Source organism: Schistocerca serialis, chromosome 4 (assembly GCF_023864345.2).
Source record: "Schistocerca serialis cubense isolate TAMUIC-IGC-003099 chromosome 4, iqSchSeri2.2, whole genome shotgun sequence".
NCBI lineage: Eukaryota > Metazoa > Arthropoda > Insecta > Orthoptera > Acrididae > Schistocerca > Schistocerca serialis.
This window is the reverse complement of record NC_064641.1, coordinates 406,646,741-406,718,829: the sequence shown is the minus strand read 5'-3', so window position 1 is coordinate 406,718,829 and position 72,089 is coordinate 406,646,741. Positions and strand designations below refer to the sequence as shown.

General features: G+C 40.6%; 1 protein-coding gene and 1 pseudogene across 1 annotated transcript; one reads left to right on the top strand and one right to left on the bottom strand.

Annotated features, from left to right (window-relative positions):
* Positions 1 to 29,078: 29,078 nt before the first annotated feature.
* LOC126474488 (uncharacterized) lies at positions 29,079 to 45,386 on the top strand. Its single transcript, XM_050101960.1, has 3 exons — positions 29,079 to 29,177; positions 29,244 to 29,583; positions 44,989 to 45,386. The coding sequence occupies exons 1-3, from the start codon at positions 29,079 to 29,081 to the stop codon at positions 45,384 to 45,386; spliced, it is 837 nt and encodes a 278-aa protein (XP_049957917.1).
* Positions 45,387 to 61,507: 16,121 nt separating this feature from the next.
* On the bottom strand, positions 61,508 to 61,607 carry LOC126476749 (U6 spliceosomal RNA; annotated as a pseudogene).
* Between the last annotated feature and the right edge of the window lie 10,482 nt (positions 61,608 to 72,089).

Below are 72,089 nucleotides of genomic sequence, written 5' to 3'. Positions count from 1 at the left end.
TATCGATAGCACGTTCACGAGTCGATAAACAACTCACAGCCGGCCGCGGTGGTCTCGCGGTTCTAGGCACGCAGTCCGGAACCGTGCGACTGCTACGGTCGCAGGTTCGAATCCTGCCTCGGGCATAGATGTGTGTGATGTCCTTAGGTTAGTTAGTTTTAAGTAGTTCTAAGTTATAGGGGACTGATGACCACAGCTGTTAAGTCCCATAGTGCTCAGAGCCATTTGAACCATTTTTTGAAACAGCTCACAATTCAATGAGCATACTACCATCAAAAATTTCTCCCGTCATCTGTCTTTGTGATACTTTTGTGATAACGCCGAACAATGATTTCTTGTGTCAGAGAGTTCAGCAGTCATACTCTTCCCTCCTTGTGAACCAACAATTAGATAAAAGTTAATGGACGGGTGGTGGCGAACCACAAAGCATTCTAAAGCCACTCACTGATCATCTGCAACGGGCCAGTACCCCATCGTACCACTCACCGTACATAGTATTTAGAGTATGCTGTGTTCCTTGATATACGGATGGCGTTCTGTACTGAGCCTCAGTGTCGTTTAGTGAACAAAAATACGAGATTACTTGCATATATCACTTTTGTGACTAGATTGAAGATTTGCTTACAGATAGAATTCAACACATCGTTTTTAACGGGGTGTAATCAACAGACGAAAAATGATTATCGATCAACAACAAAAATACCTTCAGTGAACACCAAAGAAGGAAGATTGAAACTAATTAAAGAAAAACGAAAAAAAAAATATCTAAAAATTCTCGATGAATTTCAGGAAATAATTGAGAGAAAATCAAAACTATGTAAAGTAGAGGACTTAACACAAAGTACTAATCACACAGACCGACCAAAGAAGCTGGCAAATAAAATATAAATATGATGAACAAGACATGAAAATAGAAGTAAAAACAGATGAAGATAAGAGAGTACATAGGTATATAATTGTGGAAGACGCTGACAGAGTAGGAAAAAAGACATCAAAAAATGGGAAGAAGATACACCGAAAGCCAGTCTCGAAAGTGAATCTGTATTAATGATGGCCAAGCGGAATCATGACTTAAAATTATCACCTAACAGCATTAGACACAGATCAAGGCCGAATTAAAGGTAAGAACGAAATACTTGACTAAATTGGAAATTTTTATAGTAATCTGTATAATGAAATCAATGATGATACCTTAATCCTAGATGAATCGGATGCTTCTGGTTCCCAAATTCCAGAAATCGCACGCTACAGAAAAGATGATACATGGAATTGCTCCAGGTAGTGAAGAACTCTCAGTCGATGTTTTAAAGCTATTGCATGAGAAATCCAAGATGTATTTACCTAAAATACTGTCAAGTTGTTTGTGCATTGCAACATTACTAAAGACTGAAAGAAAGCCAAAATAATTTTAATGAATAAAGAAGGTAGTACTAAACATATAAAGAAATATCGCACTACCGGATTTCTGTCCACACTAGAATTTTGACTACCAGCTACAGCTAAAGGTATTTTCTGCCAAATACCGTGTTGTTTCTGCCAAATTCGGTGACCTTTTGCCAAATTTGGTGACTTATTTCACAAATAGGTTAATTTTTTGCCAAATTGTATTTTCTTGCCTAATTCGGAGACTTTCCCTTCCAAATTAGATGACTATTTGCGAAACTTGTTGAGTTACGTTAAAAAACTGGCCGACTTATTTCCAGTTTGATGACTTTTTCTCAAATAAGCTGACTTTTTTACCAGTATGTAATACCTGTTCGCAAACTTCGGTGTTATTTTGTTGCCAGACTCTGTCATATTTTTCAAAATCTGGTGTTACTTTTTCATCAAATTTAAAGGTATTTTGTATCAAATCCCATGTCGTATTTGTCAAATCTGATGAACCATTTTTACCAAATTCAGTTTTATATTTTTGACGAATTTGATATTACATTTTTGCCAAATTTGGTGCTACAGTTCTCAGAGGTTCGACGTTACATTATTGCCAAATTCGTTCCTAGATTTTCTTGTTGTTGATACTACATTTCTGTCAAATGCGGTGTTTTTTGTCAAATTCGATGTTATTTGCCAAATTAATTGTTAGTTTTGTTAATTTCTGCACTGTCTTTGTAATCACATCAGATTTCATTATGTGGGAAATTAACTGTCAGTTAAGGCTGTACACAAAGCTTAGAAATGGAAATGGCTATTTGACGTTCCGTGTTACGAATGTTGATAGATTGCCACCCTGAGTTTTATAACATTTTTATTCGGCAAAGTTACAAATTTCCCCATATGTTGTAGAAATAATTAATTTCGCATTATGTCGCTAAGAATCGCTAATTTCGCGTCATTTTTCCGTTTTCTTTTCCGCGAAATTTTTCTGTCCCTACTTCTTACCCTGCTGCTCTAACCACTTTTCAGTATTATGTACGCATTTCACTCTAGTATCTGTACATCGGTACTTCCGTTACTCGTTGACACTTTTGAATAGAAAGCACGCCTACTGGTAGTCATATTGTCTCTGAAAACAATAGACCCCGTTATACCAACGCCCAGAGGCAGAGAGCTCGCTCATGAAGTGGCAGAATGCGAGCCACTGTGTCGCGGGCCATTTCTGTGAGACGAGAGAATAGGAAAAGCTGGCGTGTGGTACGCGTAGGAGAAGAATGCGAGGGGCGTGGTGGCCGCAAGGTCGCATTCCTGCCGGTACACTCACACTGCTCACCGTTGCCTTGCCCGACTCAGAGGCTACGGCACAGATCACGCGTTTGGGAGGAGAGGCATTAAAACCCTCGTTCCGATATTCGTATATAGCTCTTTTGTGGTCAGATTCAGTCGATTGCAATGAATACGGAAAACAATTCGTGCAAAGTACAGTCGGTATCCTCCTTTTCCGATATCCATAATGTTCTTTTCTTCACAGACTCCTTCGCAGCATCTTGTTACCAGCATCATGTCTCGGAGGACTTGTTACCGGCCACGAAATCAATGCATGTTCCCTGGCTCAAAGTGCTCCCGATGAGTTTTCCGACTATTACCTGCAAAGGATCCGAAATTTCGTCAGTGTAATTAGGGTTTATCTTGTATTCTCGTGCAGCTGTCTCTAACATGCGCTGTATTTCTAACAGAAACAAGCAAGTTAATCTCACATATGAGACTAGAAGGAAATTTTACGACTGAAGGACGTGATGTCAGCGAGTCGTGTGTGCGGCCGACTTCACTATGGAGGCCGGGAAAGAGGAACAGCAAGATGTACTGCGTATTTTCACTGTAGAAGGAGTGGCAGGAAATGATATTACTACCTGAATGTTGCTGCGTGTGGAGAATACAGTATGTCACATGCGAATAATGTCTGAGTGTTATAAACGATTCGAGTAAGTCAGGTGTCACTAACAGACAACAGTCGGCCAATCTTGTGATTAATCCTTTAGTCACTGCTGCGATGGTTGCTGCCATCAGAAATGACCGACGGTGGACGGTGAAAGACATTCGGCTCATGTTGGGCATCAGTCACGGTACCGTTCACGCTATCATGTCAGAGCATCTGAATTTTGGGAAAACCTGGGAGCATTGGGTTCCCCACAGCCTGACGGAGGACCGGAAGGTGGACAGAATGTCGACATCACAGCAGCACCTGCAACTGTATCACGGTGAAGCATATTGTTTCTTGTCCCGTACTGTCGCGGGAGATGAAACACGATCGGATTATTTTGAGCCAGAGGGTGAGGTTCAGAGTCAACAAAGAGAGCATTGGATTCACCCCCTCTGAAAAGTCCAAAGCCGTGCACGGCCGCTCTGGTGAAGCCCTGATGAACGTTTTCTTTGACTGCAAGGGCCCACTGTTTATTGACATTCTGTAATGCGGCACTACAATTAACGCACAGTGGTACGTGGACACTTTGCAAAATAGATGTTGATAAAATCAGCCAACTAGTTGCAAACCAGAAGTTTCTTTTTGTCCTTCAGCTGGTTTCGATATCTTTGAAATATTTTCTTCAGAAGGAGTTCGTCCTAAAAATACATATAGAAAAAACTTTGTGTTCGGCCATACGGCAGGTCTGGTCATGGGGGAAGCCTCGTCAGGGAAGTCCACCGCACGAGCGTCTAGGGAAGTGACTTCCACTGATGATTATGAAATGGTAATGAGAACAACTTAACACCCAGTCCCGGAGCGGAGAAAATCTCTGACCCAGCCGGGAATCGAACCCGGGCCCCTTGGCATAGCAGACAGCCGCGCTGACCACTCAGCTATCGGGGCGGACTGAAAATGTATGTAAACGCCTACAAATTATTTTTACACACATAACAAAAACTAATATTTTTCTGTTATTAATGTATTGTTATATACGTAAAAATGGTTTTCACCGTTTACATACATTTTTAGGGCCAAAACCTTCTGAAGAAGATTTTTAAAAAATATCTAAATGTAGGTCAAAGGCTACATACACCTTTCGTTTGCATCTGGCTGGTTGACCCGTTTTCGACTTCTTCAGTTTTATACAGTTGCTGAATCGCAGCCACGTTTATGTGCCTGCTCATGTATCAAAGGCTGTCACCAAGTATATGGACATTAGTTTTAAAATTTAAAAAAAGACAGGTATGGCCACTGATTTCAATAAGCAATGTAAAAAGTTTGACATGATACCAAACTACATGAAAGCTTTCATTATCGTTAGCCAATGTGAGAAAATGCCTTCAGTTAAGAATAAATTCGTGCAGCAAATTTTAGCTGACGGAACAGTAGAGCCGTATAAGAAGAAAGATAGGTTGAATGTAGAAGCTTAAGATTTGTATCTTGTTTTAACTAAAAGTTTTAAAGAACATTTTAATTTTCAAATTCGTATTATCTGGAACGGTATAACGATTGATTGTATAATCGTAAATGTGAAACTGGAATCAGACAGGAAAAGAAACCGTCGAAATTTAAGAACAGGATATCGATAGGTAAAATTATAGTTAATAACAGAACACAGCATCAGTTTTTTTGGAAGATTATCAAATAAAACTGAAATTAACTTTTCAGAGGAAGAAGGCCTAATTTTATAAAAATATTTAAAGTACAATGTAGCCCCTAGGCTTAGTGACTCTACAGTAATAGACGACTTTGCGGTTAACCTCAAAAATTTGTCTTGATAGTGGTAACGTAGATAAGGCTCAGAAAGTACGATAGCTTATGAGTGTAACGACATCATACAAAAAGAAATGGCAGTTATCAGTAGCATTTGCACTAAAGAAAAGACAGTGGTTAATAGTATTAATGCTAAATTGAAAAATAATGAAGCTTAAATAACTAAAGTTGATAAAGGCAGTAGAGTTTTCGTTGCGTATAAAAATGTGTACATGGATAACACTTCTTTTCTGAGGAATGTGGCATCACCGATGTTAGTACAGATCCCACCGTTCATTCGCAAGAAAAACTTCTAAACTGTTTAAATAACACTCAAAATCTTTTCTGGAAATTTCAGGAAAAAGGGTTAGTGAGCATGAATCCAAAGCCTCCCCTTCTGAGAAACCAGTCTAAGCTTAACAAGAACCAGCATCCGATCCGACAGATCGTAAACAGTATAGAGAGTGTTCACCACAAGTTAGCTATGCGCTTACAAGGTAAACTCAACTAATCTTTTACTTTTGACAATAATTTTTCCGTTAGAAATAGGCAAGATCTGATTGCTAAACTGGAAACGCTCAAATGCAAAGCTCATACTAGGTTGTTGTTCGTTGATATTACAAGCCTGTACATGAACTTTCCTATTGGCGTGACACTTGAAATCATTGAAAAGAACCTATTATTGCAAAAAACGCTAACTGAGATGCTAATTACAGAGCTGAAGAGGTTATTAAAGGTAGTGATCAAATTAAATTATTCTACTTGTAACAGTAAACTGTGTGTTCAATTCTTTGGCAATGCGATGAGTAGTCCCTCAGCTGGCATCCTAGCTGACATTTTAATTAACTCCCTTGAAAATGGCTTCTTTAAAACGAAGTCAAAATAAGCGAGTAAAACAAAGCTTTGTGAGCGGTATGTAGACTAATTAATTTTTGCATTTGATGGAACTTAAAGACAATTAGATTTATTATTTATCATCTTAAACGTTTTCTTCGAGAAAGTTAAATTTTCAAAACAAATTCAAAATGAAAACTGTGACATAAATTTCTTTGATCTGAAATTAAGCGTACAGAATTTCAGTCACTTTCGATATTCATCAAAAGACAATCTACTCTGATAATACACACATCACAAAAAGTTTTGCTTCACCTCGGTTCCGAGAGTTCCGGAACCTCTACAGAAAATTGGAATAGAGATCAACATAAACATTATATCCGCCCTTTCTATTGCTCATGAAAACCACACATTTCATGTTGTTCCACCATACAGCAAGACCTTCAGAGGTGGTGGTCCAGATTGCTGTACACGCCGGTACCTCTAATACCTAGTAGCACGTCCTCTTGCATTGATGTATGCCTGTATTCGTCGGGTGTGAAGTTGTGCATCATGCAGCATATTGCGCACAGTTTGAGTTGTATCACGACGTCCTGTTTCTGCACGAAAAGCGTTATTCAAGATGGTGGCATTGCTGTCAGGGTTCCTCCGAGCCATAATCCGTTGGTTGCGGTCTTCCACTGCAGTAGTAACCCCTGGGCGGCCTGAGCAAGGCATGTTATCGACAGTTCCCGTCTCTCTGTATCTCCTCCATGTCCTAACAACATCGCTTTGGTTCACTCCAAGACGCCTGCACACTTCCCTTGTTGAGATCCCTTCCTGGCGCAGGGTAACAATGCGGACGCGATCGAACGGCGGTATTGACCGTCTAAGCATGGTTGAACCAGAGACAACACGAGCCGTATACCTTCTTCCTGGTGGAATGACTTGAACTGATCGGCTGTCGGACCTACTCCGTCTAATAGGCGATGCTCATGCATGGTTGTTTACATCTTTGGGCGGGTTTAGTGACATCTCTGAACAGTCAAAGGACTGTGTCTGTGATAAGATATCCACAGTTCACATCTGTCTTCAGCAGATCTGGTAACCGGAGTGATACAAAACTTATTTTGATGTGTGTACTACTCCATCACATGCTTTCCACCCACAGGCTCATAAACTTGCAATTTTTCATCCAGCAATAAATCGTGAATTAGCAACGTCATTGTCCCCATACGAGTTTCAGATAGGAATTAATTTTATTATGACTATTGCTTGCAATGATGAATAGAAGCAAGACGTAGTCGACCAGATACATAGTAACGAAAGGGAAAATAAAACATTTTCAACATCAGGTGACAACAGACTGAAGAATAATGAGAGCGAAATGGCAAGTTCTTTTCAAGACCATTTTTAGATAATATGTCCTAGAGGATTGGCCGTCTTCTGCTGGAAAATACGGTTGTAAAGTTATCTCCTCTACTAACAATTGAACAAGATCCTTTGACAGACTCAGGCGTCTATAAAATCGTCTGTAGAGACTACCCTAGCTATTAAATAGGGCAGTCTGGTAGAGCTATTAAAACCACGTATGAGGAGCATCTTTGCGTAAGAAAGGAGGAAATGTTCAGAAGTCTTTTTTGCTGAACATTTACTTGTTTCAGACCACTTTCAGAAGGAATTAGAAGAAACAGTGATTTTACCTAAGGAAATAAAAGGCTGGAAATTTGGTTTACTGGATGAACTTAAAATTTATAAACATCTTGCTAAGAGAGACGGTAACGGTCGAACGATCAGCTGCAACTCGCGAGTAAGCACTTCCCTGATGGCTTTAAACTTCCGCTCACGGTCGCATAAAACGGGCTTAACGATCTCCGCTAATAATGGCGAATGTTTTACTCAAATTACTTCCTCTCTACTGCTGAGTTACATTTCATACCATTGGGTTTCATTTTTCGTGGCCTTTTCAGCACATGTTCCTATAGTTGGTAGTCCAAAAAAATTGTATTTTGTAAAAAAATGTTACTCTGCTAAGCCTCCGTAGAGTTAAGCAGAACTTCCTTATTTTTTAGGTTATGATGTAACTTTACATATTTTACTCTTTCCTCCCCGTTTTTGTTACATAAGTAATTTTTCGTACTTGAATTGTTATCTTCTGAAGCTATATTTACATGCAGTATCCCTTTCTACATAAATGGCTTGCAGCTAATTTTATATTTAATCTCTAAAATTATTGCCGTTACTACTGGCATTCTATAAAACATTGTCTTTCTGCTTTAATGCAGATTAACCTTACTTAACGCCGGCAAGAAGCAGTGCGTACAGGCGTGCATATTGCGCCCACTGCTTTCCTTATCGCTTAAGCTTCCGTAATGTTAAGCGGAAGTTTCTGTCTCTAGTGACGTCGTTTTAGCTAGTATGTGCTCTTCTTTCCACATGTATTTATAACAGTGATCCTCTGTAAATTAAACTCTACCTACTGCGTTCTGAATCTACGTATATTATCATCAAAAGTATTTATATGTAATATATAAATGTAAATTTATTGCATTATTACTAGCCTTGTTGAAGAGATTTTCATTCTTGCTTTAACGTAAAATTCTGTTACTTAACACAGACTAGCTGTAGTTCTTACGCCTAGGTATCTAGCGCCCTCTGCATTCCAACATTTTGTTACCGCTTCAGCCTGTTCGTTTGATCAGCTGGCCTTTGTCTTTTGGCGTGGTGAATACTTACGCAAATTTTTTGTGTACAAGAGCCTTTACCAGTGGGCGAATACATTTGTGTATTTATTCTCACGCTGAATGTAATGTGGCTGCTGTCTTCAGCCATCGCATGTGATGTTTCTGGTTTTTATAAATGACAATAGCCGCTCGGTTTCAGCTAATGTAATTTAGCACCATGTAATGCAGCAAGTGAGTACGCTTCTTTCACAAATATTTTTCTGTTATTAATATTCTTTTATGTATTTAAAAATAGTTTGTAGTCGTTTATATACATTTTTCGGGTCAATTCCTTCTGAAGGATATATTTTTAAAAATATCGAGACCCAGGCCAACGGCTAAATAAACCTTTGGTTTGCAACTGGTTGGCTGATTTTTTCAACCTCTTCAAATTTATATAGTTGCTAAATCTCGGCCATGTTTAAGACTTTGCAAAAATTGAAGCACGCCAAGTCTAAAACCCCAGGAATGTTGACTGACGAGAAGGTTGTTTCAAATGCTTCGATTCTCTACTTGGTTCCATAGGCAACCGCAAACGTTCTTTCATGAAGGCATTGACTGTCTTGCCTCATAATGGGATAAATGAGTGGACAGTTATGGCGATTTATACTGAAATACTTGTACTTTCCTCCATCTATTTCATTTTCATTTGAGTCCTCCTTATACTTCTATAAGATATTAGTTGCAATATCAGTTACTGCTACCATTGCATTTCATCTATATCTAAAAGATACAGCTTACAATTTCAGTCTACTGCACAGAGCTACAATTTACTACGTTAAATTCACAACCAAAGCTTACAGTTTCAGTTTCACTTATTTTTATGCTAAATAAATTCTAAATCCGCTTCTGTTGCGCATTCAGTTTGGTATTGATGTCTTGTCGAAAATGATCCGAAGCTATAGCGCTCACTTCATCATCGAGTATGAAGAGAGAAAGCAAATTTACATAACTTCATAGTGGAAACTGTAAATTGGAACGAATCATATACTGAACAGCCGAATTACCAGTGTCATTTAATACTTATTCTCGGTAATCATTAATGCTTAATAACTCATTAGCTGATAGATTAAGCGTTGTGTTTCCGTCTGGAGAGCGTATATTTTTGCTCTAAGTCCGATGGATTTGTAAGATTACACTGGAATTGCCGTATGATTTAAAAGGCTTCAGGCGACTGTGTGTTCACGCCGTGGCAGCAATTACCTTAACTAATAAGCCTGCCTGGCCCATGCTTCCGCTAAATTGATTTTGCCCTTTGACTGTGTTTGTAGTTGTTAGCCTGCATTAGAGGTTATCACATTTGTCAGAATCTAAATGAACTTTAGTGCAGAAACAATATTAATGAAATGATGACCCTTTCATTATTTTAGTCAATTGTTTATGGGTGATTAATGTATCAATACGGGATGATCTTTTATAAAAGTTACGGCACAAGTGTATGATTAATAACAGGACAAATAATACATGTTATGCGTGATGACAAATAAAACATGAACATTTGGTAACAAATAAACGCAACAAATAATTAACATTTCACTGGTTGGCTATTGGTTGGCAAAGTCTAAGGTTTCTCCGATTGAACTGTTTACTTTGGCTCAGAACACTGTAACACAATCTGAAATTATCTAACACTGAATAGACTTTGATTTATTCTAGACAGAAGTTACACTAAGGTGATGCAGCTGAGAACAAGTGGCGGGACGTGACTCTGTTTACCCTAGCCGGAGCAGCAGTGCTGTGCCCCTTTCTCGATACGTTGTGCTTAGGCGACGGTCGTGGTTCAAAGGGTCCGCGGACAGCGCTGTGCGGTGCCTGGAATTCGTTATCACGGCTGTCGATCTCTTAGAGGGATCGCAATTACTCTCTGCTGGAGTCCTTAAATCTTGGCAGATTCTAGCGTGTCACATTCCTGTTCGCCGGTCATACCATGGACCAATTTGACTCACTTATACTGCAGTGCGCACAAGCAGATCATACGTCAACGCGGCAGACCTGTCACGAATAATATTGCCATCGGCACAGTGAGTTGTCCGAGAGACTGAGGTCTAAATTCTCGTAACTGCTAAGTCCTCACCAAAGGCTCCCCAGTCAAGACCGAAGCTAGTGCGAAATCACGCTTAGGACAGATGTCGTAAGTGCAACCCACACATACTCGTAACAACAGCCGAAAGACCAAGTTTCTACTCCCTCACTTTCAATCAAATCTCGGTAAAGTCCACAAAAGTACTCGCTCAACCGCCCCCACGAGGGTTTCATACCAGTCCCCTCTAACTTCAAATTCTGTTGTAATATCCCACAATAATTACTGACCTTTCATTAATCCCAATTTCTTCCATTCCATATTAGTATGTTATCAATTTTATTATCATTATGCACTGTGATACCTTTTTTGAACGGATCATGAGGAGATAATCTAGATACCTTAATAAAAAATATAGGATGCTATTAAAAAAAGGCATACAGTCGTTCATAATTTCTTAACAAACAAAATTATGGGAATGGCAGTCATACGGATTAATGGCCTCCTTGTAGCTAAACAACCTTTGCTTGACGCATTACTTTTTTTTTCGATTTTGAACATAAAGTTATTTGTATGAGTCAAAATTAATGTGGCACCCTGTACAGTCCTATCATCCACTGACTTCAATTTACACTGTTCCATTTCCGGACTTTATACTTGTGGTATCATCCAGAGATCGCGGTGCCACACCAAAGTCAGTAGCGCAGGTTGATGCTACTGGTGTTATCGAAGTCTCGCTGTAATTCGCAAAGACGAATCGGAGAAACTGAAGAAGACACGCCCTTTCTCTCAGCACAGCAGCGCCCTCGTAAGGTAGGTCAGTATAGAGCCGAACATGGAAGCGCTCTGGCGCAGTTCGTGGCCTCAGCTGAAGCAGTCGACTTCACCGAGTAGCACTAACCAATTGTTCACGTCTCAGACGGAAAAGTACATTCGTAAATGTTGAGCACTGTACTTCATGAGAAGAGTTGTAACTGTAAGCACCATGTGATGCTGTAATAGTGAGTGACAGTTGTAAATTAAATATTTTTATTCAATCATGTGATATAGTTATATTTCGTCTGTTGTGGTTTAGATGAGCCATCTCCCAAGGCAATAAAAAATACACGGTTATGACCAGACGAATGTAGTTTCATCCAGTCATGACAATAGCGGTGGACATTAAACTTGAATTACTCGGAGTTGACATGGAACACTGACTCGGCAGACGCTCATGTCCTTCTTACTCTGTAGTCAGAGAAACTACTATTTACGGTCACGCGTGTGCGGAGAAAACCGGGCCTGATACACGGCTGGGGAATCGGGACTTGACTGGTGGCTGTCGCTCGTCGTTCTTAGCAGTAAACAAAGCTCCTGCTGGCAATGGCAGCTGGATGCCCGCGCGTCTCGGGCCGCGGGCTGAATGGACTGTAAATATCTGCTTTGGGCTTTGTTGCGCCATCCCGCGCTCCGAGCACGTACGCCCGCCGTGTGCGATACACGCGGAGCCGGAATGCCTAAACCGGGCAGCCAGCTGCGGCTCTCTCTCTCAGCTGTGGCCACCCACGCAGGCTTGTCACCCACGCTGCAATTATGAGGACGCGTACGGCACAGAACATTATTTTGAATATATGTCTCCGTAGGCTCTATGTTGGCACCAGAAAGCGTTGTTTCGAATCGCATGGACAGTGAAAGAAATTTTTTATTACAGTTTAATGTGGTCTCCAGCCCATGGTGACACTTGGTGTTTTTCAAATACATGTCCTCCCCGGAGCGAAAGGAAAGGTATTCAAACCCATGAGCGTGTATACTGTGCCTCCCATTTGTCTTGAGCACATCGTGTAATATTCTCTTGAAAAGCAAAATTTAAAAATGTGCCAAGAAAATGTTTAGATACCAGAAAGACATTAAGCAGCATATAGCCTTCCTTGTATGTTCGTTCTTTAAAAAATAACCACCATTACCTCTTTTTTAAACAGCAGCATGTAATGGCTCTGAGAACATAGAACTACTTAAACCTAACTAACCTAAGGAAAGCACTCACATCCATGCCCGAGGCAGGATTCGAACCTGCGACCGTAGCGGCCACGCGGTTCCAGACTGTAGCGCCTAGAACCGCTCGGCCATTCCGGCCGGCCAGCATGTAATGATGATACTCTTCTCCGGTGTGCAGCAGAATAATGTAGTCATCTTTAGACCCACGCACACTGATTTTCATCTTCATGTGATGAGCTGTCATCGACCAGACCAGTACACGGTGGTCTTGCGGACTTTGAGAGAGATTACGCCATTTGTAGTGGAGAAAATTTGATACAGGAATTTGACCACCTTAAAGGTATTTTTAAGCGGAATGGTTACACTGATCAATAAATATGTCATGCAACCAAAAACCAGTTCAAAGTTGCAAATTTTACATTTTTTATTCACTCGATGATTAGTTTTCGGCCGAGACCCATATTCAGATCATCGCAACATAGTAAAAAATTGCATTTCCGGAGATGTGAAAACCGTGTCAAAAATGTGCTACGAACAGTTAAAACGCATACAAATGTATGTGCTTTTACTGTTTGCTGCACATTGGTGCAAGTGTTATTCATGGAACTGCTGACGTTTTAGGATGAGATACCACTACCAGGTAATACTCTACGTGACGGAACCACCCTTTAACTACACCAATACACAACTATGCGCAGTGATGGTCTGACTCTAACGCTTTGGCTCTAATGGTGAATCTGAAGTGGATGTAATGCGACAGCGTTTCAACTAATCAAGTACCACCGACATAAATTAAATTAAAAAGGGTTATAAGGTGTGATATCTACTGAAATTGAAAGGTGTCCAGTGTAATTAGATAGATGTAGTGTCGAAAACACAAGGATGAAATATGATGAGCAAACGTAAATAACTCCTAATTGGAATGAATATCAAAACGTGCTATGATGCAGCTGACACGAGTCTCTCTTGCAGCCTGATCATAACTGTCAACTATCTCGGCCTTCCCGCCACTCACTGTCTGACTCCAGCTTAATGTTCTCTCGAAAACCATACACTCCAAACATAGCTCCTTCAAAAAGCACACTCCATCAATGGCGGCGCGTGAGCGGTGTATTTTACAAATAGCAAGTGTTTTAATACCAATTATTGTCTAAGAGATAGGTAGATCCTTTTCTACCAATCTTCTCTCTATTGTGACATCGAACAGACGCCCAACAGCACATATCCCGATGTCAAAGTTGGCTCGCCAATCGAGACACAGATTCACCATTCTCCAAGCAACAGTGGCATGAGAGCCGACATGTCCCTCAAGAAATACGGGAGTTTCTTGGAATGCCTGTGTGGCAGAAGTCAAGATTCGCCGATCCATTATGGCGACCAAAGCGAAATGTGTTCTTCCACAAGCAGATACACCATTCTCAGATAGGCCCACGAAAAAAAAGCACTTTCAGGAGTATCCACAAAAGTTGAGATGCTCTCTATCGTCTACAATTATCAATTATTAGTGCCCAACGCTGAGTAACACAAGTACCAGCCTCTGCACAGATATGCCCCAAATCCTATTAAATGCACATCCCTGTTTGGACACAGGCAAACCCCCTGCTGCTAAGACCTTTTCCCCCCTGCTCCACCGAGTAGGTGACCAAGACTCCTTGCCCTTCAGCCCCATATACCGAACTCAGACCCTCGCATTCTCTTTCCAACAATAAAGTGGCTGATCTTCCATTCATGCTGGTCTCTGCGCCCAACAAAAGCCACAATTGTCCATGAGGAAGACACGCTTCATATTCGAGCATAATTCTTTCACCTCAAAAAATACTGCATGCAGAATTGCCTTACAACCACCGCCTTGTATAATCACTGTCAATTTCCATGCTGTTCATTGTATTGGTCACAGTGATTCCCTAATGTGACACTAAGTGTCACAGCGAGGCAATGATACTTCTGGAAGGTGGGTCTGTGTCAGAATGTCTCCCTCCATAGAGTTCCTTTTTATGAGAGGTATTGCACTTAATTTCAACCATAATGAAATTAAAGTGATGATGATGATGCAGTTTTTCATCCAGGACTGTCTTTATTGCACACAATACAATGTTTAAAAGTTCTGCAGCACTGTACTACATGTACCTATATTGTAGAAGATGACAATTACTGAACTGTATTTAAAAAAAGTAAACTAGTTACGAGCTGCGGCGTTCTCGCACTTTAATCAACACGTAAATGTCACTACAGATATTCGGATTTAGGTTGCGACATGTTCGATTAGCCGGCCATCACTGGCGATGATGTGGTGCAGACGAATACGGAAATTCTGCATGACCCGTCGAAGTATCGGAACATCGATGCTGTCGATGACCCCCTGAATGAGTGTTTTAAGCTCAGCAATGGTTTTTGGGTTATTGCTGTACACTTTGTCATTAATATAGCCCCCAAAAAGGAGTCGGTTATGTTCGGATCCGGGGAATACAGCCGTCCATCGAGGCCAATGCCAATGGCCTCTGGATACCCCCGATCCAGAATGCGGTCCCCAAAGTGCTCCTTCAGGACATCAAACATTCCCCTGCTTCGATGGGGTCGAGCCCCGACTTGCATGAATCACATCTTGTTGAAATCAGTGCCACTTTGGATAATGGGGATGAAATCATCTTCCAAAACCTTCGGGTAACGTTCGGTAGTCACCGTGCCATCAAGGAATATCGCACCGATTGTTCCTTCAATGGATATCACACACCACACAGTCACCCGTTGAGGGTGAAGACTCTTCTCTATCGTGAAATGCGGGTTCCCAGTCCCGCAAATGCGCCAATTTTGCTTATTGGCAAACCCATCCAAATGAAAGTGAGCTTCGTCGGTAAACCAAACCATACATACCATACTAATTCCCATCATGCCCTGCGGCCAATCTCGCAGTTCGAACGTTCTAACGCCAACTGTTCAGAAGTTATGACCATTTTATTTCATATAATTCAATAATCATTACCCTGTAAATGAGGAACGTTTAGCAGTTACTTTTCTGCTAACCTAACTTCTCTATTGATGAGTATCAGGAGTAGCATTTACATTGTTTCGCCTTTGGTGAGCATAATGCTCACACAAGCCTTCAAGTGAAGATGAATGACAAATATGCATTTCCCTTCAGTTTCCATGTGTTTATTGTCAGCTCCAAAAACTAGACGAGCCCTAGTCTGTGACCTAGAACAGGAGCGTCAAAACCAGTTTTGTGTTATATTTTAAGAACGTTACTTTTACGTGAATAGTAAATTGTAATACTTTCTGAACATATCTTGGGATGAGGAAGTGGATTACTAACTAAATAATATAGGTTTCATTTTTAAAAAAAGTATTGATGTTCACATCTTCATAACGAACATACTTGCAAGAATAGCAATCGTGCTAGTTAATGTTCTGTAGTAATAACCAACATTTGCATGGGTCATTTTTTATTTTGTTTCTAGATAAAAAATTAGGTGTGGTGCTCAAGATAAATGGGACACACTCTAAATATGAAAAGACAACTTCCCTAACCACGCAGCAAAGGGGTGCTTCTAACCGCACCATTATAATCTTTACAATATGAAGGATGTAAAGTTCTATTTATACTCTGAAACAATTAAGTTATGTCATTAGTTGCTGTTTGTTTGCAGATACAAGATGGTAGTTACTGTACACTTCCATATCCCCTAGCCATAGTCCCATAACTCGCCACCAGATACGCCAAAACAAAATGGTGCAGCCCATTTATGTTGCTCCTCTAGCTCTTCTAGCGAGTTACTACGGTACTGGGGCACAACACTATAGTGGGAGCTCCTATGATGGAGATGGGCTACGACCATTTGTTTTGGCTACGTAGCAGCATGCCACAATACTGGGGTGCGCCACCGTAGAGGCAGCTCGTATAGTGGAGGTGGGCTGCGCCAATTTGTTTTGTCTCCTCCAGCGGTGTGTTATGGTACTGGGGCAAGCCACTATGGCGGCACTTAGTATAGTGGAGGTGGGGTGCGTCATTTTAATTTGGCTCCTCTATTAGGGTACGATAATGATCGGGTTGTATAGCGTAACGCGCGCAGTGTTAGCTTGCTAGACAGGTAACTGAGCTAGACAGGTATCATACATCCGCTACGGATTAACGACTGTAGCTCGAGTTTAGTTTTTCACAATCTGGGCAGCTCAAGAAATTGTGCAATATCGGTGTACCCCTTTTCCTAGCAGTCAGTCACGGATTTCAACATGGTCTACAGAAAACCCTAAAGGTCTAACTAGCCGTGAGGATTTAAACGGCCGTTCTCCCGAATGGGAGTCCAGTGTCCAAACCACTCCACTTTCTCGCTCTCTGTGAGCAATGATGACATATATTTGTAATTTCGACGATACACTGCAAGCTTCATAATAAAGCAGTGTTCATTAACATATCACCATTACTCTTGTCATCCTAATTTCAAGCAGCATTCCATCGTTAAATATTGGACCTAAAGTTGTTGACACTTGTCAGTAAGGCGGTGTTGAGAATAATCTTATGAAATCCTTCACTAGCAGTAACAAAAAAATTCTTATAGTAATATCGCAATCTGACGCTTAGATAAACATCTTGATGAGTGCACTGAGAACGCATATTACATCACTATAAATTCAGTGGCAGAGGTAAAACAGTCTGTAAGAGGAAAACAATTATGTTAGTTGAAATAACAAAAAAATCTTTTCTAGAGCGTTGACATGTTACAGTTCCTGACGTTTCGTATTCTGGAAAAAGTGAAATTGGATGGAAATTTGAAGCTATTTCTTTATCTTCCTTCTTAAGCAGTGGCTTAACTTTAGCATATGTCAAGATCTCCGACTTCATTCGAGTCTTGGGCAGTCTCACAGCTGTAACTGATGACAAATGTTCAACACAAGAGTCTTATCACACTACTGCATGATTTATGTAAGTCTTCGATGTAGTCCAACAATTAAAGTTACACTTTCACCGTATTTATTATTGCACTGCATGTCGATTTAGTAACGCAGGAAGATCGACACGGTTAGAGGAAGACGGATCATGTTCCTTTCGCTAACGGTGTGTATTCAATTGCTTTCGTAACGGAGTGTATCTCGTCCTTAATTTATTGTAACATCCATCCGTAATGAATTTTAACATCCATCAGAATGTATCAAAGGGTTCCACCGTTAAGTATATGTGTCTTTAGTATCATCTCAGGCTACGACTTTTATATTAACCCTTCAAATCGTCGAAATTCGAAGGAGATACTAACTGCCTGAAGCTGGCCCGATGTGTCGTACAGAAAGTATCACCTTCAACTTGTAGTCTGCTCATCATGGTGCTCTATTTAACACATGAACTCTTTCTTACCCGCATTAGCACATATCGAGGGAACCAATCAGACAAACGATTGTAATTAGAAAAGTTACCGTCATCAAAGGAAGACCTTAATGACTATGCCTAAATTCGCAAGAGTGGCCTACACTTAACAAAGCTCCGATGTGTTACCGTCGGCTTTTTATGGTCGCAGTGACGCCGTTGATGCAAATTGTATCAGGTGACGTACCGCCTGTTCATCACCTCCTTCGTTTTAACAATGACAACTGGTAAAATGTACCCCACCGAACGTGTACTGCTGATTTGTCTCGCTTCAAACAAATTTTTCACTGTCGAACCTATCGAAATAATGTCGCCTTAAGTCTTTAATGTTACTTCAAGTCTGTGTCTTCCACAAAGAAGGTGAATATTATTCGAAGAGTTAAGTTATAGTTCCGCTGACGAAAATCGCATAAGAGTCTAATATTTAGATCAGAGCTGATTATTCAAAAATTACGCTAAACAAGCACGAAGTACTGATACAATTGAAGACGGGCTAACCGCCATGTGTAAAAGCTTAGAGATAAGTGTTGCCAACTATCAAAATTGACATTGATCTCACCTTTAGATATCACATTAGGATATTTAGGGTTGAGACCAATGTCAGTTTTCATAGTTCCCTTGCCCAGCAACAGATGGCAACACGTGTCTCCAAGGTTTTACATTTGATGGTTAGCACGTTTTTCCGCTCATATCTTCAATTTAGAAATAAATCACCAACTCATTGAGGATACATTGCCTGGAATGAATAAACAAAGGCATGACTACCTTTCTGTCAGCGGTTATCTGTCGTTTGGCATTCATTGAAGTACGTTGTATTGGCAGGTTTGTGCAGTTATACGTTACACATGGGCGCCCATACACGAGGGTGAAGAGGGGCCGCTGCCACCCCCATCTCCCTAGCTCTCAGGGGAAGGAAAACAGTAGTCAAGTGTTTCTCTTTCAAGAAAATGATTTAAAAGTTGGCATAACGCAAGTTTTTAACAGAATCGGAACAGAAACTTTTATACGACTACATACAAGTCACCATTCGTCTTCCAGAAAATTACAAGTGCTCCAATCCCCCAGGTCTGGCTCCACTCCCCCCGCCCCCCTCCTCTCCCAACAAACTGTCAAACTATCGTATGATCATCTTTGATGTTATGCGCTGTTAGAGGCTTAAATGATTACGTCGTCGACACGTACGTCTCAAAAATGAAGGTGGTGTTCCCTAAATCGATATTACACGCAATGTAGCACTCTTTTCTTTATAGGCACAATGATCGAAAGAGAAGGTCGCAGTACACCAACACCAATTATTTTAATGTACAATAAATCTATTACTATACAGAATTCATTGCTTGAGGAATTTTTAGATGGACCTGTGTTGAGACAAGCAGTGAGCGAAACGCTCAGTGGGTTCAGAGCCCAAATATTATGAATATGTTGTTTGAGTACTACGTTGAAAAACCGTCTTAAAGTTCATGAAACTATGAGCGAAACCTCTGCCACACTCGCTGAATAACTTGACAACAATAGCCTCGTGTATTCGTCGGAACAGCGAAAGTAAAACGGACCAGTAGGTCGTTCCGATCAGCGTCCTCGTCGCCGATCCATCTTACTCCCCTCGTCCCACTTACACGTTCGCTGGCACCGACACCCGTGGTCGCCAGGTGTTAAACGCGGACGAACGACACGAAAGACTGCGCGTTTGTCATGGGACGCCGCGGCATTAGCATCTCTCAAGCCGTACGCATCAGCTCGGCGAGAAAAGCTTACAGTGTAAAATCACACACAAGTTCTAGAGGCATGCCACTGTAAAGATTAGGTAACTAACACCAGCAAATGATAAATAGAAGTGGCTTATTCTCATTAGCATATGTTTTATATTTTTTTTCCATTATCAATTGCAACGTCTCAAATGCCTCACTGATGCCCTTACCTTTCCGAAAGCCGTCTAACAGATCCTTAATTTCCTTTTTCCATTGTTCTGCACATTATTCTTGTCACCAATATTGATCCGATAGTTTTCGCCGTTATCTGCCCTTGCTATTTTCGTGAGCGTAGGGGCGTTATTCTTCATTAAGTCTTATGGTATGGTCTCCAGACCTATATATATTGTACACACCAAATCGATCGAATTGCTGCTTGGTAGAAACTTCCTACAACGATTTCAGAAATTCCAATTGAATGTTATCTATATATCCCTTGTGTCTTACTTGATCGCACCTCTTGCAAAGCTCAATTACACTCTGATTCTAATATGGATCCCCTATGCCTTCTAAACCGACACCCATTTTTTTCCTTAATCATCTCATCGGATAAGTCCTCTTCCTCGTAGAAGCGTTCAATGAATTCGCCCACTTAACCACTCTCTCCTCTACGCTTAACAGTGGAATTCCTATTCTACTGTATTGACGCTCTTGCCTTTAATTTCGCCGAGGGTTGTTTCATTTCTGCACCATGAATCAGTGCTTCCGATAACCTTTCCTTTTTCGTTTACTTCTTGTTTCTCCTGTGAGCATTTTGCATTGGCTTCCCTGCACTTTCTGTTAATTTTTTTCTAAGTGAATTTTATTACTGTTTTCGTGATTTTCTATTAATATTTTTCTAATTACTTCTTTCATCGATATCTGAAGCATTTATTCTGTTACCCAAAGTAACAGTTACAGTCCTTGTACCTAAATTTGTCTGCCCTACTTCTGTGACAGCCACTTTTAGAAATATCCAGTTGACCTGGCTACTATGGTATCCATCGTCGTAGCATCTATTAGTCGGGATCTCTGTCTCACTATGATGTAAACCAGCTAGAATCTCCCCTTACCTCCGGATGTTTTTCAAGTATATCTCCTCCTCTTGTGACTTTCGAACAGCTTATACGCTATTACCAGCTGAAATTTATTGCAGAACACACTCTTTCTCCTCTCACATTTCTACTTCTTCTTCATTGGTTTATCTATCTTACGGTACAACTGGAGCCTCTTCATCGTGTCCTGTTCTGACATTCCTCCTTCATCAGTTTGTCAGTTCGTTCTCTTATAATATCGTCCATCTTCCAGTTCTCTTCGCACCTCTTCCTCTCGTCCCTTCCACTTTTACCTCATGATTCTTTGTTGCAGGCAATTGCTACATAGTACGAGCATATGCCACAGCCAGATTTTTCTCTTTCTTATCAGTTCCAAATACCCTCTTTATTCCTCTATTTCCTTCATTACCTCTGCATTCTCAAGTCTGTCAGTTCACTTCATCGTAAGCATTCTTCTCGATAAGTACGTTTCAAAACTTTCTAAATATAGCGCTTCTTTTTAACTGTCTATTATTCACTGCTCTGTAACAATACACTCCAGGCATACCATTCAGAAATTTTCCTTGACTCCACTGGAATTCTTCTAGACGTTAGTAATTCCTTCACCTTTTCAAGAGATTTCTTTCCCATAGATATCTTTTTCGTTTTTTCTTCCATACAGCTTCTGATCCTTGTCGTTAAACTTCCCTGGCACAGAAAACATTTAACTTGTTATGTCTTTCGTCCATGTTAACTGAAGCTTCATCCTCGCTTATTCTTATCAGTTTCGCCTTTCCTGTATTTATCTTGATGCCAAACTCCTCGCCCTGTTTGCAATACTCTTCAATATCTACTGCAGCTCCTCTTTTGATTCCGCCAACACTGCTTGAACAGACAATTGTTTTGTAGTCTTTACCTACTCTCCTCTAATTACGATGTACCTTGCGTCTGTGGTCTTACATGGCAGTTTCCTCTGTAACTGTTCAACAGCCTATGCGACAGTGAGCATTCTTCCTTTACAGTTCTTACAGTGGTCATCTCTTCCGTCTCCTTATTTTCTGCTCTTTCAGTTTTTGCTTCTTTATTATCCTCCTATCAGTTCAGCCTATAAAAACATCTTTTACAATTCTCAACAGCGTGTTCCAGTTGACTCTGTCGAAATACTTGTACCAGTCCATAAAGCAAATATACACCTCCTTTTCCATTTCTATTGTTCTTTCTTCAATCATCCTCAGACACTCTATAACATCTTTAATTCTTTTACACCTTCTGAACCCTTTCTGGATTCCTACTCCTAAGCCCACATTCTCCCATAACCCATTTGCTCCTTCCCCTGATACCGTTTCCCAGTTATCCAAGATGGTACATATTTAACATATTATTCCATTTAATAAAAACATTAAGTTCAAAAATTTAGGTGGAACACTACTTAGTATACATCGTAGCAGCCACCGTGACAAGTTATAACCTAAAGAGCAGGTTATTTTTGCGCAGGAATTTCGTGGTTCGTGAGAAAAATTCTATCAGCTTCTCAGCGTCTACGCACTACTTTGATCCAAATGAAGCTGTGAGAGCCTTATCCAAACATGGACGAATTTTCAATAATCCCCGCGAGAAGTTATTCGAGTGTCAGAAGCGTGTTTGTTGGTTCTGACACGTAGAAAACGATATGCGATTCCAACTGTCACTCAAAAATGTTTGTGAGAAGGTTATTACTACCATCTTAAGGCATTAAAAGGACCCTTATCACAAATATGTTGTTGCCAGTATGCTGGAAACATTCAAGAGGTTCGGCTGTTTAATGAGCCTCCAGATTCAATTTTTAAACACTGAGCTTGATTTTTTCCACGAAAATATTAGTGATGGCAATGAGTAACTCGATAAGAAATTCATCAAGAGTTCAAAGAAGTAGTATCAGGACAGTTAGAAGGCCAATATAACGAGAGACCACTGCTGGTCGCTCAACATATACAGGAGGCAAATTACAGTAGGTAAATCATCAGAGATGATACCTGCATTATCTGTAACGGCTGCCTTAAGACAAGCAGCTATAGTAATTTTTTATAAATCTAGTACTCCTCCAGTCCTTTCTGGTGCGCGTGATTGCTGGATACCTACATCAAGAAAGTCACACAAAATAAGAAGTTCAGAAACGAAATTTCTAAAACGAACAAAAGGCTATTCAAGGATAACACAAAGAATGAAACAATGCGAATAGAACTATAAAGCCAAATGAAAGCAGAATAACCAAATACTGCAACATATGGTACGAAAACGTACAAACAATAGACATAAAATCCTCCCAAACTAACCTCAGTTTCCTAAAGATAAAGAGATGTTGGTAGATCTAAGAAGGGATGGCTGGACAATTTGTAAAGTGCGGACAGGAAAAATGAGGAGTTGCTAGAACATTGTAGCTTGACTGCTGGTAGACTGCGAAGCTCACGAACGATTCCTTCCGCTGATCACATACGATATTTTACAATCACTCTCCGCAATGCTCAACGGCACCTTTTTTTTTTTTTTTTTTTACTTCCAATAACAACTAACCCATCTTCGAAGTCACGCAGGAGGCCCGACCCATTCTGCTGTTGCTGCTTCTATAATGACAACACAACATTCCCTGCCATCTTTCATACTGGCGGGCTCACCTTTCGTGACATCTAGTGGCAATTCCACTTTACATAAGGGTGTCCAAATACTTTTGATCAGATAGTGTATCTACGTAATTGACTTAAGGAGCAATGAAAAACGGTATCGCTGGTCATCATGAGTGTATGGACCCAGTGAGTGACCCTTGAAAGAAATATCTGTACACTTTATTAGACGGAAATGAGGAGGCATTACTATTTTATGGATCTTTTGGTACTGTTTCTTCACTCTCTAATTACATGAAAATAGCTACTTATTTTGATCGAAGAGGATGGAAATATTTTAATTTCTTAGTTCTTTTACTCGTGCTCTACTGCACACTATACATACCATCTCCCTCACTTCAAGGAGGAGGCTTATAGCGTGTTCCGTCTTCACAAATGCCACATTTTTCTGCGTCTTCCAACATCTCTCATTCCTATAAGTCTATGGTCTGTTACTTGTCAGTCTATTCTTTCTGATTCCATTCTTTCAATATGCTTCTTCCACTCTGATATCTCGTTTTCTGCTCCTTCATTCATGCAAAAAAATATTTAAACTTTTCTTACGTCAGATTTATATTCTTTGGTTTTCCTTAGTTGTTTCCAGGTCTCACTTCCGTATCTGCGTTGTCACTTTGTCTTTGTGTCTTTCCTGGTTTTACTAACAGATGTTCTAAGCATAGGCCACATATCATTTGAAATTTACTTATCTTATTTAAAATTCATTATCATATTCGTAATTAAGTGACGTCCCAGTGAGATACCTGTTCAAATTCTTTTCCTTTTAGTAACATTTATGAGCGTGCCGTATATTTTCCTTTAAAATCAATAACTTTTGTTTTATTTTCTGATATTTTCAAGATATAGAGGTAACTTACTGCATCCACTCGATGTAGAGCTAATACTATGTCAGCTTAGGTGTTTCATGAAATTAATTGGCCATCAAGAATGCGTACAGTATTTAAATATGTAGTTCTAGCAATTAGCTTCATTTCTAGGTTAGCTTAACGTTTCCATTGTCTAACAGTACTGTCATTACTTATATTAAATGTAGTGGGTGAGAGACTGCATCCTTGTCATGGCTCTTCGATATTCGTTAATTGCTACTTGTCCTGTTTGCTCATTGCCTTCATTAACTAAAATTTCGTTATTTAAATACCATATTTTATCACTTGTATTAAATATTTAGGATAACATCATCTTTACTTTATGATCCATTGCGTATACCTACACACGATATTGAAGACTTACTCGTAATCTACAATTGCACTGTGAGTCTGCATATACTGTTCTCTTCTCTTTTCAGTTATTTCCACACTATTGTAATACTGTCATTGCATGATCATCCTTTTCTAAAACCATGTTTTTCCTCAGTAAGAATGCGTCAGTTGTTCTCTTTAGTGTGTCGTCAATTATTCGGCATGTAATTAATAGCCAGTGTCCAACAGAGATATTCCTCCGTAGTTTTCAAAAGCATTTCAAGTTTCATTTTTATAGAGCGATATTAGTTCAGGCACAACATTTGTTTAAAAAATGAGACAGACTCTCTTCTGACAAAAAACCTACAAATTTAACAAGTTCTGAGTTGATATTATCTGCCCTACTGCTTTTCTACCTTTCATTTGCTTTAAAACTTCTTGTATCTCCTTCATTCTAATATAGTCTCCTTGGTATGTTTCATCATATTATTTTTTGTCTTGGACTATTTTCATTAATTGTATCTTATCATTGTTTTCTACCCATAATCCATGATAGTTTTGTATCCAACATTCTTCGCCGTGCAGGATGTTTTACCTGTTTGTTATTTGTTTTAGAGGTTTGTAAACCACCTCTCATCTACCGTATAGGTCGTTTTCAACGTTTGATATGATTCTGCCACAGAATTCTTATGAGTTTCTTCCACTATTTTCTTAGCGTTGCTACATTTTCTTTATATTGCGCCTTCGTTTCTTCTGTATTGTTCTGTAGATTTTTAAAGTAAGCCGTTTGTTTCCCTATAATTTCATCGTCATGTCATCATTCCATATTTTGACACTGTTGTTCATCCAGATATCTTTTTTCTTCCTGCTGCCTCCGTCACCGTTTGGATCACACATGTTTTTATGTTTTCCCCTTCAGTATTTATACTATTTTATGAACATTGTAAATAATGTTTGAGTCGCTGTTGAAAGAGCGTTGTGTCAGAAAGTAGATTTTGAAACATTAGTTTTCTAGTTTACTGCTCATAATAGTGTGTTTCTTCCCTCTTGTAATTAGTTTTACCTTGACAATCGGCAGGAAATGGTCTGACTCTACGTTGCTAGCTCTATGCACACTTACATCTTGTATTCGTATTCCGAGCATTGTGTCCACTATGTCAGAGCGAATAATCGACCTATTGCTCATTACGCTCCACAAGAATTTATGAATGTGCTTGTTTCTAAACAAGGTATTGGCCATTTCCCTTTCGTTGTATGTTACAAAGTGACGCATCTCATATCCATTGTTATTTATGACCTGCTCTTCAAATTTTCGTATTTTTCCAAGAATAGGCAACCCCATACACATGCATTAAGGTCTCCATCTATTATCAGATAATCTTCCATGTTTTGATCTACTTGTTTTTGAAGTTATTAATAGAACAGTTAAGTCTCTTCTCTCCTTCCTTTTCAGGGGCATATACTCCCATTACTATGAGATGGTTTCTGTCTCTTTTTATCCTTAAGGATCTGATTCCTTCTTTCGTGAAGGTATAGCGGTGAATCTTGTTCTTTAATTTGTTGTCATTTAAGATTGCTACTCCATATTACGCTCTAGTTGTCGGACTCACTCTGCTGTAAAACGCTACATAGTCATCCAAATCTTTTGTCCCTTTCAGTTTGGCTTTCGTTTCAGTTATTACTTCCATATTGATGTTCCTGCCTTAATCTAATAGTTTAGCTGATATCCTTGTTGTCCCATAAAGAAACAATGCGTCATAACACTCAATCGACGTACATAAATACGTAAGTTTCCGCGGCCCCTGACACTCTCCCTAAAATTTAGTGGTTTGTTCCGGGCGTAGTCAGATAACACAATACCTGAATCAAAGTTTATAGAATGAATCATGTGAAATGGTAGCTCTATTTTATAGATGTTAGCACTTGATACAGTATTTTATACCAAATTTGTTTCTGATGTTCTGAAATGAGCCGTGCTAGAAACGCTTTAATGATTTTTACAACAACAGATTTATTTTTTATTTGATATATTCCTTTTTATTTGTTATATTTATTTTTCATATTCTTTATTTATTTCTTGTATTCTTTATAATATTAGATGAGCACTTCATAGTGCAGTAACCGGTTTCGACGAGCCACTGTTCATCTTCACACTGTCCGTAGAGGAAACAAAGAACCTTTTCTAACATTTTATTTTTGTGGTGTCCACAGCCTCAGCGTGTTTTGAGAATGAAATTTGGTCCATCTTTTGGTATAGTCAAAGCTATTACTATACTAAGAGATTAGGTCTTCTTGTTTGTGTGGGCTAAAAGACGTAACCATGTACAATAATACATTGTTCCTGTGCCACATACGCACAGAAATAAGATGTATTTCTGTACACATTTCCAAGTTGTATTTTACAGTGTAAAATGAAGCAGGAATCTTAAAACTTGTGCTTGAAAATGATCATAGGTCGAAACCGCCCAATAGCATAGATAATAAAAAGAATGAAGCCTGGGACCACGATTTCATTCTGAAAACAAAAAATCATTATTTAATCTATAAAAGTCGTACCAAGATTCTTTGTTCCGGGTTTGCCTCTATCTACATTCTGAAGATTAACTCTTGGTGGTCGAAAGCTATTACTGCAATATCGAGATACTCATGTCTGTCGCACAAAATACAATAAATAAGGGAACACATAATATCCAACGAGGCGGACTTGCTGCTCGTGCTGTAAAGTGCGTGCCTGGAAATGGAAAAATCTTGGCATCGCATTCTGGTCGGACCACGGAATATTTTAGTCTGTGTTTGACATAGCTTTAATCCTTAGTCATGTGGAGGTTTGCCAAGAACGACGAATAGTTCGGATTCCGTGTTAAAGTGTAGGCCACATTTTCCGTGTAAGACTTCCGATCTTAGGGACACTCATGTGACCTGAGTGACGTCCAATTAACGACTGATATCTAGCCATTGTAGCACATGGAATTATTACCATTATATTATTATGATTATTGACATTGTCGTTAATTCACCCTTAAGGAGAGAGCTAAAACACGGCCAATTCCATGGCATTTTTTCCCTTCTTCTTTTTTCTTCTCGAAACCCTCTCTTTTATTCATTGTCCTTCCCTTCCTCTTTTCACTCCACTTCATTCCTGTGTTCTTCTCTTGAGGCGTTTGCGTAAATTTTTGTTTTCTGATATTTTTCTCTGCATTTTTCCGTATCTGTCATGTCCTCTGTGGAGATGTTTAGTTTCTTGAGGTCTTCCATGGTTTCCTTAAACTAGTTGGTTTTCACTGTATTAGTTGTCGCTATGTCAAAAATTTTCTTGGTCTGCCTATTTCCGTTCATCCTAGGTATGTTTCCGAAAAACTTTGGTCTTCTTTTCCTGATTTTTTGCGTAATCGTCTCAGTCTGTTCGTACACTTTATTGTCGGTGTCTTTATCCTAGATCCCCACCTTCTGAACCAGCCCGTAGACCTTCCTGATTATTTTCCAGTCTTGATTTTCATTCTTCCCTTGATTACTGTTTTTTCCGAAGCATACAAGGCCTCCGGTAAGACTACGGTACTTTAGTTTCTTAATTTGGCGTTGATGGATATACTTCTTTCGATTTAATGGTTCCACCCAAGTCTGTATGCTCCTTGCAGTTTGGTGATCCTTCCCTCATTGAATATCGAGTTCAGTCCTATTTTCTACATAATCTCTCTCGTATTTGAAACATTCTACTTGTGTTATTTTTCCATACTTTGTTATCAGTAGATGTCTGTCCGTGGATTTTTCTGTCCACGTACGACGTTTCCCCATAAGAGATTTGTAGTCTTGTTTTGGCTGAGATTTCGTGTAGTGTATCATCAGCAAACGCTGAACATTTTATGTAGACGGTTATATCCTTGTGTCTCCGCGTCTTTACCCAGCTGACTCCTTCGTACGGTGTCCTGATTATTTTCCTCGAAATATTGATACTACTGTTATTACTATTAATGTATTTCTCTCGAAGACAGTGTGTCATTTTTTTGCACAGTCGATTCTCGTTAGTTAACGAGCTGAAGCAATGTTACGGACGTATTCAGTTAATAAAACACATGCCTTGTACGACTTTCTGTCGTAAGCTGAACAATTTTGCCAGCTACCGCGCTGTGGTACGCAGACAGAAAGTGAAGATGTAGGCGCGTAGGGGAAAACGGAGTTCCTGCGGCACTTTTCATTCCTCCATAAAACCCTTTCTCTCTTAAAGAGTAACACCCTGCTGGTCCCCACCCCTCCCCCCTCGCCCTTCCCTCCAGCGCCCCCCGCATTGCTGGGGGTCCGAGCGGAAGGCACGCAGGATGCTGTACGGTGCACGTCGCGTCGCATCACGTCACGTGGTGGGGAAAGCTGGGCGGCCCGGCGCTGAGCGCTGCTTGGCGCGTCGGTGGGAGGGCGCGACCACGCGGCTCATAAAAAGGGAAGACGCCAGCCACCGATACGGTCACTCAGCTCCGACCGACTGGCGAACGTGAACGCGAGCACACTCACACGGCACGCCATGGGACCAGCGATGCGCTCACTGCTGCTCTTACTGTCGCTGGCCGCGGCGGCCTTCTCCGCCGCCGTGGTGCCGCCGGTGGCCGTCGAGGACAACGAGGTGGGCGTGGAGGGCCGCGGCGTCTCCGGAGGCGGCGACGGAGCCGGATGGCGGCTGGCCGTCAAGGTGCTGGCCGACTGTACGGAGCGCGGGGACCTGGTCAGCTGTCTGGGGGTGAAGACGGCCGCCGCGCTCGGCCGCGCCGCCCGCATGTCCGACATCAAGCTGGCCGACGGCGTGTCGTTCGTGAGGACCGGCGCCGCCGACGACCGCGACGGCGGCCGGGCGCTCGCCTCCGAGGCCGACATGCAGAACGCTATAGACAGCCAGGAGCCGGACAGCCGCAGCGACAGGCTCGTCGACCTGATGCTGGAGGCCACCGGCAGGTTCCTCAGGACGCACTCCCTGCAGTTCAAGCTGCCCGACGAGATCCCGGGACAGATCCAGCGCGCCCTGCAGGATGAAGGTGAGACCACCAGCGTCGGTTTCTTCCTCAGTTTTTGTCTCAGATACTTTCAGCACATTCTGCCTATTAACTCGTATACTTCGAATCGTTACTGCTGTTTTCAGTTTTCGATTTCTATGTTTCAGTACGGTACTATCAAACGAACCCTTCTTCTACTCAACTTCTTTCAGAAATTTCAGTTCTTAATAGCACCTCGTCAGCTATCCAATCTTCAGCGTTCTCCTCTAACACCGCATTTCAAAAGAGCTTCTATTCTCTTTTTCCCCGAAATGTTTTAGTCTACGTTTGAGTTTCATGTAAGGCTACATTCTAAAGAGCATCAAAAAATGTTCAATTGTGTGTAAAAGCTTATGGGACTTAACTGCTACGGTCGTCAGTCCCTAAGCGTACTCATTACTTAACCTAAATTATCCTAAGGACAAACACACGCCGGCCGGAGTGGCCGTGCGGTTCTAGGCGCTACAGTCTGGAACTGTGTGACCGCGACGGTCGCAGGTTCGAATCCTGCCTTGGGCATGGATGTGTGTGATGTCCTTAGGTTAGTTAGGTTTAAGTAGTTCTAAGTCCTAGGGGACTGATGACCTCAGAAGTTAAGTCCCATAGTGCTCAGAGCCATTTGAACCATTTGACAAACACACGCACCCATGCCCGAGGGAGGACTCGAACCTCCGCCGGGACCAGCCGTACAGTCCATGACTGCAGTACCCTAGACCGCTCGGCTAATACCGCGCGGCTAAAGGGCATCAAAAGTCGCTCATATTGGTTCTTTTTCAGAAAAAGACTTTTGTTGTTATTGGCAACCTGCGTTTTATATCCATTTCACTTCCAGTAGCGTCAGTTATTTTTCTGTATAAATACCAAAACCCATTTACGATCCTTAGTGTTTTATATACTAATCTAATTCCGTCCGTATCGCTTAAGGGGCTACTTTCCATTACCCTAGCTGTACTTTTGTTGCTGTTCATCTTATAACATCATTTCAAGACCCTTTACATTCCGTACTCCTACTATTACTACTACTACTACTTCTACTACTGCTGCTTCTCTTGCATGTCTCTTGCTGTCTCTGAGAGAATCACAACGTTATTGGCATAAGAGAAACCTTAAATTTGCTAAATGACGTCATGTTTGCCTTCAGCTGTTACTACTTTGTTTTTATTATTGTAATTTCTGCATTTATGTTCTCAAGAATCTACAAAGCGTAATACAACGTACCGGGGTCAATATAATGTGAGATCAACAGTACGCGCAGACGTTTCTGCAATTTGTTAACAATGATATACTCATAAGATTTCTGGCATGCAGTTTGAGCACAGGTAATACGTACGCATATCCAAAAGCCACCAGTCCGAAATACATTATCGGACATGACATTTCATTTGAAGTGCTGTTATTGTTAGTGGACTATGTTTACATACCTGAAATGTGTGCACTTCTGAGAGACTTGAGTCAATACCTGAAACAATTCTGGGGTCTGTTTCTTCATTGAGTATCTATTGCGTTTTTTTTTTGAAGGCACAAGAATTCTCAATTCAATTTAAATTTTTCATTTCTTCTCCAAGTTTTTTTAATTCCCTTTCAAGATTTCTGCTTTTTTATTTCACGCTTTGTTAAATGATTAAATAAAATATGAGTAGGCCACAGTCCTATCTCACTCCCCAGCCAGTACTTGCCTTTCATGTCTTTTGACTTTTATGACTCGAGATTAGTTTCTGTACAAGTTAAAAATCATTTCTCAATCCCTATATTTAATACCTGCTAGCTTCAAAATTTCTAAGAATATGCACCACTCACCTTTGTCTAAATACACAAATGCTACAGACGCAGCTTAGGGTTTGCATATGCAGCCTAAAATAATAATACTTTTGAATCTCTTTACGTTATGCTAATGGCAGTACCTTCCTCGCCAAATTCATCTTGAAGTACCAGAATAAAGTCAATTGTCAGCTGATGAAACCAATACGGAGCAACCCTCTCCGTACAGCTATGGCAGAAATGCGTTCCTGTCCTCCACAACTCGGTGCCGCTATGACTCACACCTGACCATGGATCACTGCTCATTGCGTATACGTGACATACATTCCTCAAACACTTCCACGATCGACCAGTATGGCGGATTACACGAAGGGAAACGTTGTCCCTGTGGCAGTGAAAATCCACCCTAGTAACTGTTGAACCTCGGCGGCGCTATGACTCACACCTGACTGTGGATCACTGCTTATTGCGTATACGTGACATACATTACTCAAACGCTTCCACGATCGTCTTGTGTGGCGGATTACACGAAGGGAAACGTTGTTCCTGTGGCAGTGAAAATCCACCCTACTAACTGTTGAGCCTAGAAGCCCTAATTCTTCTGTAATCCCCGACAGTCCATAACACATTCGTCTTGCACCGATCATCGTTTCACGTTTTAAGTCAGTTGACTCGTTACGTGTTGTCACGTTCACTGTACACTCCTCTGCAACAGAATGCTTGGATATGGTTTCTACACTTTCGCCTTACGCGACATATAACGGTAACATTCTGGTCTCATACACAGCTCATCTTCAAATGCGACAACCCTTCCCGTGACTTCTTGTTTCCCATCAAGGTATGCAATTCATCTCGAGTGCTGACGTTGTAACATCCAAGATTCCGTTAGAAACGTACTCATACTAATTACACGTACTTAATAATAATAATAATGTTCGGTGTTAATGAATGTTCAGTGTTTGTTTGACTTGATCGCAAATATCGTCCAGTAGTTTAATTGCTGTTTCTTGCCATCCACATTTGTGTTGAGAAATGCCCCATTCAGTGAAAAACTCTCATACTCTATTACAAGCCGTAGTAAAAAGAGTTCCTTCAAATGTTATGGGCTTTAGCTGCATGTTCTTCTGCTATAACTGTCGTTCCGCTGTGACACTGCATTTCATTTCCGGACACAGATGGAGCATATACTGTGGTTGTAAATGGTTTTGTTACCATTTCACCACGATACAGAACGTTGAAAACTCAGTACTGTCATCTGTTTTAGTTTGTATTGTACCTGCTGTAGAGTTAAATCGGTATGAAATGCTGTAAATTCTGTCAGAAGAAGCGTACAACGAACAAGGCCTGACAAGTATGACATTGCTGCTACCTAGGACAGCGACACCATATCCGTATGGACTGTTCCCGGTCTGGTTCAAATTCAAATGGTTCAAATGGCTCTGAGAACTATGGGACTTATCATCTATGGTCATCAGTCCCCTAGAACTTAGAACTACTTAAACCTAACTAACGTAAGGACATCACACACATCCGTGCCCGAGGCAGGATTCGAACCTGCGACCGTAGCAGTCGCGCGACTCCGGACTGAGCGCCTAGAACCGCGAGACCACCGCGGCCGGCCCCGGACTGGTATTAAAAATAAGAGCTGCTGCATATTTTGTTCAATAGTTATCAAACATAACACATTATTCAGCAAACACCAACGGACGCAGGGAAATAGTACCATAACTGTGTCAATTATCTTTCTGTTACTACCAATCCAGTTGACTTTTTGGCCGATTCATAAAAAGAGATAAATAATTTCATGATGTTAAGCTCTAAAATGACGAAGCAACGGAAAAGAGGCAATACTAGAGAAAGGATTTTAGAGGAGTTATTAGTCAAATGGGGTCCAAGATGATCAAACTTTGGACCAAAAACAGGTTAAATCAGCCCAGTTTTCAATGCATCATGCTCTACATGGACTCTACATTCAATACTGAACTGCCATTTAGTGTCCCCAGTACACTCACACCAGCAAGTTATTCACTTGGAATCGGAGAATATCGTTAAAGTACAAGTATCAAAGGAAAAAAAGAAATAAGTAGTTTTCCAGTATCATCATTGCGAGAAGTTGTCATTCAGGACACTTGCTGCGATCTTTCTTCAAGACGACGGTGATGCTTGTCTGACAACCCGACGAGATATGAAACTTCCTGGCAGATTGAAACTGTGTGCCGAACCGAGATTCGGACTCGGGACCTATGCCTTTCGCGAGCAGGTGCTGTACCATCTGAGCTACCCACGGACGACTCATGCCCCCTCCTCACAGCTTTATTTCCGCCAGTACCTCTCTTACCTTCCAAACTTCGCAGAAGCTCTCCTGCAGGAGAGTTGCCCGCGAAAGGCATACGTCCCGAATTCGAGTCTCGGTACGGCACACAGTTTTAATCTGGCATGAAGTTTCATATCAGCGCACACTCCGCTGCAGAGTGAAAATTTCATTCTAGAAACCCGAGGAGATGTCATATGCAAAAGTTCCCGAGAACGGATGTTTATTCGTCTAAGTCGCTGGGTTACCTAAAGAAGACATGTCATTAATAGGTACTGAGGTAGCTTTCACTTTTGTACGAATAGACAAGTATGACTGTGCAACATTTCGATGTATGCCGCACACCCGACCCTTTCTGATCAGACTGTTCTGCGTTGACCTCCTAAAACCTGACAATGCACAGCTCTCACGGGCTGTGCCGCCCTCACAGGCAGCAGACGAAAAGGTCGAGTAGAAAGGCACGCTGGCGGTAAGTGCCCGCATGATTACCGAGCGGACGTGCGGAGGTGCAGCGCCCGAGCCGTAACGGGAACGCCTAATCGCGACGCAGGGTGGGGTCGCGACAATGAGCGCCGACCCACGCGCTCCGTCGTGACCCACAAGGCAGGCGGCACAGTTCCGCGGCAGGGGTGGCGTCTTCTCCGAAGCTCGCATTTCGGCCAGCATCCGGCAGCGCCGCATCTCGGCCGCTTCTCGGAAGGCGATGAGCCGCGGACGCGAGCGTCCGGTGACGCCACCGGCCGGGACTTTCTCCCGCGAGGCCCGATGAAAGTGCCCTGCCCCCCTTCCACTGGCCGCGCCGGCTATCGTATTACCCGTGGCGCTGCGTGGGTCGTGACCGCGACTGGTTTTAGCCACATCTCGTATAGAGACAGCGGTAACGAAATCGGCAGACGCGGCGGGGCACCAAGGCGTTGTGAAGCAGGGAGAACTCTCTACTTCAGTACACTGATGTCATAAGAATTACAGCACCAGAAAAGATATCTAATGAAACATTATTTATTGCGCCTACATAGTACATTAAGAAGACTACACGATTCAGTTGATAGGTCATTTGCGGGTATACGGGCTGTGTCATTGACTCCACACAGCTGCCACCTATGATAGCAACGATGGCTATGAGGCGGCTGGAGAGACGTATACGATTACGTCATCATTTGTATCTCTTGACGATACCACCCCGATTTTAGTGAACACCGTCACGTCAAAAGTATCCGGACAAGTATTTGTGATCACTGGTGAGGTTGGTGTCCAGCGTTCGCCTCTATGACGGCTTTGCTCGGAGCGCTTTCAGCGGGCTGTCTGTGGAAGAATGGCAGCTTGCGCAAGAGTCGAAATCAGAGAAGGTAGTGATGGACGCTGGGGGCTGGAACAAAATCGACGTTCTAACTCATCCCAAAGGTAATCTCTCAAGTTCTCTCGGTGCGAATGATCAGTAGCGTGCTTCTGAGTGCTCTACTGCGTTGTTGTTTCAATATTTTATGCACAGCACTTCGACCAGTTGTTGTTGAAGTCCAGGCAGCAAGTACAGGTAACAGATAAACTCGCAGCGCATGGAAAGGACGGTCGGGTAGGTTGTTGAAACAACAATTCGGCAGAACAACCAGAAGCACACCATTAATACCAAAGGTGCTCCTTTGGGACCAGGTCTGGACTCAGTACAGATGAGTCCAATTCAGGAATGTTACTGTCAACAAATCATTTCCACAGGGATGTTGCATTATGACAGAGTGCATTGTCATGCTGAGCTCGGAGCTGCTCCTGCTCTTCTGTGCGCAGTATTTGATGATATAAAATGTGTTCATACCCTTCCGCATTGACTGGTCTGTTAATCACGAGGCGAACCACACCCTAACCAGGAAATGCACCCGCACTCAGTAACACCACCTCCACCGTCGCTCACTGTTCGCACTATATGTAATGGCAGGTAACGTTCTAAGAGCATTCGCCAAACGCACTAATCCTTCCATCTCATTGCCACTGGATAGACGTCATTCCACTTCACTAGTTCATTCATCTACCGTCCAATAGCGTTGCTCTCTACACCACCTCAAGCATCGCTCAACATTGACAACAGAAACATGTGGCTTATGAGAAGCTGCTTGGCCATTGTGCTGGCTGGACTACAGGTAGCACATTTGAGCTCATGAATGATTCCTTCCGCTGATTTCATGGACTTTTTACAACCACCCTCCGCAATGCTCGACAGTTCCTGTCCATTACTACATGAAGTACGCCTGGTCTAGGTTTAGCTGTGATTTGTACATCACGTTTCCACTTCACAGTCACTTCATCAACAGTCTTCTTGGGCAGCTTTAGAATGGTTGAAATGTTATACTTCGATTTGTTCAAAATGTTCAAATGTGTGTGAATTCTTTAGTACCCAAACTGCCAAGGTCATCGGTCCCTAGACTTACACACAACTTAAACTAACTTAAAGTAACTTATGCTAAGAACAACATACACCCAGTCCCGAGGGAGGACTCGAACCTCCGGCACCTCAAAACGCGCGGCCACTCCATGCGGCATCGCCTTGTTACTCAGATGACATCCTATAACCAGATTCTATGTAACTGAGCTCTCCTGTAGACCCAATATGCCGCTACTCATTCTCTGCTAACAACGCAGCAGTCCCCGTTTCTTTTTATATTCGCGGGTCTGCCTCTCATGACGTCTGACGATAGATTCTGCATTACGTAGTTGTGTCCGAATCAGATAGTGCAATAGGACATGTTTTAAACGGGTCTAAAACTGGGCACTTCAGAACGAAACAGATAGTCTGACGACAATTTTTGTTATCATGGATTGGAATTGTAATCCGTGCTGTTCCAACTCTGTGGCGGAATTCATCAACTTTAATCTCTGGAACTGGCTCTCTGTGGGTCAAATACCTGGAGAACATGCTGGCCAAGGGAACAGGCCAATACCCTGTGCACGGGAAACATGCGGTACTGCGTTATCTTTTTGAAAGTTAACGTTACGGAGACCTCGACGACAGATTACAGACATCAGATTTAACATGTCAGAAATAAAACGCCAACTGTCCAAATTACCGGTCTCCTAACTAGCGTGCCAAATGGTGCACCTGTATGACAGTGGCGAATGCAATATAGCGACGTTCATTCTCCTCAAACACTCCACATACAGGTACGCCCCTGTCAACGAATGACAACCCCACAGTACTGAAAAGATGCTGAAAAGATAGGAAACAAACCACTTTAAAATGGAACTTTCAATAAATTCATGGGATGTAATCATATAAGTCAGTCGGAAGAGTCACGATTCGGCACTTAGTTTTTCACGAATCATTAGTACAGTACAAATCTACTCAGATGAAACATGGTCCCTAAATCCATTCCAAACCGTAACAATTTATATAGCCACCTTTTCTCAAGAGGTGATTCGTACCCGGGCAAACAAAAATTTATCTCCGGACCGACGGTTTAAAATTGTGCCACTGTGATATTTCTCAAGACATAGCTGCATATTCCTTTGGTGGTTCAGTCATAATTTCTTTTTCACATCACGAAGACGGTGTAAATTTTTAGTTAAGTGTACTAGGAGCCATTAAAGTAGACGTAGAGAGAATATGTCATCGATCTTACTGCGTTTCCATAGAGACATGCTCTCTACATTAGTTTAAAGACAAAATTAAAGATTTAATGCTTCCGTTTCCGTGTTTCTGTTCCCGTTCCACTCTACAGTTATGTACGTGTATTTCGTCAGCCATATCGTTCACATATCTTCCGTACGGCAGTCATCCTGATCTCACCTGCATTGGACTATTGACAGAGAACGCAAAGTAGCTTCTTAGAGACGCACTTGGACAAAATATCTCGAAGGAAACGAAAATGTCGGCGAAATTTTATCATTAACAAAGCTCGCGATTTCACATTCCATCTCTCGAAGGAGAAACTAAGAAAATGCTGAATGAACGTGCCATAGCTAACGACCTCACTGGAGGCAGAGCACAGCCTCGAACAGCACACGAATGGGAAGAAAATGGCCAACTTCCAAACATCCAGGCATTCACACTAAGCAGTTTCGGTAATTCAGAATAAATCTTGGTGATCGGATGAGGATATGAGCGCTTCGTGCCTTGATGGCGTAGCCATATTTTCCCATTAAGTATTCCTATAACTGTCACCCGTGGTCGGATTCGACCCCAGACTCTGAACCATGAACGTAGCTCCTGTAGGAGGGATTGACATTTGTTGCAGATATTTTTCTCCTACCCCGCCGAATGTAAGAAGAGGAACAACTTGCTGTTATTTAATAAATAAAATGTTTGTATCTTTACCAGTTATGAAGGTCTATCGTTTCAATATCACTACAGCCGAAATAGCTGGTGAAATATGGAAGCATGAAAGTGTTCAGTACAGGTCTTTAAGGGTTTGTGTGAAATAACTTCCACACTTTTCGTGGTCACTTAGTGTACGCAGTTATTAAGGGAAATACTGATTGGTACTAAATAATAATGAGTAATGCTCGAATCGCTTCTTCTTTAAACTCTGAACCACTGGTGGTCATTAGGATGTTCTCACAAATTCGACGTAAGCTTGCTGATGATTAGACTCATTCCTTTCTTATCACCGAAATGAATTCTGCGGTATATTTCACTGGGCTGTGGAAAGTTGGCTTCATTCCAGATCTTGATTCTGCATTCCATTATTTCAGACCATCGTTAATGGTAGACTTGGGAGATAACAGCTAAGGGTACGCTGTTCAGCAATTAAGGAATGGGCGGGATTAAACGTTGAAAACTTGAGAAAAAGAAAAAGCCGGAGCGGACGGCGCCACAGTCAGCTGCCTCTCACGAAGCTGGTGCCTGGCTCGACAGGTGTCGCCCGTCATCTGTTTAGCTAACGGCGTGAGAGCCCTCTGTGGACCCAGCGTCGACACGTGACCAGCACTTGTTTGTTTGGCCGTGACTCTCATCTCTCAGGAGTCGCTTCCTAACACCAAGTACCAACAAAGCCTTGGGAAGTGATGTATAAAGAAGGACTGAGTGGTACTCCCAGCATCAATAAAGAAGGTGTGCGAATACCAGTGCTGAATCCTCAGCATATAAACGAGTGAGCGTCTTCGTACCTTAATTACTGAGGTATTGCACTGGGAGTAGTGAAGTTCGTGATACACTCGTAAGAATGTCCGTATGGATACCACCGTCTTGTTTGGACATGTGGAGTTGTCTATATATTTGTCAGTAATTCGAGGTTCAGTGTGGACTAAATAGGCAAATAGTACATGTATTTCTAGAATTTTACTTCTGACAGATATATTTATGGTCCAAATGCGACTTTCAGTAATAGCACGACGCTGTGATTGTCTCTGACTACTGCCTTACTGAAGTTTACATTTTCATCGAAATAAGCTATTAGTTCTACTTTGCTTCCGTTGTTTTTTCTCGCCGTTCGAGGCTCTATTGTGAAACACTTCCAAAAAATTTGTGTATATAAAGGACTGGTCATCGCTGGCCACTACTTTCTTCCATCTTCCGGGCAACATAGAATCCGGCGGCGGAAGAACTGAGAGTCTTTGGAGAGTTCTATGAATTGATGCAATTTTGTACCTGTTCATGTGGCTGGAAGTGCTGGTCGGCCAGGTCTTGTTCCATTGATCGGAAAAGGTGATAGTCAGAGGGAGCAATGTCTGAAGTATAGGGCATGTGAAACTGAACTTCCGTTTCCAACGTTTCCGATTACGTCTGTAGAGCACTGTCATGCCGAAAAATCACCTTCTTATTTCTTTCCCTGTGTTGTGTTCGTTTGTCTTTCGGTGCTCGGCTCACGAGCATAATTTTCTTTCGATAATGTTAGCCGCTGAGTGTTTCTGTAAGTTTCAGTAGAGTTGAAATTCTCTCTTCCACCGCCATTCCGGTCTTTGACCTCAAAATCACCGTCCATGAAACCTTGAAACCATTCTCTGCACGCTCTTTTACTAGGAGATGACGAAAACTGGGCTCGTAAGTTGACACATTCAATCGAGAATAACTTTATGATTCACTGACAAGCCGACTAATAGTTTGGCTGCGTTTCCTTTACAAGCGGTTAAGCTTATTACACGACAATTACGACCCACCATCTGCACCACCACTCGTCGCTTCCGCCATCTATTGCAAAACGGCAGAAGCAAAGTTGTTGAACTACTATGTTTTTAAGCTCACAGCCTTCAAAAACCACCAGATTATAAGTTTCAAAAATCCAAGTTGGGAGCAGGTTACCTTACTTTTATATTGCAACGCTATTTCTTAATTTTGTGAGAAAATTTCACTATTTGTGTTAGCTCACACATGTGATACAATACTGTCTCCTGAAGAACTTTGAGAAGAGGTAAAAGTTCCTAAAATCTAGTACGAAACGCGTGTTCTTAAATGCTACGTCAAATTCACACGGCTCCCCCACAATTAATCATGTAATTACTCAAGTGTGGCAGCTTCTTTTTCATAAAAACGTGTTAAAAGCGTTACTAATAACATTTTTAAGACTTGGTTGTGAGTGCAGTTGTTGCTATTTTCTATCGTTGAACTCCTTTACATTCCTTTGTCCAAGAGCAACGACCCGGACAGAGGAGAATGGACTGTAAAGCAATGAAAGAGGGACACGTGACAGAGGAGAATGCGTCTCGTTTTACGGGTCCTTTACAGCCTCATTTCCGGTAGTGAGGCATGTAAACGGCCAGCTCGATGACGTGACTTCTCTGGAAACCGTTAAACGTTTTGCGTCCAGCACGGAGTAAATGTTTGCCTATGAAGCTAGGCTCGGGTGTTAACTTCATGACTAACAGCGTATTTAGAAAGATATTCATACTCCAAGGTACTTCCAGTTTATGATAGTCTGCTTCCGGTTAAACTGTAATAATACTGAGTACAGATAACATTCGCTACGTACTGCTTGTGGAACAGTTTTCTTTCTGAAGGTGCAAGGGTCGGATACAAAAACCAAATTCATTTTGGATGCGTGGTTCTCATCTTAAATATTGTTCTTCACAAGTATTCATAATTCTGTTATTGAATTTTTTTCACAAATCATTATTCGGTGTATAGTGTGTATTTCTGGAGAAAATTATAAAATACTTGCTTCTTCGTCAAGGCTCATAAGACCCAGTTGTTAGCACATTTTAGTTGTCAAATACGTATATTTGTTGGTATTACTATTGTAGATCTATGAGCAAATGGAGCTGATTCCATGCAAAATGCATGTATTTATTTTATAAAATTTCCTCGTAGTTCTTTACTTTGTTATCCGTATTTCCCCTCTCACTTCTGTTCATACATGTTACTCCAACTCGATATTTTGTACATATTCCGCTAGTGATAAACATTCTCGTCTCCATCGTTCACTTTGTACTCTCACTTGCTTTTATATCAGGTTCAAATCTCATTTTGTAGAGCTTATTCTGCGTACTAGTTAAGTGAATATGGACATAACGTCCAGTCTCAGCTCGTATTGTTTTCATTGCGGTGACGATACTGAACACTGCAACACACACCTAGTAGGATATTCTTTGGACATAGATCGTGGAAACCTGTTCTCGTTTATTTAGAAATTTTCCTGTAGCTGCTCGCGTCCAATATAGTACCTCGGTATACGTCTAACTTTTAACGCATTTTTATTCTTACAGTTACATTTTTCCAGCTATTGTCCACATTATATTGCCAACAGTTGAATGACCTCTACGAGATATCGTGGATGGGTGGAAGATATGTGTGACGGAGGCGTCACAGACCGTTACTGTCTGGTATTCCCTGTTTCTGTCGTCTCATGACGATGACGGACTGAAAACGGGAGTCCTCACAGTAAGACAGTGTTGACCCCTGCGTCTCTAATGCCCTGTGGTGTTACTGGATGAAGTTTCCAGACATAGTGCCGTATCTTCAATTTGTCCTCGAGGTAACCTCTGTAGCACCTAAAACTTTGTCTGTATGAGTTTTGGTTTGAACTACTGAGTATATGACTTCCTTTGAAGATCCCATCTACGGGTATTCAGAGCATATCTGCAATGTAACACGTACTTGTGTTGTAACTCGTGGATTTACTGCTACTGTGGCGAGGAAGACTGAGGGCCGGTTTAAGAAACAAGCGACAGAAGCCGTTTCTTTGCGGCGCAAAGCTGTGAGGGACGCTCGAGCCGCCACCACTGTGGATTTTTTATGCAGGACGTATGAGAACTCGTAGCGGCCGTTTTGGGTCCCAAGCAGAGTGGGGAGGTAGGGGAGCGTCGAAGTGTAAAATCTTTGTACAGTGTGTATCATAACTGGTAATTATTGAAAGTGTACGAATGGAAAGGGCGGCGGCCTACCAGATATTCTCTCGAAATATAACAGCGACGACTTTCTATAAGGGCACAGTACTTCTGTATTGCTAATCCTCGCTAAACGGCACAGATTGTTACTGATGAGCTCGAAATTCACATTATTAGAGTATAAAGAACATTGTTTATCTGGATATAGTCTGTATTCCTTTGAAAACATAAATCACTGCCTAAATCTCCGATCTATGTCAGGAAGTCAAAGACTCGTTTTGGCAATCTGTGGAAGAAATTCTAGCTCTTTGTACGCATTTTCTTAGGACATATTTCACCAGAATGTAGAAGAAATGATTACGAACGTTTTCTTTTCTTTTGATTATGTATCGAAAGACTAGTATATTACACAAAAGAATTTTCCATTACAGTTAATAGTTTCTTAATTACATTCTGATGATAGATACACAAAATTCCTTATATATTCTCAGGAGTTATTGCGCCGATTCAGCGGACAGCCAAAGATTTATAAGGCGTTTCATACATAACTAGACAGTTATTTGAACTCAGGCCCAAAATACAAACCGTTAACGGAGGATAGCGTAATATACTCGTATCAGCTTTAGTGCTACCCCCAGTGTAAATCGAAGTGATTGGAAAGCTTCTTTAACTTCAAATAACAGGCTATGAGACCACTTTTTGCCTCTTGGAAATGGAGACATTAAGTCATCACTACACTAAAGGTACAGTAAAGAAACTCTGTTTTAGCGATTCCACTTTTACAGGTGTAACTACACTCCTTGATAATTCACACTTATCTATTTAGAAAGCGTAAGAAATCTATGACACCACACAATCTCCATAACCATAAGTCTCAGTAAAACTCACATGATTAAGAATGTTCCGGTGTTTCTGCATACTTCTCACCAAAGCTTGATTGCAAAGCTTAATTGTGGTCTGTATCACATGAAGAAATGCATAACTATGCAAATCAAGGTAGCATTAGGCCAGAACCACTAGTGCCAAACGAAGGAATGCTTCAAAAACGTGCAAGGATATAGCGATGTGAACGAAAACCAGGCTTAAGATACCACCATAGATGATGTTTTTGTTTCAATGAAAGGAAACGCGTTGGGTGAGAAGAACATGGTTTTTGTTGTAGTTGCAAAGACGAATTTAAAATGTCTTCAATAAATATAAAGCATCTCTGGATAATATGGCCACAAAAAAGTTTAAATAAAAATTAGAAGCACGAACACCAATTAACGGATATATTGGATGTAATAAGTGAAAATGAAAAGATTAGTGAAGATAGGAGATGACAGCGGAGAGCACGAAAACTGGTTGGAAGACTGATGAAATTAAAATATCCTTCGTCGTACTATGAGTTAAAACCACGAATTATATTTCAGCGCTCCATTGATGTTAAAGTCATCGAGGAGGGCGGAACCTAGAGCCCCAGCAATTGATGGGTCCGTAGGGAGGGGAGCTACACTAAAAAGAACCACTTCTCTGCTTTCACAATTCCACATTTTTAATACATGATTATATCACCTGATGCAGTTGCTTCAAAAGTGTCATTATCACCTTGACATCAAATAAGAACACATTCATCTCCGTTAATCTTCCATCTCCTCCTTTTTCTGTAGTTTGTCTGCTGATATTACTCCATATTGTGTACCTTCTGATATTCTGAATGTCGTCGACGCTGTAATATCTCTTCCTCAAATGCTTCAAAAGCTCCAAAACTCTGGAAGGAAACTAGCAGTCATTGCTACAGTTCTTCATATGCCTCCTACCCATTTGTTCACAAATACAGAAAAATCAAAATGACATTCTCTAAAAGCACTCGGACCACCAATGATTTGCTGCTGAGCAAGTACACCTGTTACCTCAATAGCAACGGCTTTAATATTCCTATAAAAAAGGTGGTAGTAATACCGATGAGAGAAATGTTCCTCAGCCTGTCGTTCCTCATGTGATCTCCTCAATTGGATAGATATTTTAAGGGAATCATTCTTGAATTTACATGAAGTGATTCGGAAAAATTACAAAATCTTCACTCTCCTGACTTCTAAGCCTCTTAACTTATAGTAAAAGGTAACTGGACAAGGTAGTTGGAATCCATTCGAGCAATTGTTTCTTTTGGGAAATGGCCAGATTGTAGTGCATTATTTCCTACACAACAGTAAGGAAAGGTGGGCTACAGAGTGGTGTAGCTGCCGTCGTAGGGAAGGTGAACAGGAGCACATATGTTTAGCGAACTTGAAAATACTTAACAGAAGTTTTAATTAACTTGTAGCTTTGTCCAAGCATTGCCAAGAAACTTTACAGAAGAACAAACAGCCATGAAGTCTAGCTATTAGAATAAGTAAACTAAAGTGCATCATGCAGCGTGAGGCTCCTGCTACTAATGCACGAACGAACTTTCTAAGGCTGACTGAGACTGAAGGCTGGCGAAGACTAACTGAGATTGGGCCGCGTAGCTACCACCTGCCATGTGATATCAGTGCCACTGACCAGGTGGCACATGTCATTGGATCCGCTGGGTGCCCTCGTGACCGCTGTCGGTATATGTCAGAAACGTTCGTTTCCATTATCTATTGTGACACTGCGCGACGGGTAGTACCGATCTGTGATACTACACAGGTCATTATGGAATTTTTGCTTTAGATAACTCCACTGTATGTTGGCCAAATGCATGAACTGGTGTTGCAAATCTACATCATCCAAAGTAGACCTCCTGGCTACAAAGGCTATCAATTAGTACGTTAAAAAATGAGTGTCCACTGTATCCCAGTTAAACACCCTATCAGTTAAACACCTTGTCAAGCTACATAGGTAACTTGACAAGATAGTTGGGAACTATCTGACTAACTGGTTGTCCTACTAAATGGCATAACTTTTATGGAATTTGATCATTAACTAACTACCTGGTTTATATCAAAATTAAGGGTATATCACAATTAGTCATACTGACATTTAGGCAGCATGAGCAACCATTAAATATGTATTCATCTCAGTTTCAATTTTCATAAGCGATGGGAAATTATGAAATTAGGGCACAAGTTAACCGCAGCGTTTACTGTCCGCAGGCCGTGGTAAGAAGAAGAAGCTGTTGAAGGCTCTGCTGCCCATCCTGTTGGGAGTGGGCGCCAAGATGTTGCTGTTGGTACCCCTGGGTCTGTTGGTGGTGGGCGTGTTGGCGTTCAAGGCGCTCATCGTGAGCAAGATCGCGCTCGTCCTGGGGGCCGTGCTGGCGGTGCAGAAGTTCCTGCGCGGCGGCTCTGGCGGCAGCGGCGGCGGCTGGGCCGGCGCTGGAGCGTCCGGAGGTGGCTGGAGCAGCGCGCCGGCCGCAGTCGGCTCCGGCTGGAGCGCTGGAGGAGCGTCCAGCGGACCCGGGGGCGCGCCCGGCGGCTGGGGCCGCAGCCTGGAGGGCGACGCGCAGGAGATCGCATACAGCGCGCACGCGCCGCGCCCGCACCAGGACTAGCGCCCTCTCCACCTCCTCCTCAACCCCCCTAACTTATTCGTTATTTATCGCCGAGTGCCTGCTGTGTGCCTGCACTGAGTCTTTCAAGTGGACACAATCCATTCAGTAGACAGCTATTATTTTGGATCACTACGTTGTAACAATACTTAGGAAGTACGTGATTACAAAAAAATCTGATTATTAATACAATTATGTACAAAATACACCTAGAGTCTCCAGCCATGTCACGCGAACTTCTCATGCGTTACTTATAGCAATTGTTTCATAGATCGCTATAGATACAATACCATTTCGCCACTGAACAGTTCAATAGGTACCAGAAACGATTTGGGAAACAATAAACGTGACATACGAGAATCACCTCACTCCATTAATCAGTGACACTTTGCATCGTATCTCAATTCACGCACTATTTTCGCTTGAAATATGTATAATTACTGGGACTGATGAACGAAAAGAGGAAAAATTTTCCTTCAGCAACCGGCCACAAAGAAGACTGTCCGAGTGTTATGTTTATAGACCATCTGTATGAAGTCCATTTTACCTTTATGATAGCTGTAGGAGTGTATTTCATATGTAGTCCTCTCTTAACACTGTTTAAGAATTGTCCTAAATATACTTTCATGATGAATCCCAAGGATTCAGTGTAACAAATACTTTGTTGTGTTATCAAGTGTAATTGTTGATATTGTAATAAAGTTTTTTAATAGAAAATCTGGCACTTACATAGTTTAAGTATTACATACATTAATTTCTCTGTTGCTGTACACCTTTTCCTTATTTATCCTTCATAGATTTCCACTAAAGAATGCTTACTCGTAGAGACGGATTTTGCTGAACGATATTACCTGCAGATGAACGTAAAATCATTAAAAGTAACATCTTATCATACAGGATTCTAGTTTGTCGAAGATGTCAAATAAGAAGAGTATTTTTGGTGTTCTCTGTGACAAAAATTCGCTGAAGATATTTTGCAGAAACAAGGCCCATGTGGTAATAAACTGTTAAGTGCTCGTCGTTGCCACTGGAAAAGACCGCCATCAACAATGAAAGGAACGATTTTCACAATGCCAGATATTCCTCCTATCAAACAGTAAAAATAAAAATGAATAGCTCCTAATAGAACTCCAGTCAGGAACACATCTACAAGTAGCAATACAGCGTCACTGGTTCAATACGTTCACAAGACATTGGTTCTCAGACTTTGCTGATGACTATATTGCTTCCATTGTCTACTTCAGCACAAACATCAGGTCATTTTTAATTTTACTTGAACTGGGAGCTATGACCTTGCTAAATTACAGTGAAGTTTAACGGATCTCAAAGGACTTTTCATTTTGTACCTTGCTCTCATATTTACAAGTCTTTCGGGATTTTTCCTTTAATGGGCCATGTGTTGTGGGGAGGAACCACATACTCAAACGAATGAGCTAGATGGTAATATGAACCTTAACGACACACAAATACAATTCACTGCAGTTTCGTAAATGAATATTATTGGACTGCAGCATAACCAAAGAAAACAACTGGTAGCATTTCACCTTATACAGGAAGGCTGTAACCACAACTACCTAATCACCTCATATCACATAAATAATCTAGCTACAGATCATTACTGCTAACCCTGAACAGAGCACCAATGAACAACACATGACTACAAAGAAGAACTAAGGAAAATAAAGCACATAGCACTGGAGAATAGCTGCAATACAAAGACGGTACTGAAAATAAACAAAATACAAACATATATAGAAAAAATTACATTGTCAGCCAGACGTAAAACAATGCACATCAAATCAGCAGACGTCGACACACGTAACAAAATCACACAGAGAACAGACAATATCAAAATGACAGAGGCGTAACACGACATACCAACCAACAACACAATAGATAAGAACTTGCCGCATTAACCACTCCTACATATAACCACCTGACTTAAACAGTTGTTCATCTTTGTATGTGAGCCGCAAATATATGAGCTGTACAGCCAGATTTTCAGAACATCTCAGAACATTAAAACGTGCGAGTAATATTCCCACTAAACATTCACTAATTACCTAACACCACATACAACAAATGTGAAAATTGACTTGTCTGCTCGCCTGACACCAGTTCCATATCACTTCCAGCGCTTCATAGCGGCGAGTTTGCTGTTTTAAAAGGTTGACTAATGTCTTCACAGATGACTTGAAAGTCCCGGCATACACTAGTTGTCATGGGTCCCATCAGGCAGACGCACCGCTTCGGTTTGGGAGCAGGGCCTCGGTCGTGTGGAGTGGAGGTCCAGATGACGCCAGCCAGAAGCGAAGCCCTGCAAAACGGAATGCGCATGCGCGACCCGCTCCGGTAACCCTGTTGGCCCGTGGCGCGGCCTGCTGACCCTCGGGGCCGAAATGCGGACCTGCCGAGCGTGGGAGTGCGGCTGTGCCAAGGAATTTGTTTCTCCCCAGCTCTGGAAAATATCCCCTCTCTAGTTGTTGTCCAACTGTAACGGTGTACCACGAAGAGGCAACTGATAGAAGACGTCTGTTGTGAGTGAAATACTTACAGCTACGATAAGAGATGCACATGTCATCGGTACGGTAAATTGCAAAGCAGAGGTAGTAGGTTTGAATTCTGACAGTAATTGCAGTTTTGGTCACAGAAATTTGGGAAATGAGGGACTATGGGTGCTTGCTGATTACCAGATCATAAGCCGGCCTGGATGAAACCGTTTTAGATCCCAGTGGCGTTAAACGGAGTCAGGAAATTTGAAGTTCTCGATTGGAATACGCCGTTGGACGAGTACGGTAAGCCTAAGGGGGGAGGTGGGGTATTATGTATTATATATTTTCCATTTTTCATTTACTGATGTCCATTATGTAATTAAGAATCGAACATTTCATAGAAACAGGACATTAACAAACTGACCATCTCAAGAAATACGCAGACAGTGTAAAGTTCTGATGTAAGAAAAAAAAAAAAAATGCTTACTTAGTTATTACGTTTTACTTGTTAACATATCCTGACAATATGTTTCTTTTGTAAATTATTTTTACGTCGACACGAAAATGGCATTTCCTGCCAAAGCTAGTCTTCAATAAAGCATTATTCATTACAAAAAGCTTATGATTGTAGTATTTCATGTTGAATCTTGTCATAAGACCGATGTCTAAATCCACATCACGGAGTTGTTCTGCCCGCCCAAAAGAGGTCTGAATTTTATTGACAAACACGTTTTGTTGCCGTGTTTCGTCTGGAATGTGAGAAAAGTTGGTGACCAAACTTTCCTATCATCTGACCTTGGACCAATGTCTTGATTTACACTCCACAGGTCTCTGCAGTGTATTGTGCATTGTAGCCATCCAGTGATGTCATCCATAGGATGGGATCGTTCAATTTGGCCCTGCCTCGGCGTTAGTACACATTGTTGTCGAATATTTTACGTCTCCTTTATTCTCATACTCCTCATTCATATAACACAGACACAGCACGACTTTACAGAAACACACCATTACTTCCAGAACAAAGGTATATCATTTGATATCGAACGATAAGAAAAGAATGTCTTTCTCTTTGAAAAACAAATTTTTTTATGGAAACATTTTCTCCTTTTTTTCTCGTATGTTACCTACATGCATCTTTCAAGTTGCACATAGCAACTGCTGGAATGATTTCCAGAATAAAAATTCCTTTGACGACATTACAATCAACTAATTGTATGAACGCCACTATCCACTTAAAGATGGAAGCATGAGAGAGGTTTGCCTACATGTAGGGGCTACAGCCTTATGCCCTGATGACATCATCAAACAACAACCCCTTTGCTCTTTGCCACCACGCTCTCCAGTCACTCAAAGCACAGTATTAAAAACCAGAATTAATAAGAAAATAAATAAAAAATGGTGGAACTGGCCTAGTTGTATTTCGTAACATTATCCTCCATTCTCCTGCTTTCCAGCAATCACACTACACTGTTAAAATGATTTGCAAAAATTGCAACAAGTAACATTGTCTTCGTAATATTTGTGTACACTAACATTCTTCCGATTTAATATGAAAATGATGCATAAAAATGACGCCTAGGTCAAATGGATGCATTAGTCAGTATAGCCACCTTACATCCAGCAGTTGCATCAGCAACACATCCTTTCTTTTCAGAACATCTTATTAGAAAACTGACGAGTGCAGTACCCTGATATGATATTATGAATAGACAAGACAGGTTGCTGCCACTACTTCGTACGTATGACGGTAATCCTGACTGATCGAAACATGTCTCTAATTAAAAATGTGTAAAAGACACTGAACTATAAATAAGAAATATCTTAAATATGCATTATTCACTTGAATGTCAAAGATGTTTAGACAAATGTTTGTATCTCTGGTGCAATGATAAAATGATGCTTAAATTTGGCAGTGAATTGTATTATATCCGCGATGTTTACTTAACATTGCATAAATACACACACACATACACATACACACACGCACACACACACACACACACACACACACACACACACACACACACACACACACACACACACACATATAAAACACTAACGCAAGCGCATATACGAGCGCGATTTCACACACACACACACACACACACACACACATACACTACATAACGTAACACATCCATCCATCCCTTATTCTTCCATCAGAGGTCAGCAATTTAGTCGCCAATAAACTAAAAGGCCCAATTGCACAAGAGGACCCGAATTATTTATCCAAACCTTACGTTTCCACTATTTCCACATCCGAAATACAACGTCCCTGAATTGTGTGAAATCACATTAAAAGTTATGTAAACAATTTTTCATTACTAACTACAAAAACTCCAAGAAATCGAATTCAGAGTAGCTCACTAGTCTCATCTGTGAAGTTCATCAGAAGCAGTATGACATTTGCTATGGAATGTTGTAGCAAGTATGAAACACATTCTCCATAAATATTTAAAATCCAATGCTCTCTTATACAGTTAACTAACGATATAATAATACATAGTTGTTGAATATGAGTTTCGCTTTAAATAATTTTCCACAAAGATTCAACTGCTAGTTCATGTCCTTTTTGCCTGTCTTCGCCAATACATGGCTGCAGAAGTAAAGACTGCTGTGGCACAGTGTAAGACGCAACGGAGGCTCAGATTAATATGTAATGCTTGTAAAATGTCGCAATATTCTAAAATTCGCAATATTCTAAAAGTCTGTAAAAATGCATCAGCAAGACAAAACCGTGCAATGTTTATGTCGAGGATCACAATGACAATGTCAAGTATCACAGTGTTATTAATCACATATATTCGTAAAACTGGTGCCTAATACGTGATTTTGAGCACTGAAGAATGGTACTGGAATGCCTTAACACTTATTGTTTACAGAAATTAAGCAGTTGATATTTAAATTTCGGCCTCAAGGTTCGAAACTAACATGATGCGGCTAGTCAAGCACACAAATTAATATGCTTTGTGAATGTAAGCAATGTTTTCAAAATAAACTGGTTTGTAAAGGGATTCATTTAATTTTTAGAGGTCCGTACCTCGGTCTTAAAAACGGAACTCTTATAAGACCACTGTGTTGTCTGCTTTCTGTCATACTTTTAAGAACCCTTTTTCTAAGGAACGAGTGGACGTATGAAGTACAAATTTATGGCACATATTAAGGTCTATGGTCCCTTGGAGGTGAAAAATTTTAAGGTTCTAAATAAATTCATTCAAAAGATATGGCCATTCATGTCACATATTCTGATACTCGAAGACTCACTCATCAAAATTTGTAGGGCACTTCCCATTTGTACAGAATCATGAAATTTGGCAAGAAGCAAGGCTTCACAGTACAAGTAAGTGGGACAATGTGAAACTGTTAATTTTTAATTATATCACACGATAAATACTTCATTTGTCAATTTTTATCGCACTTCAAACTTGAAATTAAAACAATTCTCGAAAGTTTTGAAATCTATGGGACGAATATCTTGCAGTATCAATGTCGATAAAAGGTAAGAATCGTCAGTGTCCTGGATTCGCGAAATGGATTAGCTGCCTGTATGTGTAGTCTTGTACGGAACCCTCAGTGCGTCGAGTCCATCTCGCACCTGGTCGATGTCTTTATCGCTTAGGCAAGCTTCCTGGATGAAGCCGTACAATGAGACTAATGCATAAAACCGTGTTAGTGTAAGCAATGAGTTCGAGAAGAATTTTCAAAGTGGTCAATAATTGTATGTTTGGAAAAACCGCAGAAAAAGTGTGAAAGATTCTGAACAAAAGCCTAGCGATACCCTGGGAAGACAGATATGGGGTAGCTGCATTAATTACCACATCAAATTTCCGGTGGAGCATTATTTTTAACGAAAATTTAATAACCATTGACCTAACTAGACTTAATAGAGACGTTGATGAATCCATTGCAGTAGGATTGGCCGTTTTACATATTTACGAAATGCTTCTTCTTGACTTTCATTCGGCCCACACGCCCTAGATCTACCTACCACAGAAACGTCTGAGGTGCCGGGAATCGAAATCAGCTTCTAAGGGAGTGGAGGCAGTGAAGCTAACCACTTGGCTACAGCTTATGGTATATATAAGGAAATAGTGACGAGGAATAAAACCCTGTCTCTCTCTTTCTCCCTGTAATGCCTACTTTAATGAGAAAATAACATTATAACGTTTAATACAGAGGGACTGGAAGCTGTAACGTTGATAGTAGTCAGTCAACGACGTTCTAATATGTTACAGAAGGGATGAAAGGAATGCAGTTTCCGCAGTAGTCTAACAGCAGAGGATGGCAATGAATTTATCTTCAAGATGAGGTTAATACCTTAGCATGAGGTTACCGATATGTCTGACTGACTTTGATATCAGACAAGTTTCAGACATGAGACTAATATTGGTAGTTCCCTGTACATTTTAACCACTAAGTTAGATCTGCTCGCGTTCGTGTTTTTGCAACCAATTATTATATATATACTAAGATGGTATCTGTTCTTTCGGACTTGGTTAGAGTTTTTGTAGAGTTCTGTAATTATACTTGCGTTTTACGAAGATCAGTCTGTATGTGTGGGCTTTTGTACTCCATTAGTGATATATAATTCCATTAAAGATTTTAACTTTCGAAATATCGACTCTGACAATGCAGATGGCGATATTTCATCCGTGTCATTTCCGTTGTTGTTGTAGGTATGCAAATAATCAAAACAGTCATTTTTCAGTGTGAGATATTCGTCGTCGTAAGACATCTTCTTCCTTCCATCCTAAAATCATGTTGCACTGTAAGTGATAAAGACGCCGTCTTCCTTTCTCCTTAACATCACGTTTGGCTGTGTAGTACGGGATTGTGATGTATTGTATTGCATTTTTTATTACCTTTTGTTGTTATTCAGTAATAGTTGTAGGAAATACAGTCCACATTTCCCACTGGTAAACGTTTTAGAAAGCCATATTTCAATTGGTGATAATAGAACTTAGGTGATGACAGTAAACAGCAACAGACTGAACAGTCTTAAAGTATTTAGGTACTGTAAAAACGCTTAAGTATTTCATTAGGGTCTCACAGCTTGAATATGCCTAAATAATTACATTCATATTACTATTTATTTGTGTATTCGCCTAGTATTTTAGCCTTCTCAGGTCGGTTTCGGTTTTTTAGGCCTGAGTTTAAGAGTAAACTGTCTGTTAATTTCCTTACGTCACAAGTGTTTTAGCATAGGAATGGTATTCTCTAGAGCCAAAATCATGTTCCAAACACCAAATTGACGAATACCTATGAAAAAGCAATATGGTAATTGTTCTAAACATTTTTATACTCGACATAAACATTGCACGTTGAAGCTTATGTGTTTTTGCAGATTTTTAGAATGCTGAGACATATGGCAAACATCGTAGATTTGGTAAATGATTAATTTGAGTTCTGTTATGACTTTTACTATGGTACAACCAGCGTAGTTTGAACGCCTACTAGTGCAGCCATGTGTTAGCAAAAACAGACAACAGGACGTTGTATCAGCAATTGATTTTATTTCCCATTTTTATAGCTTTGTGAATTATTATTAATTAAAACTCCTCTTCAGTAATTAAGTATTATTAAATTGTTGATGGCATTTCATGAGTAAATATTGTTGTTTCATTATTTATGGAGAATGTGGTTTACGCTTGTTCTAATATTCCATAGCAAATAATAAGTAGGCACCACTGAAACTTACAGATGCGACATCCACATATGTCTGCCTTATCTTATTGTTCCTGACTGTCCTTTCTCTATCACTATTAACAATACCAGTCCCCATACTTTCCCTCACGTGTGTCCCAAAGCTTCGTCGACTTCTCCGTCATGTACATTGCCGATATGCTCAGACCGTGTCAGCCAGTCCACCTCTTTCAGTATGTTCATGGCACTCCTTTCCTCGCCCTCTGTCCTACACTCCAGAAATCTTGATAAACCCTACAACTTTACCTCAGTCAATTTTTCTCCTGATGTAAATAATGGTTCCTCAAGATCAACTCTTCAAAAACTCAGGCAATAGTTTTTTCCACTTCCATTACTTCTACCTTACCATTTATGACCGTCCTTTCCAGTTAAATAATACAGTGAAGTACCTTGAACTAACCATTGACCGATAAATAAGTGGAAACCTCATTACTATCTAACAGAATGATGGCAATAGGTCAAAACTTGTAAGTGACCGAACTTGGAGACTGCACTCCTTCACTGTCTTCTGTCCATACAAAATCTAGAGTAGACCCTGCCTTTCCTATGCAAATAATGCATGGGTATCCGCTCCATCAAAGTTTAATAAGTCCTTCCAAACCCTTGAAAGTCAAACGCTCTACGTAGCTTTCCGCATCTGTTTAACTTTCCCCCATTGATTCTTTACCATCTTATCAAATTACTACCTCTCCTTTCTCGCACTAACCAAACCTTCGAAAATCATCTGCAAACTCGATTCCAACAAATCTATTCTTTGCCTCTGATTTCCGATCCTAGTATGCTGCCTTGCCTTTACCGACTCATCCCACCTGCACACTCTTGACATACTCTCGCAACGAAATGCCAACCTTGTCTGCCCCGAGATGTACACTTTCCACCATTTACAAATCAACCCTACACATTCCACATCGTCGGTTCTCCCTTTTCCTTCCCACCCTATCTTTCCCTACCCCTTTCTCCTTTCTTTCTCTATGCCTTTTTCCCCTTCTGTTATTTCCAGCATCCCTAACTACTTCTACATGTTTCCCAACATCCACTCCTCCTCTATCGATATTTCCCACCGATCCTTCATCCTCCTACTCCCACTCTCCCAACCTTCACATTGCCTGACCTTTCCCCAGAGAAGGTCCTTCAATTCTCAATGACACGTAGTGCTTCTTTTTAAGATCAATGTTGTAAATCATGTTTTAGGTGTATTATTATTGTTCTTGTTTTACATTTTTGTTATTCCTGTTTTCAGCCAATAACGAAACGCAAGTTTCTTTTGCATAAAAACTTCCAGTAATTTCAGCTTTAAAATTTTTTCAGTTCTCTCGTAAATAATTTACCTTTTAATTTAGTGTTTTTTTTCTGCTTAGTGCTACATGTCCTTGTGCCCCTTCCCCCTCTCTCCGCATCCAACTGGGTGAGGGAGGTGAAATAACAGTAAAGCCAAAGAAATCAGAGATGCGTCTGACGGACCAGTCCACAAAGATTTTTTGCAGTCAGAAGTAAAAACATAGTTAAGATTAAATTTGACATTATTTTACGAAATTAAGGTAGGGTTACACATTTTAGATGCATAAAAACCATGTGCAAACACTGCAAACATATTTGTTTGATAAATAGTTCGGATAATTTTGAGCATACCACAGAGGGAGATAACTGTAATTGGCTCTTTGATTTAACTGCCTGCTGAAGTATTAGTCTTTGCTTGGAGGATAAGTGAGGAATGTGGTACATTATGCAGTGTGTGTGTGTGTGTGTGTGTGTGTGTGTGTGTGTGTGTGTGTTGCGTGTCTATTTACGGCAATTGTGAGTAAATGTTATTAATTTTAATATTACGCCAGAGATACATAATTATGTGAAACTAACACCTGCACTTTACAAGATATTTCAGGTGCAAAATGGGTGAAATATCGCATAGCATTCCTACAGATAATAAATAAACTTTCTTTTTATGTAATGGCGGCGCTGTTACAGAGTAATATGCAGCTTCTCTGTCGTGGAGACTGTGAAACGTGCAGCGAATAGCGATTCTCTTCTCCTTTGTTTACTGACTTGTTAGAGACAATCAAAATGATGGAAACTTCTGGGTGTATAATGGAAACATCTTTACAAGCAGTACTTTGGAGCACTACGTTATTGACCAATACAGTAGAGTCAACTCTGTTGTTCCGATGGAACAAAATTTTTTCCGTGTTCAAGGATTAGTATCGATATTTCATTAACTTATCCGCGAATATAGGTCATGGGTCAGCTATGTATCACATTTACTCAATACTACTACAGGTATTATAATACCTTCTATCTACTTTTTTTCTATTTATGATGATTTGTGGTACTGTATTCCATATGGTCCTATGGAGCATATGTAATATCGTTACATAATTTTTGTGCTCATTTATGGAATAATAGTCAAAAAGTGATTTCAGACTCTCTTCAATTATTTTTCGCCCAGCGACTCTCATAAAAGATAACGTTTCCATGGTCAGATTGCATGTGCCCACATATTCCTTGTCTAAAGTCATAGTTGATGTGAGCAGACTTAAATGAATACTTTAGTTGGACAAGGTGCCGTCGGTAGAAGATGCACTTATTGCCTTGCATGCATATTACAACAAAAATAATGTTGGTACGAGCCGTTGAACACTTAGAGACTTGGGCTGATCCTGAACGTGTTCAGACTGGCGATTGTGATCCATGCTTCTTATAAGCAGAAGTTTTGAACATGACTGTTTCTCAGCAGCCGTTTACTAATTTCAACATAGGATTATACAGTCAACAGGTTACGCATAGCTGGTAGGTACATTGACCTACATTTCGACACCTATTGAGAGTGGCCTCATCAGAATGAAATTTTGATAAATTCTATAAAATAATACATAGAGAATTAGGAACGAGAAAAACGCATTGCCCAAGATGACAATTTTCATAACGTACAAACGTTACTTACGTAAAATAACATTACTAAAAAGCAACGATCAGAATTTAGAGCGGCTATACTGAAGTCAAAAGTGAAACAAAACGTTCTAGCCTTTGCCACGTGTGCCCAGCTGGGAACATCAGACTAACCGGCACAGTGGCTTACATTGCTGCTAAGAAAACAATAGGAGTTGCACCACATATCAGGCGCGGATAGTAACAGGTGCTCATTTTAAACATTATAACAGAAATTTTGACAATACACAGTATTCAAGCAGATTAAGTACAATAGAGCCCTATGTTAGGCTTTACTGAAATTACTATTACGTAAACGAGAGAATGATACAGAAAAAAATTTACAAACAGCTGTACAATCCAGCAAATATTTGCATGTAGGTAATTTCAGCGGCACATATCTATGAGAATAGAAGAAAATGAAGTTTCAGAACCAGAAGCAGGGAAAAATATAGTAAAAAATAGAGGAATCTAAATTCCGCAAACAGTGGACTGAAACTATTGACAAAATATTTGTTACGTAGTTGTAACTGTTCATTGAGCATAAAGCAATCGTTCTTAGAAGTATGCTTGAGGATCTCCAGCTCTTCGAGTACATAGAGCCTGTGACCTTTCTTTTTTCTATGTAAAAGGGAAATTTCTTCAGTGGGTTTCTAATTGTGTCCGGAAATTAGCAGATGGTCAGCAAAAGTGGAATTGTGTACAATATTGCCTCTTTTCCCCAACAAATGATCTTGTACCTGACACTAAAAGAACTTCCAGCTTGTCCTATATAACAAACGGGACACATATCGCAAGTGATTTTATACACTCCTGAATTGTGTACCGGAGCAACTGTGGCTTGAGACTGTGATGATTTGCGAGTTATTGCTCATGGAAAAGGAAACTTTGGACCCATATTTTTTAATCAGATGACGAGGAATTTTGTACGTTATAGGGCCTAAAACGGAATGGAGAAAACATTTTTGTACTCGTTAGTGTTAGTAATAACATTGTTTCCTAAAGAGGTTGCTTTACTGGTCGATCTTAGGCTATACAACTTGGAGTCTATTTCTCCACTGCAGAATATGTCTGATTGCAGTCTGAAGGCAGTTGTTTACCTGTTCTGTGTCAGGAGGTCTTTCTACTTTTCGTGGTCATTGTTCACCCACTGTCTTGTGGTTCGTCTCGTGGTAGGCCTTGTGGCCTAGAGGAGTCAGAACAAAAATAGTGAAACTGAATTCCAAAATTTCTTTTAATTGAAGTTATTAGCACAGAAAATTTCTCTCAAATATGCTAGAGGAATGATAATAATAGATATCAGTTTTTACGTTGTACAAAAGTACTGTTGTACAACTGAGAAACATCATTCTGTGTATGAAATACGATATTAGAGATTCTTTGAAATGAAAGATGTTCTAAATTTTAAAATGTACAGATTGCACCTTTCATTAAGTAACACAATGTATCCACTTTGCTTCTCCACTTTACTCAATATAGTTGACGACAGAATTAATTGTATACAGGAAAATATCGAAAAAACGCACCATAAGAAGATTAAAGAATTAATTACACAGCACATTGGTGACACTTGTGCAGTGTCTTCACCAGTACATGAATTTTACCCGTGGCTTGTCAAGTTAACAGACATACACTTTTCCGCAACACGGACAGCCGTCCTTACCAAAGAATTAATATATAATGGTACTCTTAGATTAAATTACGACAATATGAAACGTATCAATGCTGATGTTACGGTAGCCACTAAACGAAATAGCTTAAATGAGCACGAGACATCTAAGACTGTATTAAGGACCAAAGAAACACATGTGAACACACGATACCTTGAACACGAGATTGGCATTCCTAAGACCAGTGTACATCGTATTCTGACACGTCACCGTTTCCATCATTAACATGTACACCTACCTCAAGAAGAGCATGGAAATTATTTCCAGCATAGTGTACAGTTCTGTCAGTGGGCACAGCAGCAAATCGTCGCCAACCCGAACTTCTTCTTCAATGTTCTATTTACCGATGAATGTTCCTTCTCAAACAAAGGACAGGTAAATACAAGGAACATGAATTATTGGTCCCGCGACAACCCACGATGGCTTAGACTAGTGGAACATCAGCGTAAATGGAGAGTTAAAGTCTGGTGTGGGATGCTAGGTACTACAATTATTGGCCCTTATTTCATCAATGGTAGGCTAAACAGCACGGCGTTTGCCAACAACCTCACACGAATTCTTCTTCCTCTTCTGGATGAAGTGCCGCTAAGAACCAGATTGCCTATGTGGTATCAACACGATTGATATCCAGCTCGTAACGCCTTACGTGCACGTCGTGTTCTGAACCGAAGGTATCCTGCCAGATGGATTGGTCGAGGAGAAACAGTTACTTTGCCTGCTAGGTCTCCTGATTTAAATCATCTGGACATTTTTCCTTTGGGAATGCATTAAAGACGTTGTCTATCGCGATATTCCAACATGCAGGAACGTATCGTGCTTGCTTGTAATTCTCTTCAGCAACACTGGAAGCAGTAAATAATTCTTTCATTCAACGAGTGCACCAGGTTACCGATGTCCAGGTTCACCATTCTGAGCACCTTTGAATGTTCTATTCCTGGGTAATGCTACAAGAGAGTCAAAGTCAATTTTGTGTTATGTTTTTATTTGGTTTTCATTTTTTTCTGGCAACTCCAGCAAGTGGACGAGTTTGTGGTCTCGGGCTCAAAGTCATTGTTGTGTTATGTAACTAAAAACGTTGTCTTTCAATGAATGGTGAACTGTGATACATTTTTGAGTCGGTTTTTATGAGAGGAAATGAATTACCGAATAAAAAATACCGGGTGCCATTTAAAAAAGTCATACCGCTCTTCATATCTTTGTAAAAAACAATGCTGCAACTAAGAAATCATGTTGATTGATTTCCCGTGACCTTTAAGGAACATTTGCTTGAAACATTTTGTAATTCGGATCTGGACAAACAGTCATTTAGGGTGGTCAAGATGAACGGGACACCCTGTATATTGGTCAATCTGGACGTGGTTTTACAACACGGTTCAAAGAACATATCTAGGGTGCAGCACGTACTTTGGACAACATCTGAATTTTAATAGTCATTCAGAAGGAATTACCATGAATAACCTCAAAGTTCTGCGTACAGTTCCAAAAGGTTTACTCCTGAACAGTCTTGAAGTATTAGAAATCTTTTTGTATTTCAAAAATAATTCATCAATCTTGTTGATGAATTGGTGGACTTTCAAGAAGAAGCTTCCTTCGATTTATTTGAAGACATCATTTGAATAGACTGCTGCTTTTCTGTTTTAACTTTATTCCAGTGGCATTTTCATTTTGTAAACTAAAATTCATAACTGATAGATCCATATAATTATGTTGTTGTGGATTTATTATCAAATTGTAGACACGAGTGACTACTCTGGGATTCTTTTGAGTTATATTATTTGACCATGGGCTCTTTTATCAGCACATTTTATACGTTGACGTTATGTCCCGATCGATGTAGTCTACTGGATGCCAAGTACATTGTTTCCTGTGAAGAAATAGTGCTGTATTAAACAATATGACCAGCATTTCAGTTTTGTTATACGATTAGACATTCTATAATCAGTGTTTATACGTTGACGCTATATACTACAAATAATAGTTTATTGGCCTCCAAGTGTTAGTGTTCTCTAGTAAAACGGGTCTGTATAACGAGTATGACCAGCTTTTTTGGGCAACCTATAATAAAAATTGTACCGGCACCACTTCAAGACGGCATCCGGATTATCTTTAACATCTGTGGTCGACATCATTCGTTATGGTAACACATGGCCTCCATGATATACATCTTTGATACTTACTGGCCATGGGAACGGCGTCAATAGATAGCGTCTTCAGGCCAGAAGACTGCGCCAACGTTCCACCAGAGTTCGTAATATTCAGCACACAGTTTAATTTCTGCATAATCATCATAGATGATAATTATTTTATATTTGGTTATTCTGTACACACTCTCTCTTGATTAAATAGCTGAAGCTGTGGATATTTTAAACTAGTTAAATAAATTATTTCCGCCAGATGGTACAACAAGAAATAAGAGTAATAATTTTTAAATAATCTTGTTATATTAACCACTATTTTTAACATTCTGTTCTCTCTTATAGCCATAAGTTTTTATAATTATTCACTTTTAAATAAACGGTCTCTTCAAATGATACATAACTTATGTAAGTCGTCTCTCATAGGCTGACATTGACGTCATAGCACAAATACGCCCTCTCCAGATCTATATAATGTAATGCCGCCAAACCAATAGCAACAGTTTCAGCGACTGCGGTCAGCTGACTGTGTTATGTCTCGTCAACTTCAGCTGATGGGTAACGACTCTTCCATTTTAATGTGTATAAATTATTTTAAGCCTTTGACTTGTTTATGTAAATAGCACGTTTTATATCTTTCATACTAGTGTCCGAAGATGGCCTAAGCCTAGACCGAAACTGGTCATTTTACTAAAGTACCATCGCGATCTATACCGTTTTGTCACAGATTTTATACAGGCTGGTGTAAATGGTGTAATTTGTCGAGAACAAAACAGCCAAGTGGTCACTGTAAATTGAGTTTACAGTGCTATGTGCGTCGTAGCATCCCTTAGTATTGGGCTGTACATAATGTGGTTAGGATCTCAGTCCCCTCTCAAGTCAAAAAATGATAGATGTTTGGCTCTAACTCTGTCTGTAAGTCTGATCAGCAGTAGGTCGGTAGCCGCTAAATAACGTGTTACGATTGTTGGCAGAAGGATGTCCAATGGATTCACATCACCAATTTTATTTCTGTGTTCCTATATTGTACTGAGAATCATAGCTTTGTTCCAACTATAGCGTTTCACATATAAGTCGTTACTCCTCGTCTGCCATTTGCCCTGCATTTCTGCAACAACTGTACTTTGGTGTATTGCAGTTCTTCCGTTCTGACATTCATGTACTGCGGTTTCAGTGATATGAATGTCTTAGCATAGCATCCGGTGATAAATGTGGAACACCTCAGTGTTTTTCATGTGATTCTTACACAGAAGCAAATCTTCTCTTTATCTTTCCATTTTTAGTGTATGAACAGCAGAATCTGTGGAGTCGTGGTAGTGACAGTGAAGTCACAGGTGCTCAGTCCATCACGGCATGAGATAATTATTTCGCACCGCCTCTGCCATGACCGTTTTAACGTTGCGATGCCTGCAGATCCCCATCTTTATTCTTTGTGTTATTTGATGTTTTGAACTCTAAATCTTCTTTAATTTCGCTATATCAGAAACCATTACTATTCGTGATGTTGGTGTTGTCGTTAAATGTATTTTCAAACGCATTTCAGACTCGCGTAGTTCTTCCTGGATTGCGGAGTCGCAGACACCTCTCAGCACCAACTAATTGTTGTTGTATGTTGTTATATCGTGCGCACGGTCTACTCGACATATACTGTTCGCCATTGGAAGTATTTAGTAAGCACAGTAACTTATAAGGCTATATAATCTGTCACAGGGCTCGCCCCTTGGCGTAATTTAGATAGTTGCCGAAGTATTGACTTAATACTAGCGCTCTTCAGGAGGGAGCTGATCTTCCCTATCACTGAATTACAGAACGGCAAAGACACACGCTTTTTCGTTTACTCCTCGCCGGTGCTCTTCTTCTTGACACTGATATGTTATTGCACCCGTGGTCCAGGGATAACGTTTTTCGTTAGTAAACAAAAGTCCTCGGTTCCGGGTTCATCCGTATCACAGCTTAAAATTGAATTAAAAATCATCAGCCGTGACGGCCTTGTCAAGGAGGATGGAGGAGCGAACAAAAGTTAGGCAACTCTCTTGCACTTGGGTTGGGATTTTGCCCTAAAGACCGAAGAATCAGCAATGATCAACGACATGAGGATGCAGACGGCTATGGAACTACTGCATTAACGGCACATAATATGTATCCACAGGACATATGGACTGTAACTGAATAAAAGTCAGATGATCTCTACAGTGGCAAAAGACTCCACAGTAGTCCTCCATTCGGAGCTGCGACAGAGGACTGCTTAGCGTAAGGTTACGGTGGGAAAAAGATTCAGTAACTAGCGAAAGAAGAAAAGTGCATGAAAAATTTGAAGAAACCGAAATAGAAATGACTATCGGAAGGACTGTCTCAGCATATAGAAAAGTCAAAACAACATTGAAATTAACAGCAAGGGCCGTAACACTAAGAGTGCAAAGAAAAAACCCCTCGTTAAGTGCAGAGGAGAAAGCGTATAGGTGGGTAGAGTACACTGAATGCCTCTCTGTGTGTGAAAGAGAGAGGACTTGTTTGATGACATAACAGAAGAACAATCATGAGTCGACAGGGAAGGGACAGGGGTCCAATGGTAGAATCAGAATTTAAAAGAGCTTTGGAAGACTTAAAATCAAATAAGGCATAAGGAATCGATAACATTACTTCGGAATTTCCGAAATTATTGGTGTGTCAACAAAACGACTATGCATGGTAGTGTGTACAATGTATGGGACTGGGAAAACATCATCCATTGAATTTAGAAGACTGCAGGAGCCAACAAGTGTGAGAATTATTGCACAATCAGCTTAACAGCTCACTCATCCAAGCTACTGACGAGAATAATATGCAGAAGAGAATGAAAAAGAAAACCGAGTGTTTGTTAAGTGACGATCAGTTTGGTTTTAGGGAATGTAAAGGGACCAGAGAAGCAGTTCTAACGTTGTGACTCGTTATGGAAGCAAGAATGAAGAAAGATAGACATGTTCATAAGAACTGTCGACGTGCAAAAAGCATTTAACGGTGTAAAATGCTACAAGATGTTCGAAATTCTGAGAAAAATAGGGGTAAGCTGTAGTGAAAGACGGGTAATATACAATAGCGAACAATACAAGAGGGAAAAAAAAGAGTGGAAGACCGAGAACGAAGTGCTCGTATTTAAAATGGTGTAAGACAGGGACCCTGCAACCTTTCGCCCCTACTGTTTAATCTATATATCGAAGCACGAAAATAGAAGAAAAGTTCAAGAATGTTATTAAAATTTAAGGTGAAAGGTTATCGATGATAAGATATGCTGATGCGATTGCTATACTCAGTAAAAGTGTAGATGAATTACAGGATTTGCTGAATGGAATGAAAAATGTAATGAGTACAGGATAATGACTCAGAGTAAATGGAAGAGAGACAAAAGTAATGAGAAGTAGCAGAAATGAGAAGAGCGAGAAGAGTAACATCATAACTGTTGATCACGAAGGAACAAGGAGGACTAAAAAGCAGACTACCAGTGGTAAAACGGGAATCCCTGGCGAAGAGGAGTCTGTTAGGATTAACTTTAAACCTTAATTTGAAGAAGAAATTTCTAAGAATGTACGTTTGGAGCAGAGCATCGAACGGTAGTGAAACATGGACTGTGGGAAAACCGGAAAAGGAAAGAATCAAAGTATTTGAGGTGTGGTGCTACCGAGGAGTGTTGGTGAGGTAACCAATGAAGAGGTTCTCCGGAGAATCGTCGAGGAAAGGAATATATGGAAATAAGTGACATGAAGAACGCACATTATCATAGAACGTATGTTGAGACATCAGAGAACAACTTCTATGGTACTAGCGGGAGGTACCAATGAACCATGGACCTTGCCGTTGGTGGGGAGGCTTGCGTGACTCAGCGATACAGATAGCCGTAGCGTAGGTGCAACCACAACGGAGGGGTATCTGTTGAGAGGCCAGACAAACGTGTGATTCCTGAAAAGGGGCAGCAGCCTTTTCAGTAGTTGCAGGGGCAACAGTCTGGATTATTGACTGATCTGGCCCTGTAACACAAACCAAAACGGCCCTGCTGTGCTGGTACTGCGAAAGGTTGAAAGCAAGGGGAAACTACAGCCGTAATTTTTCCCGAGGGCATGCAGCTTTACTGTATGGTTAATGATGATGGCGTCCTCTTGGGTGAAATATTCAGGAGGTAAAATAGTCCCCCATTCGGATCTCCGGGCGGGGACTACTCAAGAGGACGTCGTTATTAGGAGAAAGAAAACTGGCGTTCTACGGATCGGAGCGTGGAATTTCAGATCCCTTAATCGGGCAAGGAGGTTAGAAAATTTAAAAAGGGAAATGGATAGGTTAAAGTTAGATATAGTGGGAATTAGTGAAGTTCGGTGGCAGGAGGAACAAGAATTTTGGTCAGGCGAATACAGGGTTATAAATACAAAGTCAAATAGGGGTAATGCAGGAGTAGGTTTAATAATGAATGACAAAGTAGGACTGCGGGTAAGCTACTACAAACAGCATAGTGAACGCATTATTGTGGCCAAGATAGACACGAAGCCCATGCCTACTACAGTAGTACAAGTTTATATGCCAACTAGCTCTGCAGATGACGAAGAAATTGAAGAAATGAATGACGAAATAAAAGAAATTATTCAGATAGTGAAGACAGACGAAAATTTAATTGTCATGGGTGACTGGAATTCGGTAGTAGGAAAAGGGAGAGAAGGAACGTAGTAGGTGAATATGGATTGGGGGTAAGAAATGAAAGAGGAAGCCGCCTGGTAGAATTTTGCACAGAACACAACTTAATCATAGCTAACAATTGGTTCAAGAATCATGAAAGAAGATTGTATACATGGAAGAAGCCTGGAGATACTGACAGATTTCAGATACATTATATAATGGTAAGACAGAGATTTAGGAACCAGGTTTTAAATTGTAAGACATTTCAAGGGGCAGATGTGGACTTTGACCACAATCTATTGGTTGTGAACTGTAGATTAAAACTTAAGAAACTGCAAAAAGGAGGGAATTTAAGGAGATGGTATCTCGATAAACTGACTAAACCAGAGGTTGTACAGAGTTTAAGGGAGAGCGTAAGGGAACGATTGACAAGAATGGGGGAAAGAAATACAGTAGAAAAAGAACGGGTAGCTTTGAGAGATGAAGTAGTGAATTCAGCAGAGGATCAAGTAGGTAAAAAGACGAGGGCTAGTAGAAATCTTTGGGTAACAGAAGAAATATTGAATTTAATTGATGAAAGGAGATAATATAAAAATGCAGTAAATGAAGCAGGCAAAAAGGAATACAAACGTCTCAAAAATGAGATCGACAGGAAGTGCAAAATGGTTAAGCAGGGATGTCTAGAGGACAAATGTAAGGATGTAGAGGCTTATCTCACTAGGGGTGAGATAGATACTGCCTACAGGAAAATTAAAGAGACCTTTGCAGAAAAGAGAACCACTTGTATGAATATTAAGAGCTCAGATGGAAACCCAGTTCTAAGCAAAGAAGGGAAAGCAGAAAGGTGGAAGGAGTGTATAGAGGGACTATACAAGGGTGATGTATTTGAGGACAGTATTAAGGAAATGGAAGAGGATGTAGATGAAGATGAAATGCGAGATATGATACTGCGTGAAGAGTTTGACAGAGAACTGAAAGACCTGAGTCGAAATTAGGTCCCGGGAGTAGACAACATTCCATCAGAACTACTGACGGCCGTGGGAGAGCCAGTCCTGACAAAACTGTACCATCTGGTGAGCAAGATATATGAGACAGGCGAAATACCCTCCGACTTCAAGAAGAATACAATAATTCCAATCCCAAAGAAAGCAGGTGTTGACGGATGTGAAAATTACCGAATAATCAGTTTAATAAGTCAGGGCTGCAAAATGCTAACGCGAATTCTGTACAGACGAATGGAAAAACTAGTAGAAGCCGAGCTAGGGGAAGATCAGTTTGGATTCCGTAGAAATATTGGAACACGTGAGGCAATACTGACGCTACGACTTACCTTAGAAGCCAGCTTAAGGAAAGGCAGACCTACGTTTCTAGCATTTGTAGACTTAGAGAAAACTTTTGACAATGTTGAATGGAATGCTCTCTTTCGAATTCTGAAGGTGGCAGGGGTAAAATATAGGGAGCGAAAGGCTATTTACAATTTGTATAGAAACCAAATGGCAGTTATAAGAGTTGAGGGGCATGAAATGGAAGCAGTGGTTGGGAAGGGGGTGAGACAGGGTTGTAGACTCTCCCTGATGTTATTCAATCTGTATATTGCATAAGCAGTGAACGAAACAAAAGAAAAATTCGGAGTAGGTATTAAAATCCATGGAGAAGAAATGAAAACTTTGAGGTTCGGCGATGACATTATAATTCTGTCAGAGACAGCAAAGGGCTTGGAAGAGCAGTTGAATGGAATGGATAGTGTCTTGAAAGGAGGATATAAGATGAACATCAACAAAAGCAAAACGAGGATAATCGAATTCAGTCGAATTAAGTCGGGTGATGCTGAGGGTATTAGATTAGGAAATGAGACACTTAAAGTAGTTCAGGGTTTTTTGCTATGTGGGGAGCAAAATAACTGATGATGGTCGAAGTAGAGAGGATATAAAATGTAGACTGGCAATGGGAAGGAAAGCGTTTCTGAAGAAGAGAAATTTGTTAACATCGAGTATAGATTTAAGTGTGAGGAAGTCGTTTCTGAAAGTGTTTGTATGGGGCCTAGCCATGTATGGAAGTGAAACATTGACTAAAAGTAGTTTGGACAAGAAGAGAATAGAAGCTTTCGAAATGTGGTGCTACAGAAGAATGCTGAAGATTACATGGGTAGATCGCATAACTAATGAGGAGGTGTTGAAGAGGATTGGGGAGAAGAGAAGTTTGTGGCACAACTTGACTAGAAGAAGGGATCGGTTGGTAGGACGTGTTCTGAGGCATCAAGGGATCATCAATTTAGTATTGGAGGGCAGTGTGGAGGGTAAAAGTCGTAGAGGGGGACCAAGAGATGAATACACCAAGCAGATTCAGAAGGTTGTAGGTTGCAGTAGGTACTGGGAGATAAAGAAGCTTGCACAGGATAGAGTAGCATGGGGAGCTGCATCAAACTAGTCTCAGGACTGAAGACCACAACAACAACAGCAGGAGGTGTAGAGGGTAAAAACGGTACAGGAAGACAGAGATAGGAACACATCCAGCAAATAATTCAGGACGGAGTGCGCTAGTGCGGCTCTGAGATTAAAAGGGTAGCTCGGAACAGGAATTTTTAGCGTGCCGCATCATACCAGCCAAAAGAATGGTGTCTGAAATAAAAAAACTTGTGTATTGATCAAACCTATCAGTAACAAGTCTAGCAGCACGCCTCTGAATTACTTGGATGTCTTACTTTAATCAGACCTGGTGATGATCCCATCCACTCAACAACACTCAAGGATATGTCGCAAAATACCTATGGTAGAGTTAACTTTTTCTAGAATTATAATGAAATAAAGACGATCATTCGCCTTCCCTACAACAGACCTTAAGGGGTCTTTCCATTCGATATCGCTTTGCACTGTCACATTCTGTTGGCTATTACGCATCACTGTGTCAAGCACCACATCACAGATACTATATTCGAAAATTACAGGATGGCTTTCCCTACTGAATTGCTTTAACTTACAATTTACCGTATTTGAAGCAAACTGCCATTCATCTCATCAAACAGACAAGTCATTTTGTACTCTCCTACACTCAATGACGACACTTTCCCCTACATTTCAGCGTCAAAATTAAACAATAGCAGATGTTGCTCATTCTATCCGTGAGATCGTTTACGTAGATTGAGAACAAGAGCAGTCCTATTCGACAACTGTGGTGAACTCCTGGCGACACGTACGTTTCCGACGAACACTTGCCGACCAGTACAACGTTCTGTGAATTATTGCACAAAAACTATTCGAGCCCCTCACATATTTTACAGTCTAATTTGTGTGCTTCGTTAATAGTCAGCTGTGTAGTACTGTGTCCATAAATCTAGGAATAAGGCATCTGATTGTTGACCTTCACCCATGGTGCGAGAAAATCTAAGTTTAGCTCGAGAGACTCATCTTAAATTCTTGCTGATTTATGGATAGTAGCTTTCCTCTCGCACAAGGAAATTTATTATATTCCAACATAGAATACGCCCAAGAATTTCGCAGCAAGACGATGTTAAGGGTGTAATTTCGTGGCTCACTCCTTTTATCCTTCTTAATTTCTTGTCTTCGCGTCATCACCGAAAGGTATTCTTTTCTGCGAAAGAATAAGCGTTGCGGAATAAACAGCTCGCAAAATATTCTTTGAGACTGTTGATGAAATTCACCTCGAATTGATCCGACATCTTTTGATATCTAATCCACAGTTCATAATCGATAAGTTTACATTTCAGACACATTGTATAACTCGGACAGTCTATCGAATTGAAGTCGGTGGTACCTCACAATCACAGATTCACAATTATTTCGCTAACGGCTCGTTTTCTGGAATGTTCTTCTGCTTCAAGTATGGTATATCTTCAGCCACATCGGTTTTCGCTGTTAATTAAGGTTAATGCTGTATACCGCCTTGAAACACCGAAATTTAGGATCGAATAACTAGAACTACTAGACAAAGAGTATGTGGACCTAGAGTCTCATGTGGAGCCATCGGTCACAAGATAGGTGACTGTATACAGTTAGCGCGTACTGTTAAGAGCTACGTGACACCCACGCCACTCCGTTCCGGTAGCTCTTCGCTTGAAACATACTTGTCGCCAGGGCCGGGATGGTAACGGCAGTCTTCGGTGCCTCGCATCTCAGACAATCAGAATTCAGCAAAAGGATGTTTATTGCAGTGTTCTTCGTCTCACATCTGACTGTAGAAAGAGAAAACCAATTAAAATTATGGTCCCATTGTTTGACGAAGCTGTACTGAGCAATCGAAGAATTTACTTCTGCGCAAATAATTTCAGTTGGTGACAATCGCTATCATGGCTAGCGAATGACCTGGTAGTTAGTAAAGCCTTGGTCTCACATTAAAAGGAGATGGGTTCATATCCAACGAAAATCCAGCTTTAGATTTTGCCGTGACTTTCTGCATCACTTACGAGGCCAGATCTAGCTTGTTTTCCGTCGCTAATGATTACCCGTCGAGTGGGAGCTAACCAATCACTTTTATTTCCTTTTTTTCGTGTTACCAAAGCTAACTCCTTCAGGTACAATAATGTTGGAGCACTACAAAGAGCAGAAAACAAAAAAACCTCCAATCGAACTTCAGGTGCAACATTATATTGGTGACAAACAACACATTTGAGTTACTGACATTTATAAGGAATGATATGTCAGAATGAGTGATAAAGATACATGATGTTCCACCTGAATACATAGTGTCAATTAAACATCTTCGAATGACTCTGATCATGTCCCTGGCAGAAAAAAGTGACAAAATAAAGGAAACATAGTCAGCATAGGAAAGTAAACCGTAAAGAAAGAATGAGAAATAACACGTATCCCAAACAAAATTGAATAGCAAATGTCAGGACTTGTCATGACCGTAATAATAATCAACTTAATTAATACCTACTGGTACAAATGCCCTTGGCAACAAGAGAAAGGGAATACGGCAACAAGAGAAAGGGAATACAAAGAATTAGAGTAATTATCCTCATACTGTTTAGCTGTGAATACTTCCAACAGTAATACGGCTATAGCTGCATACACTTCTACAAGCTAGCACAGTGCTCGCGGGACGACGCTGAAATGTGCACTATCTCGTTGGTGTTGCACCACGCCACAAAGTAGAGAGAGAGAGAGAGAGAGAGAGAGAGAGAGAGAGAGAAATGAGAGAAAGAAATAAAAAGAAATTGCTCACATAGAAAGAGAATTTGCAATTTACGCCTAATTTGCGTTCTTGGCCCAGTATAATAAGGCGCTGGAGACGTCCACGACACAGAAAATGGAACGGTGGAGTGAGTCCTGCGAGGCAGGAAAGAGCCATGCCAGAAGAGGACTGGCGGGGCAGAGGGAAATGGTAACTTGGATGCGATAGAAGCCGCATGGTGTAGAAAACTTGCAGAAAGAAGAGACGAAGAATTACCATCTGTCATTGTCAGTCTAAAAATTAAACATTTTAATCCATCGCTACATCTTAAATAAGAGTTGTACATAATAAAAAAAATATCAAGTGAATTTAGCATGATAATTCTTTGTCTTTCGATGAAGTAAGTGGACAATCGGAGTTGAAATACACATTCAGCGAGGCTGCCAAGTGCCAGATGCTCTAGCAGCATGAGAAATTTCTAGGATGACCTCTAAATATCTTTCACTCGTGCTGCAAGCCTGCACCAGTTGGCCATCGCTTTTTCTGGGATTAACATTGTTCGATGTTGCAGCATGACGTGATGACACAGTCTTACCACAGTTCCCATCGGAAACGCAAAGGGCATGGAGCTGTCCATGCTTCCGTCCAACAGTCTGTTGTCACTTAAGCATTCCTCCATCTCGCAGATTCTTAGAAGTGCTTACTGACATTGAGATTTTTAGCACAGTGAGCTAATTTAATTTAATAATTGCTGTGTTGGAAACAAGCACTTAAGACGAGTAAACTCCTACAATAGTAAAGTATTTGCTCGTATCTGTATTCAGTACTGATTCCCAGCTGCCACAACACTTTAAAAAATTCACAAGGTTGTCAAGCAACAGTCAAACAGTAAATTATCAAACGTAGGACCGAAAGTAAAATTAGTGTCACTTCCTGAGTCAAATTCTATCCAAAATAGTGTGCTATTTAAGGTAGTAAGGTGTTCCAAGAATTACACACCTCAATAATTGACGTGTGAACAAAAGAAGAAAAAGGGTTATTTACGTATAATGTTTACTATGCAGCGTCTGATGATACTAATAAAAACGTGAATAACTCTTTGTGAATAAGTTTCACCGTTTGCTTAAGACAGAAATAAAAACACATAGCTACAACATAGCATGTTGCCCAAATAATTTTCACTGCTCTTTATTTGTGATGCTCGGATTGCAGTTCGCGTATCTGGATATTATTCGTAACTGTGCCTCAGACACAAATCCTCCTTACAGAAACGTGAATGAAACCAAGTGGCCTATACTTCAGGTATTACAGCCCCCGGTCAACGCTTCAGCAGCCGCTGCCACCACGTCTTTGAAGCGTGAGCTTCCGAAGTGCGAGCTAGTTTAAGCAAAATATCGGAAATGTATTGTTCCTTCTGCTGGTGTAACTAACAGTTGCTAACATTGTGGAATATATATTGGCTACTATGATATTTTGTGCTTTCTTCTTGGAGTGAGACAGAATTATCCTGCTGTATTCGCTTGTTATTTTCTTGTCATCTCTATTAAACAGTCCGAATGATTCTCATTTAAGGTGAAACATTGGCTTATCAAACTTATGATTTTGATTTGCGGTAGGTCATTCCATGCAGAATCTACAATTGACCTCACTTATCATGTTGCGAATTATCTGTGGCATCAATGATTATGACAACGAGAGTGGGGTGCAGGCAGCACTGGCTCACCAGCTGAGTGTAAACGTGGTCACTTTATCAAACGGAATGGAACTGTTCCGCTGTTCCAATCTCCCTGTACGTACTCTAGGGTTTGATCGATAAGAGGACACAAAACAAAGGAGGTATAACTAAATTATGTGCGGAAATGTTAGAGACCATTTATTCAATCGAACTTTGTTACAGAGATTGCGGTCTAATACGCGCTGTACCGTGCAGTCACAATTACTGTATGCGTGGTTTCCTCTTAGTGGATGATGCTGTCTCTCATACGTCATTCTCTAGCACCCTCTACTACAATAGTA

Coding starts and splice junctions, on each gene's coding strand:
- LOC126474488 (XM_050101960.1), top strand. CDS start 29,079: ATGGGACCAGCGATGCGCTCACTGCTGCTCTTACTGTCGCTGGCCGCG. Junction 29,178..29,243: donor TGGCCGTCGAGGACAACGAG/GTGGGCGTGGAG, acceptor CTGGCCGTCAAG/GTGCTGGCCGACTGTACGGA. Junction 29,584..44,988: donor GCGCGCCCTGCAGGATGAAG/GTGAGACCACCA, acceptor TACTGTCCGCAG/GCCGTGGTAAGAAGAAGAAG.